The 72,089-nt window shown below is 38.3% G+C and overlaps 3 long non-coding RNA genes and 2 pseudogenes across 5 annotated transcripts; all 5 read right to left on the reverse strand.

Moving 5' to 3' along the window:
- Positions 1-22,046: 22,046 nt before the first annotated feature.
- On the reverse strand, positions 22,047-22,801 carry LOC130136992 (uncharacterized). The gene is made up of 2 exons (XR_008815680.1): positions 22,714-22,801; positions 22,047-22,615 (listed from the first exon to the last, which is right to left on the reverse strand). It is a non-coding gene; the product is annotated as an uncharacterized LOC130136992 (long non-coding RNA).
- A 649-nt stretch (positions 22,802-23,450) lies between these two features.
- Positions 23,451-31,275, reverse strand: LOC115669733 (disease resistance protein RUN1-like; annotated as a pseudogene).
- A 13,495-nt stretch (positions 31,276-44,770) lies between these two features.
- Positions 44,771-47,230, reverse strand: LOC130136981 (uncharacterized). Of its 2 annotated transcripts, none has more exons than XR_008815672.1 (2): positions 46,349-47,230; positions 44,771-45,783 (listed from the first exon to the last, which is right to left on the reverse strand). It is a non-coding gene; the product is annotated as an uncharacterized LOC130136981 (long non-coding RNA). The 2 variants fall into 2 exon arrangements; XR_008815671.1 differs by having other exon boundaries at positions 46,330-47,230.
- Positions 47,231-56,549: 9,319 nt separating this feature from the next.
- LOC130136983 (uncharacterized) lies at positions 56,550-58,495 on the reverse strand. Of its 2 annotated transcripts, none has more exons than XR_008815676.1 (3): positions 58,171-58,495; positions 57,232-57,307; positions 56,550-56,988 (listed from the first exon to the last, which is right to left on the reverse strand). It is a non-coding gene; the product is annotated as an uncharacterized LOC130136983 (long non-coding RNA). The 2 variants fall into 2 exon arrangements; XR_008815677.1 differs by having other exon boundaries at positions 56,550-57,067.
- A 495-nt stretch (positions 58,496-58,990) lies between these two features.
- On the reverse strand, positions 58,991-64,985 carry LOC115667774 (disease resistance protein RPV1-like; annotated as a pseudogene).
- Positions 64,986-72,089: the final 7,104 nt, after the last annotated feature.

Below are 72,089 nucleotides of genomic sequence, written 5' to 3' on the forward strand. Positions count from 1 at the left end.
TCTGTGCAGAACCCGTAGAAATTGACAAGAGATAACGTAATCCTTATCTTCGACGAAAACAATTATCACAAATTGACATCTACTTGTCCAGGCTACTGACTATCTCTGCGCTGTCTTTATAGCGTCGCTGGTAAAGAGGGAGATGGGAAATCTTGAGACAAGGCAGGAAGATGAAGTAAATTTGTCATTTCATATATTTTATATGTCCGGATTGGGAATTTGAGATGCCTTCTTATAGTCTAAAAGCAAGGTGAAAAATAGGAAGAAAAAAGAACATAATAGCTATACCGACACTAATTATATTCATATGCCTCTTGAACTAAAATTAAAAATTAGTTCAATTACAGTGGAAAAGCAAAAGGAAAATTTTTCAAAAGAAAAGTAAGATAGATGTCACTCATGGAAAGTGCCATATATCAGCCACCATTGAAAGTATTTTGGAGAACCATTTTTGTTTATCTAATAAAATAGATCCACTATATCGATTTTAGATCTATATGTAAAACCTATTTCATTATATAAGTATAATTCATTGCTCTAACGAATTATGCTCTCTTTTTGTGTGCAAGCACGTCGACAATTTACTTGTATAATAATTTATGGACTTTAATAAATGAAAAAGATAGTAAATTTAACTGTTGGACGCATCATGTTCTCAGTTCTCTTTGATTTTTGGATTACCAAATGATGCCACCAATTTTGCGATTTTTAAATTGTGACAACTAACCATAATGCCCCGGACAAAGCAAATTCAATTCAGTCGACCATTCTAACCTCTCAAATGAAGAGGGAGTACAATAGAGACGACGATCACCATCCCATTACTAAAAAGCATAGATTCATCAATTAATTTTCTCATCCGCCCCACCTGCTACTCTTTCTTTCCGAGCCTCCAAGGCGCCATCAACCTCTCATTTTTTGGTGTCGGTCAATGTGAAACACACTGAGTTTGCCACCAGCTGTCCGGTGGCCTTCATTCCTCCGATTCAACACTTTCGCACTGCATATTATTCACATTGAATTATCCACCAGAAATCTTGTCTTCCACGGAAACATTTATTAGAAATCAACGTCGACCTGCCTAAAGGGAACTGCTTGGGACTTGGGAGAAATGCCATAAATGCTTTCCCAAGAAAATGAAAGATGAGGAGCTCCCGAAAGTCATACGTGAAAGCTAAAACAACATAATGTTTTACCGACCTTGAATTGCATCACGTAGCATCCGACCAACTATTTTTAAGGTTTACTGGAAAATCTCAGTTAATCCAACGAGAGTGCTTCGATCCTGAAGTGGTTAGCCTAAAAGCGATGTGCTCTGCCAATCTATGTCATCCCTACATCTGTTGAGTTTTGGACTTTAATAAAGAGTTCAATTACAGTGGAAAAGCAAAAGGAAAATTTTTCGAAAGAAGAAAAAAAATTGAATTGCTTTCATCTAAACCTTTTCAAGTGTCGGCACAATGCAAATATGTTTTTTTTTGGTCTGTACGCAAAGGTCCTTCCGTGGTCCCTAGACGACGAAAATGTGGACCGTGAAATGGTTCTGTTAACTACTTGGTCGACAAGTCCAGCTAGGAACATTCTAGGAAAATTACAATCCTTCACAGAGAAGTCATGAAGAAAAAGTTACTTCAAAGTAGCGAGCACCGAAATTTACCATTCATAAAAATTTACTAATGATAGAAGTCTCGTGGTCGCAAGCACTTGCAGAGAATTGCGATCTCATTCTCATAGATAAGAAAAAGCGGAAAAGTGAATTGATGAATTTTCAATATACGTTGAAAAAGAATACGTGAGCATATTTATAGGCTTTAGTATATGACTATGACTATTTAGGATAACATATTAATCAAGATATGCACAATCAAATAAAGATGTATACACAATGTTGAGACATATAAAGAATCAACATAATTATCATAATATCTATAACATAAAGAAATCCCTAATTATCTTTCACATCATATACGGAATTTATCTACTAGTAATAGATAGATCCGTCGCTAATACATGCACATGAGGAGAACAATGATTTCACTGGTGAAATTACTAACCATAAGAATCCCCAAGGGCCAAGGTATGAGCATTTCGAGGAAAATTACAATCTCATAGAAAAATTAGCAAAGATAGGACTTTTAAGTTATGAGAACTAACGAAAATTCTTTCAAAAAAAGTAGCTAAGACAGGTACATCCAATTTACAAACACTTGAAAAATATTATTGTCCTTATGAAAGATTTGCTACTAATAGGTATTGTTGAATATATGTGGCCGATTGTGGAGAATTGGACAATCGGGATCTTATGGACAATCTATAAGAAAGAAACATGTTGCAAGCTTTGCTGTTGGATGTAGAGGATTGTAAATATCAGCACAAGGCATTGCCTGAACATGACAGGAATAAACTGTCATGAAACTACACCATTTAACGATTCTCGCGCCCTGTAAGTATTTTCTCTGCATTCTTTTATTAGAAAAGCATTATGTGATTTAAGGCGTTTGTTTTCAAAATTTTTGCTAGGAATTAAAATTTTCATTGCAAACAAAGCATTACAAAATTTCTTTTATTAACCTAATATTTTAATAATATATTCAAATATTTAAATATTTCTTTCTTTCTTTTTTATTTTTCTCCTCCTTTATGCTCTGCGCGACGGTAAAATAATTTTTATTAATAAATATTTTTTATTAAAAAGGATTTTTTCTTTTTTATATGGTAGAGGCCCCATTGCAGTAAAATATTTTTATTAATAATATATATTTTTTATTCATGACTGGTCCCGTGCCATGAGCCTTAAATATTTTTTTTATTAATAATATATTTTTTTGTTCAAAATTGAAAGCGAGAATATGCAACAAAATATTTTTTATTAATAATATTTCTTATTAACAATATATATTTTTTGTTCATGGCTGGTCGCAATTAATGGCCGGTTAAATATTTTTTATTAATAATATATATTTTTTGTTCATGGCCCGGGGGCCATGGTAATATATTCTTTTAGTAATAATATATATTTTTGTTCATGGCGCTTCGTCACTTCCATGGGTAAATAGTTCCATCGTCCTCTCCTTGTCCACGCTTGGACATTACTAATCTACATAGCCAATCGTGCAGAAGAAGAAAAAAATGGCTCCTTTGTTATATTATTCCCATCGCACCATCTACATTTTATTTGAGCTCTTGATCTTATGGTGGGAGCCATTTTTGTCAAAATATTCCTACCCCAATCAAAAATTAAACAACGAATTTCTACTCCCAACGTGTTTTCTTCCACAAAAGAAAATTGTTCAAATATTTCCATGAACTCCTGCACAGCCAACACCACTGAACCCCTTCTGTTGGTATTTTCTCTGAACACTTATAGAAAAACATTTGTGATCTACTTTCCCATTACAATGCTCTCTCTCTCTCTCTCTCTCTCTCTCTCTCTCTCTCTCTCTACTATTATGGAAAGTTTTGAGCAGGAAATGATTACTTGACTGTCCCCTGCGCCAAGTCTTCGGCGTCGCTGGCAAAGAGCAAGACGGGAAAGCAGAAGGCAAAGGCAGGATATGTTCAGATTGGCAAATCTAGAGGTGTCTTCTAAGAAATTGTGCTTCTCTGTTTCGGGTGCCAGCGCGTCGTCAATTCGCTTTTAATTAATTTATGGACTTTAATACATGGTGAAAGATATTTAATTTAATTGTCTGACGCTCATGTTCTTACTTCTCTTCTTTGAATTTCGGCCCAAAAGATGTTAGTACTATCGGTTTTGCGAGTTTTTAATTTGGACAACTAATCATAATGTCCTGTACGTGGCAAATTCAATTTCAATCGAACATTCCAACTTCCCAAACGATGGAGACGACAATCACCGCCACATTACTAACAAGCATTAATTCTTCAGTGTTTAATTTTTTCACCGCCCCATCCCAACCCAACCACTCTTTCTTTCCGGAGATCACTTAAGGCCATGGCCCAACCTCTTCTTTTTGGTGTCTGTCAATGTGCTAAACACACTGAGTTTGCCACCAGCTGTCCCCGTGGCCTTCGTTCCTAAAAAATTCAAAGTCTTCGCGCTGAATTATCTACCGGAAATCTCGTCTTCCACGGAAACATTTATTAGAAATCAACGTCGACCTTCCTGGAAGTTATAACAATTGTGGTGACATAACATAAATACCCTCCCATGGGAAAAGTGGAGATGTGCAGTTTCCAAATGAAGTCATACGCGAAAGATTAATGACCCGAAAATGAAGGCAGTCAAAGCCTCGGGAAAGCTAAAGGTTCCTAAAAGTTTTAAGGACCGCGTCTTTCGAAACTTGTGAGCTTCGGGCTTGTGGTCGAACGCGTGAATGTTTGTTCGATGAATTTCGCTTACGCATTTCTTTGATAAAGATACCATAAACGCCATAATTTTCGTACCGTTATATTCACTGAAGTGTCACAATATATTTTTCGACAACTTGACCGTATAATGCTCACGGTGAGGTGCTATAACTTTTTTTCCGACCGGTTAGGGGCATTTTAGTCCAAATCTTCTTCTTTTTAGATTTCTCTCTTTTTTTCCTTTTCTTTACTTTTTCTTTTCTCTTCGTCGAATTTTCCATGCTTGGGTGAACATCTTACAAAATGGGCCACCTCGCAGCGGATCGATTGGAACCTTATAATGACCAGCCTCGGCGAAAAAAGCTTATAATACTCGAGCCTGAATATCGCACAAAAATTATGACATTTTTAGTGTTTTATCCCTGCATTCCCCTCGTGGGGCTGTAAGTGGGTAATAGTTTCCAAACAAGCAACAAGATTGGTGCTCGAACATGGATGAGTATGAGGAAAGCCTAGGAGAAAAAGAAGCTGAGAAAGCTTCACAAACAAAGAGGAAAAAAGCGAAAGCTGAAAATACCCTCGTCCGTCGAGCGCTCATTCGTATGAGCTTTGTTCGCTTTATCATCTGATTTTCGACGTGCGCTCTTTTAGTTGTTCTTGACAAAATTGTACGCGCCGTTTGTGTTCGCATGAGCAAAAGAACGCCCAAACGCTAGATCACCTTTCCTTTTTTTTTTTTATTTACTTCCCCAATAACTTCTCTTCCTTTTTTTTTTTTTTGCAATTTCTACTTCGAGATGCAAATCGATCGGAGGGAAAAATATAGGCAAATTTATAAATAAATAAATAAATAGTCGAGGATTTAGCTGCAGCTGGGGCCCACCGCTGTGGAGTGAAAGACTTTTCGTTTGCCGACTTCATTGGAACGAGATGATGGGTGGGGCCCACCGCTTTGGAGGGCGAAAAGCCAAATGTCCACATTCGAGTCTTTTCACCCATCAACACCTGTAGCTAATGCCTGTCATTACTCGAAACGTCGTAATTTTGGTGGAACTTTTACTCGATCTAATTAATGTAGCGAAAATTGCTCGAAAAGTCCTAAATTTATTATATTTTTATCAATTTAATTATAAATATTTTAATTTATCAATTAAATATTAAATATTTTCGTTTTTTGCTAATTGAGTATATTCGATCAATTTTAACTAGAAATTGCTGCCTTACCAATCTCGAGCAAGGGCTGCAACCCTTGCCAGCCCCCAAAAAGGGCTTCACGACCATTGCCCAATGAGCAGCCGTCGCCTATGGTTGGTAAGGGTCGGCCAGCCCTTACTTGTGACAAACAAGGGTTGATCGACAACCTTCGTCGAATTTTATAGAGAAAAAGGAGAGGAATGAATGAAAAGAGAAAAATAAAAAAATAAAAGCTAAAAATAAAATTTACAAAATGAAGGATGTGGAGCTCTTGACGTGGACGTGAAGCTAAGGTTCCTAAAGTTTAGGATTTTGTCTTGCAAATTTCTAAAGCTATTGATAACTTACTATTGCGTTTGTTGGCCTTATTTGTAAATTACTGTCAGCATACCTAACCAATTACATCGTTTTACCATATAACAAGACCGAGTTATGTTTTTTCCCAACTTGCTAAGAGTAATAGGTAAATTACGTAATTTCTCACTTTCAGCAATACGTTAAATTTTCCCATATTTCAAATCCCCAATGAATTTAGTTGTTTCCTAAATATTTGTACATAACAAGTTTAATTCAGCCAATCATTCGAACTTCCCAATTGGATCGGGGATTCGATACAAACGACAATCACCATCGCATTACCGAAAACTATTCATCAATTATTTTCTCATCTGTCCCTATCACTCTTTCTTTCCGAGTCTCCCAGGGCATCGTGAACCTCTTCTTTCTAGAGTCAATGTGAAACGCGCATGTTGCAAGTCCCCAAAGAAAAAGGGAAAAAGCTTAAAGCACCGACACGATCAGTACGTTACCAGGAACGTGCGCGTGAAGTATTTGTCCTCTAATTGAACCGTGCAACTGAGGCACCATTGGATCTAGAAATCAACGTCTATAGGCTACTGTGTAGCAGTAGTGAGTCTAACGGTAGGGACCTATTTGGAAGACACAACGAACTTTCACAAGAAAATGAAGGATGAGGAGCTCTTGACGTGTTCGTGAAGCTAAGGTTCCCAAAGTTTAGGATTTTGTCTTTCAAAATTTGCGGGCTTCAATCTTCATGGCTGAACGTGTGAATCTTTTGTTCAGGAATTTTGACTACACATTTCAAAAAATCTTGTTCCAAAAGCAAAGGTTCCTAAAGCAGTAGATTGGTGCCTATAAATAGGGCATCTGAAAGCTTCAGAATGCAAAGCTTCACAAGTTAAAAAAAAAAAGAGAGAGTTGGCTCATCCGTCCTTGAAGGAAAGAAATGTTCTTACTTCTTTGCTTTAACTTTTGGCTCGACTGTTCTAAGTAATATTGACTTTTTGCAATTTTCTAATGATAAACGGTTTTAATTTTGGGATGTTCCGCTTGTTTATAATTTTTCTTGAGCCAAAAGTGCAATCTTTGAAAGGAAGCAAGTAACGCAAAATATGACATGATCTAAAATTGAAGGAAAAAAAGAGAACGAAAAGCAAGGCGACTTAGGTGGCCACATGTCTGCACCTTAGAGGCTCCCTCTCCATGCACCATCAATAATTGATGAGTTACAAATATAGACATCATCCATATTTAATTTTAGTTAAGTTTGCATATTGGGATTTCTATAAGTTGAACACCGATCAAAGATATAGTTGGAGGTAATTTTTTCCAACTAAGTATGGAGGAAAAAGTGACATCGCTTAACAATGAGGAAAATCACTTCAAATTAGATACATAATGATGACACTCTTAGGTTCCATGCATTTGGAAGAAGAATGTGAGATCTCATTCTAACATTTTAGGAAATGTTTCATTCCACCCTTCATAAATTTGAAGTTGGTGCATCTTAAATCTCAAACTTCAAAAAGCCGCATCTCCATTCCATCTAACCCAAACTTGTATAATACCGCTAACCTTTTTCCATTAACATGTACTGTGCACGTCTTTAAGGGATGAATAAGTTACATATTTTATATAATCTAAAATGCTTTTGCTGAATGATATACACCCTTTATAAAAAGATAAATTCTTAATATGGCGAGCATCAATTGTTTAATTGGTGATGGATTACCCATAATGATGAAATGTCATTTTGTTGCATTCGCATCACATCTCGCGTCACATTCATAGTGAATTACAAATATATCTTCACGCTAAGTTAAAGGAATACCTTGTTGGCTTTTTTAGCTTTGAAATAAACATATTTACTAAATGAATAGTTCATCTCCTTTCGAATGCTCTCTTTTCCATTTCCCCCCTTTTCTCCTTTCTTTTCCTTTAATTTATTTTCATTAAATATCCTTTTCTTTCCTACCGAAAGAACCTTCGTCCTCCTTTCGGGCGTGGCCAGAGAGAGAGAGAGAGAGAGAGAGAGAGAGAGAGAGAGAGAGAGAGAGAGAGAGAGAGAGAGAGAGAGAGAGAGAGAGAGAGAAGTGAGTGTGGATTTTCTCGAAGAAATTTTTTTTTTTTAAAAAGGTTGTGTTTGGGTGTGAAAGAACAACGACAAGAAGAAAATTGAAGAGAAAAAAACAGAGGAAAATTACCCCATATCTACACCTTACAAGTCTCAATTACATATGAATGAAAAATGACCAAAACCTCATCATTCACAGTTAATTTGGTGGAGGATGATGAGTCATAAGCAATGCCTCGCAACATGTAATTACACCCTACGCTGCATCGGTTGGTGGCCTTTTTCTATCATTATACTTCGCAAATGGAAAAATCGGTCTTTCTATCATAATTATTGGGGACCTTTGTCACTTTCATCATCTGTTCGTAACGCTCTTCTTTTTCCAGTCTGCAAAGCCACAGACTTCTTTTTGGCGTCAATGCGAAACATGCTGGTTACCTCCAACTGTTCAAAAGAAAAAAAGAAAAGAGATTTAAAGCGTCCGCATCAATCATTATGTTCACCGAAATTGTCCACATGAAGTTTTGCTCGGGTAGCCTTTATTCACTATTATTCAAGTCCCGGGCAGCGCGCGCGTCATCGGATTGAGAAATTGACAAGAGATTCCAAAGTTCTTGTCTTCGACGAAAATAATTAAAGAGAATCAATGTCTACTTGTCGAGGCTACCGTGTAGGAAATAGTAAGGGTAATAGTAGGGAGCTATTTGGGAGACGTATAGCAGATAGATGCTTTCGCAAGAAAATGAAGAGGAGGAGCTATTGAAGTCATCCGTGAAAGCTTAGGTTCTTTCAAAGTTCGCGGGCTCCGAACTGAGGAGAAAAAGAAAGAGTTGGCTCATCCGTGCGGGAAAGAAATAAAAGAGTTCGCTCCAAGTGTTTCTCTGTGTCATGTGAGAAAAAAAATTGTAATAGTAAGAGTAAGCTTTCGTTAATCATAAATTATGTAGGTGATAATTGTGCGACAAATATTTGTGTGTGTGTGTGTTGTACTCATAATGTATTTTCAGATAAGTATGTCCCGAGTCGAGTTGCTCATTATAATTTTCTCGTGTTGCCACTACCCGTGCTTCGCCAACAACAATGAATGATAAATGAAATCTAGTTTCAGAATGAATTTCCCTCCAAGTTACCTCCAAATGATTTTTGAACCAAACCATTAATGACCTATTGTTTTTTAAATTAAAAATTTGAAGACATGGCATGATTTTTGCAATGCTCGTAGCTCAAAGATAGGCAAGTGGGAACAAGACACGTATGGGTAGGTAGGATCACATGCATCATACCAATTGCCATGGACGTCATACTCGTGAATGTATTTCCTATTTTAAACCAATTATGAAAAAATCGTCCAATCAATCCTAAACTTATTATATGAGTGTCAATTTAATCTTAAATTTTATAACTTCGCCAATTTAGTTCTAAATCTTTGTGTAATATTTTAATGTAATCCTTGTGACTAATTTTTGGCGGAAATTACTGACGTAACAATGTACAATGTAAGATTGCCCAAAATAACTAGATCGCCATATCAGTAATTCTCGACGGAAATTGACTGAAAAGACTGCATTGATACTTCGTGCAAAAATTTTAAATTCAATTGATAAAATTGTTATATTCTATCGAGATTGTTTTCGGAAGTGACGCGTGATGCAATAATAGCGATAGGGTACTAATGCTGAAATTACTGAAGCCTTCGTGAGATTTGCCCTTCGGAGTCATTGCGAAAATGCGGAATGCATTTGTACGGATGAGCCGACACGCACTGTCCATGAAAGCCCGGTTTGTGGCTGGCATGGATGGAGTACAAACACGAGTTGGAAAAGCAATGTAAGGCGAGAATTATTGGAGAGAGTGACGAGGGGGGGATCCACTTTGCTTTGTCTACATCATGGCTTGACCATCATTACGCGTTTTGTGGACCATCTCTTGAGGTCTTTTCCCGATTGGGGCCAAGGCATGTGAAGTTGTGAACCTTCAAGGAACCTATCCACATAGTGACTCTTTGGGGGGCTTGTGTGCGCTACCTTGGTCAGGTGCCTTGACTAGAAGAACTTCACATACATTTTTGGGCCTCAACTGCTATATTCTTACGCTTAAATGAACATAACATAAAATCAGAACATGATTTTTCCGGACGAAATAAACTTTGATTGATATTCCGCGCTTGGTTAAGTTTGACACGTAAATCTAATCAAGGAATCCAAAATGGCCGGGGAATCTTGTGAAGAAAATGTAGCAGTTGATCAAAAAGATACTCATGATTTGCCATGAAAAGAATTGTTAAGGGACCAAGATAGCTACACTTAATGGATTTCCTGAAGAGAACAACATATGGGTTAGTCGAAGCAATTGTTCTTCCAGTGGAGCATCCTCATGGATAATATGAAATGGGAAGAATTTGCGAAAGGTAATAAACAGAGCCAAATAAATTTCAAACGGAGGAAGCGAATCATTCCTCAAAAGAAGTGCTTTGAGAAAATTATAACTCATATTTGGTTGTGATAGCGCTTATATACGACTTCATTAACACTTTGCCAGTGTCATCAAAACCCCAAATTTCATCAATCAAGTACTAATATCTCTGCGATATGCAATTTAGAATAACAAAAAAAGAAACCACACGCCCACCCACACACACATACACACACATGTCTCAAGAAAATATGGTAGAAGGAAAGCACTTAAAATAAACAAAAAAAAGGAATACGACGATTGCGTATACATATTAGAGTGTATCGTTCTAGACTAGATGTTCATGTCATGAATGAACAATACATGCTGAGTGGTAATACTCGATATAGTGATAATATAAAAGTTGAGTTCTCAGATAATTGTAGCTATAATTTAATGTCTATGCTTTTCATTTTGTCTATATGACATTTATTTGGAGTGAAGACCTATTGTGACCACGTAGAGGTGAGTTTTTTTTGCAATTTCTACTTCAAGGCGAGCGGAAAGTACAGTGGTTTCCTTGTCCACAAGGATTTAATCATGCGATTCTTTGATGACACCAGTCATTCTCATGGCTTTCCCACATGATTAATCAATATAATACTTGACTTGGAGGAATCGTCTCTCTCTCTTGGACTCTTCTCTTGATAGGTAGTGAGTATTTTTTAGCTGATTTCAAAAGTATAAATACTCCGATACCGTGCTATGTTAGAAATTTCACATATTTTACTATTTGGTTGTGCTATCACGATAGAAATAATAGAACGTCTTCCTTAGATTTGCATGCAATCACTTGGATGGATGGGTATATATTTTTTTTTGATGGGTAGTCGAGCTCTTTCTTTTTCATCGATTTTAAAAAAGGATGCATTGATGGTTGCAATTACAAAGCTTGATTTTCTATGAGTTTAAGTCATTCCTAGAAAATCTCAATTTCTCCAATGACAACGTTCAATTAATCCTAAAGAGGTAAGCTCAATGTGGCGTGCTCTGCTAATCTCTACCTCCCCTTGCATTTCTATTGAGAAATGCAACTCTTTGCATATTTAGTCTTTTGTGAAAACCCAAGCAGTCTCTTTAATTATAATAGTTACCAATGGCAGCATTGTTTCTTACACGAAAGAATAGTTTCGCAAAGCAAAGGACGTAGTAGAAAATGCGAACCCCAATTCCACTAGTGCATGCTGTGATGCTTGCTCTTCTCTAGAAAGAACTCAATTTTTTTTTTCATCTTCTTGTGTGTAACGTGATGAAAGATTGTCCATTAATGTGGGGCTTTTTCGGTGGTTGATCAACTTCTACTGAACATGAGAAAAATTATTATTGGAAATGACATGGTGCCTGCACTGCTGAGATATGGCAAGTAGTGTGGGCTTCCGCACAACAGATAGATGTTCCGGATCGAGACCCTGCGATGGCCACGATGATTGCTGCATGAAGCACGATGCCCACGTTCAAGTTTTCAGCCCAAAATGAAAACTAAAAATTAAAAATTAAAGAAAAGAACTTGAAAACCCAAACTGAAGTTCTAAGGGGCCTTATGGTTAATGATAAATTTTTTTAGTTTTTGTTTTCAATGTAAAGGAAAAATTTTCATTTCCGGTTTTTTGTTCCCTTGAACATATGTTTGGCTTGTAGAAATAAGAACTTCAAATAGGAATGTAAATTTAACCCTGTTCGCCGTGTCTTTGCAATCTATCATTATGCACCTTTTCCACCAAAATTTTACCTATTGAGTTGAAATTCGTGGATATCCTCTCTCGATGGGAAGAGCTCATATCCTCCCCCGATGGTGGTGGTTTTCACCCAAAAAACCCTCATGTTCTTCACTCAATCCAGCAGTCATTTCATCTAGTCTCTACCAAGATGCAAATCTCCTGTTTCCTTTTCAACTATGACCCTTTACCCAAAATCCCTACCTACCCCATTTGCCTCCCTGAGCACTGCATTGTCCTTGCACAACATTTTGCCATTACGAAATACTGGGATACAACCCTGAGAATGAATTTGAGGTGATGTGTTTTCTCAAATGGCAATCTCCTCCGGAATCGTGGTGTTGATTTTTACAACTTTGTGATGGAAGTACTTTTAATGTACGTTGCTAATGGGAAAGTGTGTGCAATAACAAGGTAGATGGTCGTTAAATTATCGAGTAAAAAATACTCCTTTAGAACGAGATTTGAAGAGTGTTATGCACGTTAAATGTCGATTTTAAAATATGTTCGGCAGTGTGTATAAAATGGGTAACAAATTTATTATTTTACTTGTACTCTTGGGAAAAGTGTCAGAAAAATCATAAGTCTATTGTATTGATGCCAATTTAGTCCTAAACTTATTGTATTGATACCAATTTAGTTCTAAACCATTTGATATAGTGTTAATTTAGTACTTCTAATTAATTTTGGTCGGATATTCCTATCGTAGACGTCGGCCGGCCTCGTGGCATTGCCGATCTTGACGATGGATAATTTTTAATAATATTTTAATTTTTCTTAGATTTTTAATTGTTTTTTATAAATTTTCTTTTCTTTTTTTCTTTTTTCCTCCTTTTGTCGGTGACCGGCCACCAGTCATAGGCAATAGCCGGGCGGGCTGGCCTCGCCTGGGAGAGGGTCACCATCGCCGCCCTGGCGTTGCCTCGAGAACTTTAGCCATTACCTTTAAGTCTGAAAATGAAATGAACAGAATCCTCGAGGCAAGGCCTTGGTCTTTCTCTAGCAATCCTTTGGTGCTTCGATCATGGACATTGACTACTTTGCGGTACAGTTACGATTACACACATTACGATTTATCATCCCCGGCGTGTCCCTTGTTGCTGCGCCCCGCACCTTCCTTCTGCAATGCAGGTGGGGACGCTCCCAAACCCTCCTCCAAAACCACCCTGCAACCTTCCCCCTTCGTCCGCTCTCCCTTCCTCCACCGCCGCCGCCGCCGCCTCCGCAACCACGTCCCCCACGACGGGCTTCTCCTCCCGCCCTAGCTCGTTGTCCGCCGGCACAGCTACGGTCGCCGCCGCCGCACGCCGCCTCACGCCGCCTCCGCGTCCTGGTCGCGATCGCGCACCCTGCGTCGGCTGGTCCCCGTCGGTTGACTCCTTGCGCGGCTGGGCCCTTGCGCGCGCCACTACGGCGTACTGGCATCGTTCATTGTCCAATCATCATCCCCCAAATCGAGAAGGAAAGAAGACAAGCCACCCCCCGCCCCAAAAAAAAGAAAAGAAAAGAAAACAACAGAATCAGCCAAGGGGTCACCGATCTGGAGTCACCGGTCTCCAGCTGACGATCAAGGCTACCCTCACGCTCAACCGAAGCGCGCCGAACGAAACGGCAACGAGCCGGAGCGGAGGAACGGAGGAAGAAGAAGCAGGAGAAAACCGCCGCGATTCAGCTGAGCCCGAGTGCCGCGGGAGCCGCGTCGAGAACTGCGGGAGCGGCGGACGGACGGACGGACGCGATCGGAGCTGGGGGTGAATCTAGGATCGGCGGCCGATGGTTGAGCTTCTCTCGAGAATGTCCGAACACTCGAGCGAGAGAAAGAGAGAGAAAGATAGAGCTAGAGAGAGAGAGGGGCAGAAGTGTAAAAACGACGGGACAAATTATTTTGCTTCCTTTTTTTTTTTTGGCGACCCTAGGTTAAACGATTCATGGAAACGAGGAAATTCTCGCGCGGAGCGACGTGGGCCGTACAAATCAGAACACGGACGGCCGTTGGCGCTCCACGTGTGAATAGGTTCGTATTTTCTGTTATGGAAATTGAAAAAGAGGTCGTCGCATTTTTTGCTTTTTGTCTTTTTTAATTTCTATTTTTATTTTTTATTTCCCGTTTTGCCCTGTGGTTCCAGATCGGGAGATGAATCGTGACAGAACCGGGGCGGGGTTTAATAATGCGCGGCTGCGAAGCGGGGGCCGGGATGGGGCGTGGGGCGGCGCACGGTTGTTACAGTGAGGAGCGAATCTGGACCGTTCGATCTAGGAAGGGAGGGCGCGATATTATTCTTTTTTTTTGTTACTTTTTTGGTTTTGTTTTCCCCGTCGCGCGGGGAGCGACGACTTTGCGCGGCTGCGAGGGAGGGACGACTCTTGACGTCTGCGTTGACTTCTGTGTGTTGATCAGACAACAAATTTGGTGCGACGAAAAGCAAAGGAAAAGGATCCAAGCAGAAAAAAAAGGTATTGAACAAAGGGAAAGCTCCGAGCACAGCCCAATTACAGAGAACTAACCGACACAAAAAGTGAAAATACCGTGATTGCTAATGCCCCCTTTTCAGTCGTTGAAATAGAAGTAAAAGCTTTTCTGACCAAAAAAAAGAAATAGAAGAAGTAAAAGCTTTAAGGCATTCACCGGTATCGGACTTGCATTTACCACTTTTCACTTTTCAGTCAACTAAAAAATTTCAGAACGTACCACACCAAATTTATTAAAACATCTGCCGGCATGCAGTACGAATTGTCCTTTAGAAATCCTCCATATCTCATAGAATGAGCATACACACATGTTGAGATTCCTCTCCACCAATAAGTGTATGCCCGAAAAAAACACAAGCATAAAGAGAGCAAAATTTAGCCGATGAGTACGAGCAAAATTTAACTGATCAATGGAGTACCAACCAATTCCCGATGCCCATTTTGAAAGACTCGAACTTTTTGTAGGAATACGGTCCAAAGCTATCAAACCTCCATCTAACAAGTCACGCAGCGTCTCCACCTTTGAATGGGCCATGGTTGGGTTGGTGGTCGGAGCTTTCTTCATGGTTGCAGAGTTGCCGTCCGGTCAAACGAAAGACACAATTGAAACAACTTTTGAATTGGGGCGAAGGCTTTGCGTGAGCTGGAGTTTTTCCTTTTAATTTCTTTCAAAATCCTTTGGCTTTCAACCCTCATCGCCGCCGTCACTCTTTTTGTTGGATGATTGTTGCTGTTGAAGATGGAGCAATCGGAGCTCCTTCTGGCAGATGAGAAGCACCATTCTCTTGTCCTCGAGCCCTCTTCCGCTCATTCTCGAGCTTGGCTGGGTTCCATCAACAAATCTTCAATTCACAAATGCCTCCAAAGATCACGCCACCTAAACCATTGGTTTCCATCAACATAAATAAAAAACAAAAGACAAACTTTTATCTTCAGTTCACTCCTATGAATCTTCCTTCCCTCTCAGAAATGAATCTCCTATTCTCGATTTTGCCAATAAAGACACTTTTTTTTACCCCCAATAAGGCCAAATGCCCACATACAGAACCAGACCTTTTTTCTAATGTAATGAAAAAACAGAGATATTCCCACAGAGCCCAACAGATAAAAGAACATGCCCGAGTCTGCGAAACCTCAAGAAAGAAACCCCGAAATGCAACACCGAGAACCTGGAAAGCCTTGTCCATGGAGTGCAAGATTCCTTTTTTCTTTTTTTCTTTTTTTAAACTCAGTTCAGGATATACAGCAAGCATAGCAACTGGTTTTGAGGAGGGAGGTTTTCTGGTGGGAGCTAACAGAAAAAACTGCCCATGTTTTTAAGGAGAAGTCACGCCCATCTTCGGAAGCCAAAACACACGAGAAAAAAAAGGAAGAGAGAAGACTCAGATGAGATGGAGAGAGAGAGAGTAAATGTGGGACCCATGGACGACACGCGGCATCCACTGAATGGGCTGGCCCATGATTACGTGGAGAGGCCGGGCCTGCACCAATATTTTCTCGCGAGGCGCCTGCCAATTTTTGTGGGCACGCATGCACATGGAGAGAAAAATGGACGCGGGGGAGACGTGCGCGTGGGCCCTTCAGATTTCCTCTTTCTTTGTCTTCAATAAGTGTAACTACGCGCTGCGGATTTGTCCCACTCCATTTAATAGGCCAAATCTTGGTCTTCTTGTACCATGGATTTAATTATGCAATACACGCTTGGTCGATAACCATATCAACTGTCGACATAAACTCATCAACGTTCCTATTGCCAATTATGGGGACCAATTCTTCCTCGAGATCTTTAATTTCGACTAGATTGTGGCATTTTGCAGCTCTTAAAAATTTCAGATGTATCAACTGTGAAAAGTTCGGTCTTATAAGGGACTGACATCTATCAAAAACAACTCCTTCAAGTTTTTCAATTTGTCAAGGCCTTCAACTTGTAATAGATCATCAATCACTGGTGAAGCATCTAACTCAAAATCATGCAATTCCAAGCATCTCAAAGACTATAGGTGTTCTTTAGAAATCCTTTGTAACTCGTGGAACGAGCAGACACACACGTGTTGTGATTCCTCTCCACCAATAAATGTATGCCCAAAAAAAAAGAAAGCATAAAGAGAGCAAAATTTAGCCGATGAGTACAAGCAGAATTTAACTGATCAATGAAGTACCAACTAATTCCCGATGCTCATTTTGAAAGAGTCGAACTTCTTGTAAGCATATGGTCCAAAGCTATCAAACCTCCATCGAGCAAGTCATGCAGCATCTCCACCTTCCAATCGGCCATGGTTGGGTTGAGGCGGAGTTTTTTCTTTCAGTTTCTTTCGAAATCCTTCACTTTTCAACCCTCATCGTTGCCGCCGCTCCTTTTGTTGGATGAATGTTGCCGCTGCTGTTGAAGAGCGAGCAATTGGAGGTCCTTCTGGCAGATGAGAAGCACCATTCTCTTGTCCTCGAGCCCTCTTCCGCTCGTTCTCGAGCTTGGCTCTCTCTTTCTCCATCTGGGTTCCATCAACGAATCTTCAGTTCACATATGCCTCCATACTTCTATTCAAGTCTAAAGTAGTGTCAGATTTGAATGAAGAATGACCCAAATCCCTTCATTCACAGTTACCAAGCAATCATTGCATTGGTTGCGTGGCTTTTTCTATTATTATATTTCGCAAATGGGAAAATCGGTCTTTCTATCTCATGAATCAACGTCTCAAAATGTTTTTACATGTCATGTGAGAAAAAACGATTGCAATAGTAATTGTAAGCTTTCACGGATCATAAATTATGTGTGTGATAGTTGGGGGAAAGTGTTAAAAAAGTCCTAAACATTTTGCATTGGTGCCAATTGAGTCCTAAACCTTTTTTTGGTGCCAATTCAGTCCTAAACCTTTTGCATTGGTACCAATTCAGTCCTAAACCTTTTATATTGATGTCAATTGAGTCCTAAACCTTTTTTTGGTGCTAATTCAGTCCTAAACCTTTTGCTTTGATGCTACATTAGTCCTAAACCTTTTGCATTTGTGCCAACTTAGTCCTTCCGGTTAATTTAGCTCGAAAATATTTAGGACTAAATTGGCACAAATGCAAAAGGTTTATGATTGAATTGACACCAAAAAAAGGTTTAAGACTTTTTTGGCACAAATGCAAAAGGTTTAAAACTGTATTGGCACCAAAAAATGGTTTAGGACTCAATTGGCACCAAAGCAAAAGGTTTAGTACTTAATTGGCACAAAAAAAAAGTTGAGGATTAAATTGGCACAAATACAAAAGGTTTAGAACTTTTTTGACACTTTTGCCGTGAGTTGTGTGATGGCTATTTTATTTGTGTGTTGTATACATACTGTATACGTAGGTTCCGAGTTGCCTATTACAATTTTATTGTATTATCATTACTGTGCTTCCGTACCCAACAACAAAGAATAATAAATGAAATCTACTTTCAAAACGAATTTCATTCCAAGTTTACCTCCGGAGGATTTTCCAACGGAACCATTAACGACTTCATTTTTTTTTTTTTAGTTAAGGATTTGAAGAAATGGTATAATTTGCAATGCACATTGGTCAAAGTTGGGATTCTCCCACGGATTACCTGATTTGTAATTATACCAAACCGACATGGTGGAGGCCGTCAAATGACGTTTTCTTTGGCCAAAATAGAGTGGAAAAAGAATGGTAGAAAATCTTCATTACAAAGCTTTATCTCTTGACAGTGGCTTTACTATTACTTCAATCCGAACCTGGTTTGCTCTTTCGTTCCAACACCTGATTTCCTTCGGACTCAATGATTCTCCCTTCCCATGTCTTCTTGCTTTGAGGTTAACTAGCTATTTAGTGTGTTGTGCGAATTCACTACTAAAACCGATAGAGATAATTCAAGAATTTCATCATTGATAAATTTTTTATTTTTATTTCTACTGACTACTTCTCATATATCCTAGATTAATCGTCTTGATTTCTAGCTTCTTAATGATGTATTGTGATCTTTTCGAGGCATTGGGCATTCAATAATTCAATTATGTGATTCATTGATGACACAGATCATTCTCAATAACTTTAGCCTTCCCACATTTTTAATCAACATAGAACTTGACTTGGAGAAATCATCTCTTTTTCTCTTGGACTCTATATTTCAAATCAATTTTGACACCATGTGCATAATCTTTTTGATAGATAGTACTTTTTAGCAAATTTCAAAAGTAGAGATACAATTTCCAACTCGGTGCTATGTTATAAATTGAGAACAGGTACAAAAATTTCACCTATTGTACTATTTGACTCTGTTAATAGTAGAAATAATACAATGTCTTTCTTTTTCACCGATTTTGAAGAAGGACGCGTTGATGGTTGCAATTACAATGCTTCATTCTCCGTGAGATAAGCGATCACTAGGAGATCTCAGCTACTCCAATGAGACAACAGAGTTTCGTTCCTGAAGCGGTTAGCTTAAAGTGGCGTGCTCTACCAATCTGTGCCTTCCCCTGCATTTCTCAATAGAAACACAACTTTTTGTGCTTTCATTTCTTCTTCAGTACCCTATTTTAATGTAACCCAAGCAGCCACTTTTATGTTTCATTTTATAAAAAAAAAAAAAGAAGAAGAAGAAGAAGAAAGAAGAAGAATGGTCTCTCAAATTATAAAGCAAACTAACTAATAAAAAGAATAACTGACAAACACATTCTGTATGTACACTATCCAGATTGGAGGTAGAATGAGACACGGAGTGTTGTGACCCCGTGTGGCAACTTGGAAGAAGAGAAGCCACCGTCGACTCACAATCGACAGAAGTACTACTGAAACTCTATCAAATTTGCCGTCGACTCACAATTGGTTTGGTTCAATTTGGCTTTTCAGTTTTCTTTTTCGAAATATTTAAAAAAAGGTTTAGTTAAAAAGGAGATAGATTGTGTAAATTGCAATATTAAGAAGAGATGCTATTTTCCATTTACCGAACCGGAATAAAAAAACGGTTTTTTTTTTAATTATCCAAACCGAAACCCTAATTGAACTAAAAATATACGAAAATTCGGTTCAGCGCGGTTCAATTCAAATCAGTTTCAGTTCCGGTTTGGTTTTGACAACCCTAGCTGTAATTAGGGCATTGGAAAGCTTCATAATGTGAGCCCAGAGTGTTTCCCAATATAGAGAAAAAGTGAGAGTTGGCTTGTCCGTTGAGCGTGTATTTGTATGAGCTTATTTGTTATGGGTGTTCTTGTGGGTTACATGAGAAAAGCAATTGTAACAGTGGCAAGGGTGAGCTTTTGCTATTCATAAATAATGTGTGCAATAGTTTGTGCGACAATTATTTTATTAATATGTTATGTTCATACCTCATTTTTCATATATGTATGTCCCAAATCGCCTACTATAATTTTCTCATGTCACCACCACCATGCTTATGTACCTAGAAACATTGAATTATAAGTGATATATACTTTTCCATTGAATTTAACTCCAACGAAACCTTTAACGACCTCATTTTATAACTTGCAATGCTCATTACTCAATCCCAACGCTTCATTGACTATAAGTTAAGCCATTTCCGAAACCTTTTCGGCCCATGGGCGAGAGCATTGCCCGACTCACCCTCTGCTTTCTATCCAATTTAACTATTCAAGAAGGGAAAATGTCACGAGGTTTGGGCATCGAGCTGGGTTTTTCGTCTTGAGCTCCGTCGCACGATCATTTTGAGGAAAGCGCTGTGTGAGATTTTTATGGGGGGTAATGACATCTATCTCCTCAACAAAGCCGAGTGCCCAATATGCATTTATTGTCAAGATGGAATGTTAGAAACTCTACAAGCACTTGATAAGTTGTCATTCGGATAGCAATGTCCATATCCCACACGTGCTGGTTGATTTCCGAGCAAATGAATCCATTACAACAATTACAAAGCTTCATCCTCGATGGGTTAAAGCCATTTTCTAGAAAGTCTCATGCTACTCCAACGATATTGCTTCAAGCGGTTAGCTCCAAGTGGCGTGCTCTGCAAATCTCTCTACCTTCCCCTGCATCTAATGAAGGAAAGAGTAGCTTCCAATGCCACTTTCTACTCCCTCTTTCGTGTTCTTTTTTTTACTTTTTTACGTAATTTTCTGAAAATATATACTTCTTATGTACATGGCAACGATTGGCAAAAGAAAAAAGATTATTGTGCTTATGAATGAGGAGGTGCTAATGAAAGGTACCGTTGGGTACATATGGCTGATTGAATCGGATTAAGATCTTATGGGAAAACTATTAACCAGTAGGTATTGTTGGTCTTAGTTACACGAGATTAATTGCAATCTTTATATGCATGTTTATAAATATCATAAAGTACAATTTAAGAGCCAAAATCATGACATTTATGAAAAATTCACAAGTGACATAACCAAATTTGAGGAAAATTACTGTCCTTAAAAAAAAAAAAAAGAAGAAGAAGAGAAGTTACTAAGTTACTAAGTTCAAGAAAAATAGACATTCATTGATCAGCTCTCAAACCTTCCGAGAGTGAAGTAAAGCACCTGTTTTCATTACTATGACGGACAGCTCCCATTCATAAAGCACAACATAATGCAATCGGCTTAAAGAATGTCCTTGTTGCATCCATATCCCAAATATTTGGTTTGGATCTCATACCACTGCCGAAATTGCAGTGAAGCTCTTGGTCATTTAAAGTATCAGGGGCATGAGAAATTGTCACCACCAGATGAAGAAGGGACAGAATGATGCAAAATCGATACATAAAGACACTAACTGATGGCATGAACATGTGAGATGGATATAGGCATGACGAAAAACAAGAAAGAGCACAACATGATTCCTACTAGATTTCCACCGGACAGGATGTTACTTTTGACAGGATCAAGGCCATGAATCCATCATCAGATTGAGCAATCTATGCATTAGCTTCTCAATTGACAAACAAAGTTGCATATAGATCCATGGAAATTCATCATCTCAACATCGGTGTCCTGGATTTGAGAAAAGTAAAAATGTTATGATGGTGCCTCCGGTGGCTTATTAATCCATGATAGAATAAGTGGATATAAGCTACTAAAAATGCAATCAAAACCACATAGACATGAGTAGTTGCCATGATCAATCAATTATTAGAAGTGTTATTCCACATTGGTTAAATAAAAGGTTTCAACGGGGGTTATATATATTGAGTCTACCTCTAACTAATACTTTAAGCTTTTGGGCAGAACTTTTGCTGACAAGCAATGAAGTTTTTCTTTTTTTATTATGCATGAATGAATTGAAAAAAAAAAAAACACATAATAAACATCCTCTGTTCTAGGAAATGAACCTTAATAGAACTTGCAGAAAGGTAATACTCTCTGTTTGCATAAGAACATATTCATGTGATGTCAAGGATGAAGAGTCTTTCTGTGTGACTGATGATGTATAATGACATGCAATGTACTTCGAACTCATTCTTATCTATTTTCATACGCACCAGGATCACAAGCCAGATGATGCTGAAGCATTGCAGTCACTTAGTCAACCAATTTCCCCAAGATTACTTCAAATAAGACAGGAAACAATAAGACATCGACACAACCCCATACCAAACTGAAATTACTAATGTGAAGTAGGTATTCTTAACTGAATATGATACTTTACCTGCTATATTTACAATTACTAGGAAACACGGATGATCTCCAGAACCCGATCTCTGTGGTTCTGCTGCCATGCAAATATTCTTCATAATTCTACATGGGGCATATGTGTTCTCCATCATTCTGGTATTCTCTTTGCGTGAATGATAATGAAAGAACATGATTTCTCTCATCGGACATGCATCAAACTGTTGTGAAAATGATAATAAAAGAACATGACTAGTATCTTTCAAGTCAATTTGCACTCCTAATATTGCCAATGAGCTATTCCAATGTCAAGATTACAATCATAGTTGGAAGTCCTCGCTTCTGATGCAGTACCAATTAAGCTCTACACAGAATTAAAAATCAAGTGCACAGCTCCTCCCACTTCATTTTGGTGCCATTAACAGCTGGGTAATACCCGAGCTCTGAAGATCTTTTGTCCCTGCCATCGGCCTAGCCAAAAATGGAGCACATTTCTGGCTGAAACACAGTTATTGCAGGAGTGGCTTTCCAATTTTGTTCAATGGCAGCTGTAACAAATCATTCTGATTTGAGTTCTAGTTCAAGAAAATATGCCAATAAGAGATCTAGATCAGCTCTCAACTATTAAAGGACTTAAGCAAATCACCTTTCTAGCCACCCATTGATTACTTGTCATGTTTATCCCAAAAACATGAAAGCAATACGGTTGATTTAATACTTCCTCCATACTTCTGGTTGGATCTCGCACCGTTATCCACAATATAGTGGAAATCCTCTGTTCTTTTTAAGCCTATGAGGTGTAGACATTGTCAACACCAAACAATGACCGAACTGAAGTAAAAAATTGTGCATCATGTTAAGGTACGAAATTGCAAGATGATAATTAAAGGCATGAAAAAAAACAAGGAAAGAGTGGCTTCATGATTTGTACCAAGGTTTCGACGGCTGATGATAATACTTTCAGCCTGATCAAGGCCATGTATCTGCCTTCAGAGAGAGCAATCTTCACATTGGCATATTAAACTATAAAATAAAGTTTGATACAGATTCATGGAGATTCATCATCTTGACATTAGTGCCCTGGCTTTGAGAAAATGCAGAACACGTTTTATGGTACCTTCACTGCCCACTGCCATGACCAAGTAACGAGTTAATAAAATGCAATCAAGATCACATATGCATGAAGAGTTTCGAGAATCCATCGGATAGTGAATTTCTCTACATCATAGAAGTTGGAGAGAAGTATTACATTATTTACACAAGCACAGATTGATACCACGTCGAGAATGAAGAATCTCGTACTATTTGACCGAAGACATCAAATATCCTTTTGCAGGCATTCTAACCTTTTTTATTCATATCATGATCACAAGCCAAATAAAACTGAAGCATTACAATTACTTTGCTCAAACAACTTCCTCCGGTTGCTGGAATTAAGACAGGAAAATAATAACATATCAAAGAAAAGCCCCGTCCAAACTGAAAATACTAATGGAAGCAGGTAATCTCCATAGAAAACAGTATTATACCTGCTATATTTTTTGTTCAGTAGGAGATGTTAGCGATCTCCAAAATCAGATCTTTTTCTTTCTCTCTTCTCTCCATTTTCTTTCTACACGAGCTCTCAGTTTGAGAGGGAGCCGAGCGTCTATTTTTGCAGGTGAATTGGGGAGAGATTCCACGATGGAACAATGCAGCACCAGCGATCAAGGGCACGGCTCAATCGTGGACCAACCTTCTTGCCCAACATGAGAAAAGAAAAATGTTGAAAAGCTAAGGAACAGACAATAAGTTGGCCAAAGCAGTCTCCACGCCTGCATCAAACATAACCCATCCCTGCTGGAGACGCAATCCTCAAATTCATAGTTGAACTGGCCAACGACCAGATATTTCTCAAGCACGACTCAACTCAACGTCATTCTTCAACGCCTTTTTGTGAACTGAAATCGTCAGGTAACTTAAAAGAAAAGCCACTTACTGTCAGATTCAGTCAGCTCTGTACTCTGAATTTCGCATTGGTGCGGGCAACAGTCGGCTAGCATAGAGTTTGTAACCTTCAAAAAGCAAGACCATCACATTATAGAGGATCCATATAGAGGATGACAGAATGAAAACCAACCATGGAAATAGAAGCAAATTCAATGGTGTTTCTGTTTCAACATTAGAAATCAAAAGGTATTTCCTGACTTTGTCAGCAAGACAATAATTATTTTGCTATAATTGGCCAAAAAATGCAAAGTTTTATGTTTTGTGAAGGTTTGAAGCACTGAGCATTGAACAAAAGACACATTGCAAATGCTAAAAACAATAGTATATATGAAAGTTAAAAAGCAAAAGTTCTTCCAAACACACCACAATGTCAGAGCCCGATAAGGAGCAATTCCGTTCAACTAGAAAGCTAGCACAGAAGAAGTAAGGAAAAAATGAACAAGCCATATCACCATCACAACAATTCAGACACTAGCGTCCTTTTCCATGTGAAATTAGAAGCCTTCAACACCATTTCACTTCGGTATTAGCTAAACTGGGATGATTGAGGACATCCTTGGAGAATCTTATGAGAAGGAATTTCCACATACTCATGGAGAAAATGCTACTTTGGATCATAGTTACAAACAAAGTCTGGTCATTTCTTCATCAGCTTTCCTCATCAGCCTCATCAGCTTCCACATCGGATTCCTCATCAACCTCGTTGGCTTCCTCATCAAACTCGTAGTTGAATTCCTCATCGGATGGGTGGTAAAAAGTCTGGTACTTTCTTGAGTGACTCGCACCCATACCTTTCAAAGCGCTTTAGGGATTTACTAGGGCAGCGAATTTCAACTAAGCTTTTGCAATTCCCAACATCCAACTCCTTCAGATGCTCCGACTTTGAAAGGTCCAGTACTTGAATGTGCTTGCGCCCAGAGATATTCAACACTTCCAGTGATCCCAATTTTTCAAGGCCTCCTATCGCATGGAGATGATCTGCCTTTACATCAAAGTAGCCGAGGTTATAAAACGATGACCTGCATAGGCGCAACCTTCTTAGGGATTTCAAAGCTTCCAATCCATCCAATTCCTTCAGCCCACAGCATTCCACGAGCCGTAATTCCGACAAAAATTCCAAATCGGAAAGCTTTGGCAACCTTTCCAATTTGGGACAATAGCAAACGATAAGCCTCTGTATGCAGGAGGGAAGCTCTGGGATGCTTTGAAGAGACTTGCAAGAATCAAGGCGGAGATGCTTTAGATGCTTGAGGTGAGAGAGCGATGGCAGCTCATTGCTCCGACAGGTGAGCCACAGGGATGATAAGCTAACAGGAGGTTTTGGGAGTGACTGAAGCTTATGACAGTGAAGTAAATTGAGGTGCTCGAGAGAAGAAAGCTCACTGATATTTTCTGGCAAGCGAGAAATTTCTGTTTGACCTAAACGAAGGGTCTTTAGAGAAGACAATCCACCTTTGTCATCATGAATTTCTCCTTCCAGCTGAAAGCAGCCGTCGGCATCGAACTCTTGGAGGCTCTGCAATTTTCCAATAGAGCTCGGTAACCTTTTTATCCAACTCCAAGAAATTCTTAGAATTTTCAATTTGTTCAATTCTCCAATAGATTCGGGTAATTCTTCAATCCTAGTACATGACAAGTCCAGCTCAACCAACTCTCCCAACTTCCCAATTGAAGAATGGATTTGTTGCAACGCCTCGCAATTTTCTAACGACAAACTTACAAGGTGCTTGACATCTTCAATCGAAGGGTGGATTTCCATCAAACAATCACAGTCTTTTAGGATTAGCATCTCTAAATTTTTAAACGTATAGAGATTAGGGGTGCTCTTCAATCCTAAGCACTCTGAAAGATTGAGAACTTTCAACCTCTCCATCTACAAGAAAGAAACATGTTCCAAGATTAGTTGTTAGAAAATAGAATGATTTACCATCAAATGCAACAAAAGAGAAAGCCTTTTTCATCTTTACCTTAATTGAACTCCATCCTCTCCAATTTTCACTAATACGGTTTCCACTATGTGATAAATCAAGTATGACCAATTTCTTCAAATGAACGTTGGTTGCCTCGAAAGAGTCAAGACAACTCTCCCACTTTAGCCATCTTAATTCAGAAAGTGATTCTTTGAAATCTCCAGCAAAACCCACGGCCCTCAAATGAAGGAACTTCAGGTTAGGCATTCTTTTGAAACTCTCTTGCTTCATGAACTCTTTGGAGCCCCTTTCGTCCAGACGTAGTGCCTCAATATTTTCATTTTTCTCCTACAAAAAATAAAATAAAATTGAGGATTGTAAATACCATCCAACCTCCTTTTGTTAGTATACTCTGCATGTTATTGTGGCCGATGCATTTTGTCTACACTTGTAGGAAAAAAGAAATATATGTGATCTTTTATTATTAGGTGATCATGTAATATGTCAATTTTCACTCTTATGTCCCAAGTTTTGATGCTTTAAGTGAAATTCCTATATGAAGTTAGTCAAGTTTTCTTATAAATTTTGAAATTAAATTTTGTTAAATCCGTAGTATTGACAACTAACTAAATATGGTGTCCCTTTGACATATGTGAGAACTGTTACACGTTTCAAAAAAAAAAAAGTACCTAATCAAACTTATGCATTCATAAAGCATGACAACTCATTCCCTTCTTGATCATAAAATATTTTTGGTTTTGGCATATGGCTGGATGGAAACGAGAATTTGGTCTATTGAAATGGAGACTTCGTTTTTGGATATTCAAGCTGTAAGCTCAACAACTAATCCTTAGACGAGGGAGAAATTGTCCAATCAATTCTAAACTTTTCAATTTTGCCGATTTCGTCTTAAAATAGTTGCGTGAAATTCCAATGTAGTTATTGCGGCTAATTTTTGCAGGAAATTGCTGATGTGGCGATGTACCATGTAGGCCAACCGTAAATGATCGTGGCGAAAATTGATCGGAAAGACTACATTGGAATTTTGCACAAAAGTTTAGCACTAATTAGCAAAATTGATAAGTTAATGATTGAATGGACATCCGCACAACAAATTTAGGACTGATTAAGTAATTTTCCCCTAAGATGAGTGCACTACTCAATTAGTCATCATTGAATTTGCCCCAATCAGTCATAAAATTTGGCCCGATCTTAAGAATTTGTTCGTGCATTTTGCATTCACCAATTCATACAAAAATATATGAATTAATAAATAAAGGCTAGCGATTATTATCGGTTACCTCTTTTTGCATTCTCTCATTTATTTTTTTCTCCTCAAGTTATCTTATTTGATATGTTAATTATAATGTTTTTCTTCGCTAATATCTAACACTAGATTTTTTGTCTCTTCTTTGTCTGTGCGCGCGCGTAAGGACACAATTATACTTACCAAGAAGGCTTGTTCATTACAAAATAGAGGTGGATATCATATTACACTAAAGACAAATAAAACGAGAAGAACACAATTTCTTTCACCTTTCACTGCTCCGTCACTTACTTCCTACAATCATTTAATTTCTTAATTTCGATCTTTGCTTTTCAGTTTTTTTATTGGAAATTACTTGTATGAATATGTACAAAATCATATGCCCGTTGTTATTTAGTTTCTTATGTCGTAATTTATTGTTGTTTGATTTTGCACATCATTTGTTAATGTTGAATTATGTGCTCAAAATACCTATGACTAGATCCATGCATAGCACCAGTATAAACACAAGAATATATTATGAAAGCTGGGTAGAAATAGAATAGCCTTGTGACGTCGCATCACGTTTCAAAATCCTGTGAGTTCTCATCTTTCATATGAATGAACACATGATTGATCCATCGTACACATGCAAAGCTCATAATTAAAACTAAAAAACGTTAATTATGCCACTTCCTTTATAATTAATGTATTTTGAACAATCTTCCAATTTTTTTTATGTAATTTGTTAATTTGACTGTAAGTTGATATAGGCGACAATAAAAGAAAAGCCAAAAGAGAATTTGAATTAAATTTTTATTTTTAAATTTACCAGTCCTTTAAGTGAAAAGAAAAATAAGAGTTTTCTATTTATTATTGACTAAGAGGCATCCAAGTTATGTAGTGCTGTTTCAAGTTATCAACTAACCCAACCATGTTATTAACATACTTATGTATTTCTAAATTACTCAAAAAAATTGATATATTTCATGGTGCTTCCTTCAATTACGTTAATAACATTCACTGAATAATACAATTTAAACTAAATCTTTACTTTTCATTGTATTAAGTACACGTAGTTCTACATTTACATTATCATATTGGATTTACATCGTGAACATGCATAATAAATCCTAGAAAACAAATTGTAAAAATTCTTCATACGTATAAAACCACTGCATAACATCTTATTACTTGAAATTGAACATAATCTTAAGTTGATAGCCAATAGTTGAGGTGCAAATAATTTAACTGAAATCTCTCTTTTTGTTGCAAAAAAAGTAGAACCCGCACACGAGCAAATTGCATGCATTCACGGTTGGAATTTGAAGATAGAATAATGTATTCAATTTTTGGAGAAGGAGACTATCACATATATCATATGAAAGTAAGATTTCAAGAGTGAAAAAGGTGGATTATATGTGATCCATGTATTTATCCTCACGACAACGTACTTCAAAAATAAATTGATGATATATTTTGGGAAGATAGAATGAAAGTCAACAAAGTAACGATCAACAGTAAAGCTTTTGTTTTTTGGTTGAATAATATAAACCAATCAGCATAAGGTTATAATGACTCTTGTGTGTTTTAGAGTGTGAGGGACCGGATTTATAAGTGGCTTAAAGTAAACTTTCAAACCTGTGCGATGCTCGGTCTTCAACAAGTAATATAGTAAGAAGCAGTATTAAATCTGCTAGAAAATGATCTTAAAACGACACGAGCAAAATAGAAAGAGTTAATAATACACAATTTTAATAGCTCTTTTCTGAGCCTCATAATCACGAATGCAAACTTTTCATGAACTGGAGGCCAAAATGGAATGTAGCTTTTACCAAGAAAATGCAAACAACGTGTTGAGAATGGTCAAATATCTAAAGCAAAAGAGCAGAAACAATAATAATTAGGGACTACCATTAGAGAACATGAGATAGGCCAAAAGTAGACGCCATTGTTACCTTGCGTCGTAGGACTTTCATGGCGGCTTCGTTGTCCCATAGTCTGCTACAATGCCAAGGCTTCTTATCTACTGGACAGGCGATAGCTCTGCCTAAATCTCTTAGTTGATCATGCATTCTCAACCGATTATTGTCATCAATTTTTATTAACGAACGGTTAATCAATATTTGCAATCCGATTCTTGGGTACAATTGGAGATCCTCCCACAGGTAGGTGGCAATTCTTTTGGCAATTCTTTTGTCAGTTCCTATTAAAAAACATGCTATGTCTAGAAACATTTGTTGTTCCTCATATTCTAATGAATCGTAACTTATCTTCAACTTTTGTTGTACTTGTCTTAACAGGCGCGTTCCTCAATTTCTTTAACATTTCTCCCCATATATCTTGATTTTCTTCTCCTTTGAGACGTGAACCTATAACCGTGAGAGCTAAGGGAAGCCCTCCAGTGGTGGCAACGATATCATGAGAAAGAGTCGCTAGTTCTTTTGGAGGTGGTTTGCCTTCAAATGCACATATGCTAAACAGATGCGAAGAGTCTTCACTATTCATTTCTTTGAGTTCATACCTTTTATATTCGGACTTCAAGAGGGCCTTATCTCGACACGTAATGATGATTCTACTTCCCGACCCGAAACTACAACCTCCAATCAATTTATCAAGGTGGTCCGGACGATCCACATCATCAAGAAGAATAAGTACCTTCTTATTTTCACAACTTGATCGGATTTTTCCAATCCCTATATCAGAATCACGTACACTACTGGTAGGGCTTTTTGTTATATCTGAGATTAGTAGAGATTGGACATGCTTGATACTCTCGCGATTAATTGTTTCCCTAGTATCCTTGAGAAAGCTGCGCCACTCAAATTTGTCAAAAAGTTTGTTATAGATGATCGTAGCCAGAGTTGTCTTACCAATGCCCCCATCCCATGAATCCCAACAATTGGAGCGTCAGGACGAGCAGTATCCATCAATTTCATAACCTCAGCCACACAGTCATCAACTGCAACCAAGTTCTCGGGAAGACGTGGCTGAAAATCTCCTTGTTGCTCACGCAATACACTTTCTACGAGTTCCTTCACTAATTTCCCCTCATGCCTGTCCAACAAACAACAGATGAGAACTTATTAACGGCTCCACAAGACAAGGATTACGGATGATAAATTGAAAAATTCTTCTTCCGACAAGAATATATGAAAACAAGGTAAACTACGTACCCACTAGCAAATTTCTCTGACTCGAATACTCTAAAGTCAAGTACTTTTTTGAGCGCTTCCTTCCCTTGTCGCTTGACCTCTTTATCAAATCTATGCTTGCGGCGTCGGAAGGCATCTCCGAATTTTCCCAGCATGTTTCGCACATCATTACATTCCACCTTGTAAAGCACGGGCAGGACTTTTTGCTCTCCTCTTTCAACGCACTCCACTATTTGAACGAGCTCGCGGAGACACCATTGACTAGCAGCATAATTTTCCGAGATGACGGGGATTGAAATCTTAGAGTGCTTGATTGCACTGATAAGATTTGCAGCAAAGTCTTCACCGAAGGGGAGGTCCTCATCATCCCTGAACGCGAAGTTTGGATGGAACCTCAGGCCCACATCTTTGAGTTTATGGTAGAGGTGATCGACGAAGCCATTGCGAGTATCGGGGCCTCTAAAGCTCAAGAATACATGGTAATTGTTTCCGATCACAGGAGTGGACGAAGCGGATGGGTCAGAATTCGCTCCGTACGCCAACGGCACGTGGATCTTCTCCGATGAGTCCGAAGAGGGAAGAAGAAGAGGCGATTCGCTCACGCGCTCGGGCTGTAAATCAGACCTTTCTTCGAGGAAGTCAGGTCCTGGTCGCTTCGACATGGTCGGAGTCGAAGCAGCTTGGGTGAGTTCAGCTCGCTTGAGTTGTCGTGTCGAGGGATGGTCTTCCATTACAGCGCACGACTCTCTCTCTCTCTCTCTCTCTCTGAGACTCACAGATGTGGATGAAGCAGGGGCTTTAGCGTGGGTGAGAACAGAGGTTTGGTTGTCAACCAGGGACGGCTCTGTTCGGCTGCTAGGGTTTGAGCTGTGGGTAGGAAGCGTCGCTGGTAAAGAGGCAAAAGTGAAAGCAGGAGGCGAGACGTGATTATTCGACTTTTATGGACATTTTATTATTCTCTCCAAATACGTTTGTGGTTTTATATTTCGTATACTCGGTTGTTGGAGTTTGCGTCGTGCGCACGCTTGTTCTTTTTTCTTTTTTTAATGCTAGGGGTGTCTATTATGCACGCGTGCTATGCACGCGCTTTTTAATTGAGTAAAAATAATTCCTTTCACAGCTTTCTGATTTATTCTTCCATTCGCTATTTTAAAGCATGATAATTATTTTATTTCTAGCCAAATTTTTTTTCTTTCAGAAACATATTTGGAACAAAAATTCGTTTTATAATGCAATTTTGTTCTTATATTTCTAGAACAAATTAATTTTCTCACTCTATATTTCTCCAAAAGAACATAATCGCTATATTGCCACTATAATTATATTACCGTGATCACAAGAAGTAATTATTCAAGAAATATACTTTATCTTCTTGAGAATAAGAGATTTCCGTAATATTGAAAGTAATTATACACCCATTGAATGAAAGCCGAAAAATACATAGTTCAATTATAGTGGAAAAGTAGAAGGAAAAATTTTCAAAAAAAAAGTTAAGATAAACATCAGTCATAGTGAGTGTCACATGTCAGTCATCCATTGAAAGTGTTTTGCAGAACTACTTTTACATTTATCTAATAAGATAGATTCGTTGTATTCATTTTAGATCTATATATGAAACATATTTCATTTTATAATCTTAATTCATAGCTCCAAGAAATTATGCTCTCTTTTTTTGTGCAAGCACATCAAACAATTTGCTTTAAATTAACTTATGAACTTTGACACATGACAAAAGATAAAAAAAACTTAACTATCAAACACTCATGTTCTTACTTACTTTTCTTTGATTATTGGCCCAAATGACATTTAGCACTATTGGTTTTGAGACAATAGCCACCATCACATTATTAGAAAGCATTCGCCAATTATTTTTTTCATCCGGCCCTACCACTCTTCTTTCTAGGTTTGCAAGGCCATCACGAACCTCTTCTTTTCAGGGTCAATGTGAAACGCACTGGTTGCCAGTTCGAAAGAAAAAGGAAAGAGCTTAAAGCACCGCGAATGGTAACCATTCTATTCCAAAAATCAAATTCTTGTCAGAAATTGATTTCTGGAATTCTTGCCAGAAATTGATTTCTGGAGGAGAAATCTGTTTGGTAAAACATGACTAATTCTGCTCCAGAAATTGATTTATGGAATAGAAATTTGTTTTGATTTGTTGATTTTTTTTGCACCTAAAAAAATTAAAATTTTTCTCAAAGTGGGTGGCCACAGGTATTATAAGCCATTATGTGAAGTTTTGAAATTTTTAATTTTTTTTTGGGCACCTCAAAAAATTTAAATCTCACTCAAAGTAGGTGGCCACAGATATTCTAAGCCATTTTGTGAAGTTTTATTTTTTATTTTTTTATTTTTTTGGGCACCTCAAAAAATTTAAATTTTACTCAAAGTGGGTAAGCCATTTTGTGAAGTTTTGAAATTTTTAATTTTTTTAATTTTTTTTGGGCACCTCAAAAAATTTAAATTTCACTCAAAGTGGGTGGCCACAGGTATTCTAAGCCATTTTGTGAAGTTTTGAAAATTTTTTATTTTTTTTTATTTTTTTGGGCACCTCAAAAAATTTAAATTTCACTCAAAGTGAGTGGCCACAGGTATTTTAAGCTATTCCGTGAAGTTTTGAAATTTTTGATTTTTTTTTGGCACCTCAAAAAATTTAAATTTCACTCAAAGTGGGTGGCCACAAGTATTCTAAGTCATTCTGTGAAGTTTTGAAATTTTTGCATTTTTGATTTTTTTTTGGACATCTCAAAAATTTAAATTTCGCTCAAAGTGGGTGGCTACATGTGTTCTAAGCCATTCTGTGAAGTTTTGAAATTTTTGATTTTTTGATTTTTTTAAAAAAAATTCACCAAATTTCATATTTTCCCAAAAATCTGATTTTTTTTATTTTCTGGAAATTTTTATGAATTTTTCTAGAAATTTTCAATTTTTATTCATTTTCTGAAAAAAAAAAATTTGTGAGAAAAGAGGGAGAATGCATTCCGGAAGAGAGAAGCTACAAAAAGTAGCTTCTCTTTTTCTTGCCAAAAACTCATTCTGGAATCAAGAATGCATTCTGGAATCAAGTATTTTTAACAAACACATTTTTATTTTAGAATGCAAAAATCGCTCCAGAATGCATTCTGGAATTTTTTTAACAAACACATTTATGTTTCGAAATGCATTCTGGAGTAGAAATTCTGCTCCAGAATGGATTCCATGCGCACCCTAAAGCACCGACGCAATCAGTACGTTCGTCCGCGTGAAGTTTCGTTCGCAGAGCCTTATTTCCTCTCGATTGAACTTCTGTGTAGCAAGGGCATCATTGGATCGACAAATCAACGTCTATAGCAAGTCTAACAATAGGGAACTATTTGGGAGAATATAGCTCTTGAAGTCGCACGTGAAGGTAAAGCTAAGGTTCTTAAAGTTAAAGGATTTTGCCTTTCGAAATTAGGTTAATATAACGAAAAACCCCAAATTGATACATCTATAACAAATATACTTCAAATTAATTTTTTTTACCATAAAAAGCCACAAATTGGTACACCTTTGACAAATTTACCCCAAACTGATACATTCGTAACAAATTTATTATCTTTTAGTTTTCGTTAAATTTTACCGTCAAATTGCTGAGTTTGATGACACGTGACAGTTGACCGGTGTACCAGTTTGGAATTTTACTCTTCGTTTCTCACAGTTGTATCGGTTTTGTTGTTTTTTGTAGTATTAATCCAATTTAACATAGGGTATATGTGTTCAAATGTACCAGTTTAGAGTTTTTAGTGGTCAAAAATTAGTTTGTGGTTAAATTTGTCAGTTTAGGGGTTTTTTTGTGGTTATTTGAGGTAAATTTATCACATGTATACTAGTTTAGGGTTTTTATGATAAAAAAATTAATTTGGGATAAATTTGTCGTAAGAGTATCAATTTGAGATTTTTTTCGTGGTATCAACCCTTCAAAATTTATGGGCTTCAATGAATTTCTTGTTCAGGAATTTTGGCTACACATTTCCTCATGAAGCTGTTAGTGGAGCAGCAACAATCTCCAATTGAGCAGTAGATTGGAGCCTATACTAGGGCAGTAGAAAGCTTCGGAGTGCAAAGCTTCACAAATAGAAAGAAAAAGAGGGTTGACTCCTCCGTCCGTGAGGGAAAGAAATGTTCTTACTTTTTTGCTTTAACTTTTGGGCCGACTGTTCCAAATAATATTGGTTTTTGCAATTTTTTATGATAAACAGTTTTAATTTTGGGACCTCATGTTTCACTTGTTTATAATTTTTCTTGTACCAATTTGCAATTTTTGAAGGGATCCAAGCGGCGTCACAACTCAAAATATGACATGATCTTAAATTGAAGAAAGATAGAGAACAAAAAGCAAAGTGAGTTAGGTGGCCACACGTCTACCACTTAGAGGTTCTGTCTCTGTGCACCAAAATACGTATATTCTGGAGTATTGCATGATGGGTCATATTTTCCTTTATAAATGCAATCTCTGAGATACAAATATAGATATCATCCGTAATTTACTTTAATTAAGTTTGCATATGAATATTTTTATGAGTTGAATACCAGTCAAACATATGGTTGGTAGAAATTTTCTCCAACAAGTACGGAGGAAAATCTGATAATGCTTAACAATGAGGAAAATCACTTCAAATCAGGCACATTATGATGATGAAAAAGAATGAGAAATCTCACTCTTACAATTTAGGGAAAGTTTCATTTTACCCTTCACAACTTCGAAGTGGGTGCATGTCACGTCTTGAACTTAAAAAAAGTTGCATCTCCTATATACCAAACTTGAACTTGTATTTTGTTACGCTCGTTAACACCGCTAACCTTTTTCCATTAACATGTACCATGCACATGTCTTTAAGGGATAAATAAGTTACATATCCTATATAATCTAAAATCCTTTGCTGGATAATCTACACCCTCTATTAAAATATAGATCCTTTAATAAGGGAAGCATCAATTGTCTAATGCTTTTTATGGATTACTCATACGAGATGTTATTTTGTTGCATTTGTGTTGCCATAAAAGTATTCGACTTTGTGAATAGAAGTAAGGTTCTAGAGAATCAGCAAACTTTGCAATGAAATTGACATGATCGGTGAGTTTCAAGATGGGCATCAGAGGTGGCAGAGCAACTTATAGGCTCCAAAAGTTCAAAATTGGTAAGTACTGAGTGGTTGTGCTACTAATCCTATACCCCCCATGTAGCCTATACCTTGTATCTTTGACAGGATGTCCTTGAGAGGGGTAGTAGATTCAAAATTTATTAATTAAATAATCATTAACTACTTAATTGTTCATGAAATTATCTTTTACGTCTAGATTTTCATGTATAAATTTGTAAAAAACCATTACTAGTTAACAATCTCTAGCTCCACTTCAACCCGGTCCTCTCTCTCTCTCTCTCACTCCCTCCAACAATGCTCTCACTTTCTCATATTAACGGATAAGTAATTTTTATAAGGTGACATATATTTCTTCATGTTCTAATTTTGCAATTAAAAACACGTCATTTATTTTAGAAAAAGTAACATTTAACGATAATATTAAATGGGCAAAGGGAAAAATCAAAAGTCAAGTGACGCCAAACACTCATTCAATTACAAAATTATCTTCGTACAAAGTTTTTTTTTTGTTATCGAGATCTTCATGCTAAGTTGAAGGAGTACCTTGTTGGCTTTTTCAGCATTGTAGAAATCATATTTACAAAATGAATACTGCATCTCCATTCGGATGTTCTCTTTTCCATTTCTCCCCCTTTTCTCCTTCCTTTCCTACCGAAAGAACCTACTAGGCTACTACTCCTTTCGTGCGTGGCCATAGAGAGAGAGAGAGAGAGCGGGAGAGAGAGAGATAAAAAAAGGTTGTCTTTGGGCGTGAAACGACGGCTTGAAGAAAATTGAAAAAAGAGAGAGGAAAATAGAAAACAAGAAAATAAGGATATAAGATGAGACGTGAATGAGAAGGAAGGACTTGTTTAACTCGGGAATGGGATGTGTGGTGGGCCACACATTACATCTTACAAGTCAAAAGTGATGTCGCATCTCCATTAGATTTGAACGAAGGACGACCAAAAACCGCTTTATTTACTGAATCAATTACCAAGCAATGCAACATGTAATTACCCGTACACTGCATCGGTTGGGTGGCCATTTTCTATTATTGAATTTTGTAAATGGAAAAATCGGTCTTTCCATCATAATAACCGGGGACCTTTGTCACTTTCCTCGTCCGTTTGTACTGCTCTTTTTTCCGAGTCTGCAAAGCCATGGACCTCTGCTTCTTGGCGTCAATGTTTCACACGCTGGTTGCCTCTAGCTGTTCAAGAGAAAAAAAAGATAAAGAGGCTTAAAGCACCCACATCAATCAGTACATTCATCGAATTGTCCGCCTGAAGTTTTGGAAAAACAATATCAGGGGAGAATTATTGGAGAGAGTGACAAGGGGGGGACCCACTTTGCTTTGTCTACATCATGGCATGATCATCATTACGCGTTTTGTGGACCATCTCTCGAGATCTTTTCCCGACTGGGGCCAAGGCATGTGAACCTTCAAGAAACCTATCTACACAGTAATTGTCTGGGGGGCTCGTGTGCTCTACCTTGGTCCAGCGCATCGACTAGAACTACACATACATTTCGGGCCTCAACTGCTATATTATGACGCTTGAATGAACATAACATAAAATCGGAACATGATTTTTTCCGGACAGAATGAATTTGATTGATATTCCGCGTTTGGTCAAGTTTGACACATAAGTCCGATCAAGGAATCCAAAATGGCCAAGGAATCTTGTGAAGAAAATAGAGCGGTTGATAAAAAACATACTCATGATTTACCATGGAAAGAATTGTTAAGAGACTAGGATAGTTAAGCTTAAGGGATTTCCTGAAGAGAACATATGAGTTAGTTGAAGCACTTGTTCTTCCAGTCGAGCATCCTCATGGATAATATGAATTGGAAAGAATTTGCGTAAGGGAATAAACATAACCAAAGAGATTTCAATGGAGGAAGCGAATCATTCTTCAAAAGAAGAGAAAATTATCACTCAAATTTGATTATGATTGTCACGCCCCGAACCCCGCGGGCGCACGACATCCCGCTACGGTCGTTATAATGCGACGTCCCAGGACCCGTCGCCGACCCTTCATTTTATCCTTTAGTACGCATGCGGAAGCGAACACAACAATCCCCGGACAACAATAATAAACAGGGATAGCAGAGGAAAAACCCAGGACATAACAAAAGCCATTTTAATATTCACTTGATTAACCCACAGGAACATACTTACAGGCCTACTCCGGCGTTTTCACAAAAGCCAAGCAAAGACAAAGGTTAGGGTTAATCTACTCCATCCAAAAGATCGGCTTCAGGCCTAACCCTCAAGGACCAACCAAAAATCTGCGGTACTCCAAACCGCATAAGAAGCAACAACAAGCTAAGGTCCGAAAAAGGTTTAACAACAACAAATGAGATAAAATCTCAATAAGTTAACGGCCTAAGCCCCGCTTAGGAGGCCAACTCGCACGGGGGTCCCTAAACAGGCGAAACGGCGACAACAACATCATTAACAACCACAGGCATCCTCACCTCGCCTTGGTACACACGTTGATGAAATGCATATGTCACATACTCGAAGCATTTAACGAGATTTCCCATGCATTAATGCAACACGATCGCGCGTGTCTCGATTATAAGGCAAAACCCGCTTGGGCACGTCCCATACCATGCCTAGCGGTTTCTACCCCATAATCAAGCACTATGCATCACACGTATTCCAATTATTACGCCCCCTCGGGGCCACCACACATCAAGCGATACGCGAAGCAAGATGGCGGTCTGCGGTAAAAACCGGGCCCGTCCCGCCCCGTCGGGCACGGCTACGTCAAACGATACACGGGATGACGGCATTCCAATACGGCAACATCAAACGATACACGGTAAGATGGTATCCCGTAAGGAGCATCGAGTCCGGCCTCGGGCCGCGACAAGGCATCCCAGGTTATCGGCACTCAGTTATCCCCAGTGCATCCGATAAATCGGGCAACGTCAAGCGATACACAAGCAAGACGGCTTTAACGTGTGACCACACGAGCACACAAGCATTCCGGCCAATTATTATCTTCTCAATTAGCCCATGCATACATGAATCGTGCTCTCCTCGATGTCATACAATAATACCAAGTGGCCACACATGCAAACAGTCAATCAATTCTTTCAATCTTCGATATCAAACACGAATATCAACCACAAAGTATCACTAACATTACTTGGCATAACAGAATAAAATAATTTAATTCCAAAAGTCTCATAAATTTTCCACAGAAACTTTCGATCAAACAATTTGCCATAAAATCAATTTAATACGACAATACGCGGCAAAATCGCCAACATTCAAGCTAGAAATCATAATTTGAAATTATAAATTTTCCGAAATAACAATAAATTAAATTCGGAATTAATTAATTACTAATATCCGAAAATAATTTAATTTTCCAAAATGTCAAAATATTTCCTCGAATCGAAATCATTCAAATCATTTCCTAAATACGCCAACTTATACGGCGAAAACCAACATTGGTATCACAATTTGACGCTAGAAATTTTCCGAAAATAATAACATTTAATTTTCGGAAATTAATTATTTAATAATAAAATATTAATATTTAATCCGAAAATAATAAAATAATAATTAATTCCGAAAGTAATACTTTAATAAAATAATCGATAACTTATCACAACACCACGATAACTTATCAATACATATGCGATAACCTATCGCGCAAACACCGATAATTTAACACCTAAACCAAACTAAACAAACCTAATATTAATCTAAACACAAATTAAACTACCCTAAGCAAGTTTAACACCCTAAACACGGGATTAGGGGTTAACTTACTCGGCTAACGCCGGGGTTACCGCGAGGACGACGGCGGCGGCGAGGGCGGTCCGCGGTGTCCTCGGATCGCTCCGGTGAGCGGCGAACGGGCGACAAACGAGCGCGGCGAAGGGAGCGGCTGCTATGGGGCTGCTCGGAGGCTGATCTAGGCGTGAACAGCAGCTGGCGGCGGTGGCTAGGTGGCTGGACAGCTGCGACAAGCGGCGGAGGTGGACGACGCGCGGCGGCGACTGGTCCGACGGGCGGACCGGCGAGGACACGACCCGCGTGCAACTCGGGCGGTCCGACGACGGGCGGTTCCCGGGTGACGGCGACAGCGCTGCTCGGCCAGAGGGGAGCCGGGATGGCGGCGGCTCGCGGCAGGAAGGCGGCGTGCAGCGGAGCTGGTCCGGTGAGCAGCAGAGGAGGCCGAAGCAGCTACGGGAGGAAGAAGACCAAGGAAGAAGAAGAAAAGAAGAGAAAAGAAAAGGAAAAAGGAAGAGAGAGAGAAGTTGGTGGGGTTGGTGAGAAGTGTCAGACGCACGGGGGACCAGCGTGGAAAAGAGGGGAGGAGAGAGAGAGAGAGAGGAAAAGCAAAGGTCAAATCGCAATAATCGCGATCCAACGGCTACGATTCGAATCCAAAAACGATCTAACGGTCCTCGAAAAATCCTAATTAATAATTTGGGATTTGGCCAAAGGGTATTAATAAAAACACATCGCAAAAGAGGTCTACCGGTATAAATCCGCACCCGGTCAAAAACTCACTTTCCACATATCCCGTGCAATATCGAGATGGGCCACAATAATATCGACACCGTCCAATTAAATTCGTCCTGGAACTCCGAGAAATTCGACACCAAAGTTTAGGCTCTAAATAACGGCTAAATTCGATCGAGTGCGATTCTAGCGAAATCTCAATTTTAAAAACAATAACCGGGAGTGATCAGTTCCCGGGCGAGATTTTACTATAAGCACACTGACGAATTACACGTTTTATAAATCCCAAAAATGGGTTGAAATTCGGAATGTCACAATGATAGCGCTTATCTATGACTCCTCTAACACTTCGCTAGCATCATCAAAACCCCAAATTTCATCAATGAAGTACTAATCTCTCCGCTACATGCAATTTTTGAATAACAAAAAAAGAAACCACACACGTACATATATACATATGTCTCAAGAAAATATGGTACAAGGAAAGCACTAAAAATAAACAAAAACAGGAGTACTACCATTGCATATACATATTAGAGTGTATAGTTCTAGACTAGATGTTCATTACATAAATGAATAATACATGCTGACCGGTGATCCTCGATATAGTGATAGTATAAAAGTTGAGCACGAAATGATTACTCCGACGGTCTCCGCTCCACATTTATAGCACTGTTGGTAAAAAGGAAGGGAAAGCAGGAAGATGAAGTGCCAAATAGGGATTGACAGATAATTCAAAAATTTCTCAAATTAAGCTTGTTGTTTCATTTATTTCTTCGGTTCATATTGAGAATCTGGAGATGCCTTCATATTTGGACTAAGAATTTGATTGGTAATTGACTTAAAATAGTTCTTCCCTCATTGCCTTCTTGTGATCCTCGATGTATGATCCCTAATAGCCTTAACAATCAGTAAGGGTGTTAGAACAGAACCAAAAAATCGAACCAAAATTCTATACATTTTCAGATTAGTTTAGCTTTTGATTTGGACAATGAAAAAATAACCGTTTGTTTTTTTTATTTATTTCGGTTCGGATATTAATCAAATCGAACTGAAAATCGCATCTCTTTTTAATATTACAATTTACACAATCTCTCTCTATTCATTAAACCTCTTCTTAATATTAAAATAAAAGAAAAATTAAAAGATCGAATTGGACCGAACCGAACCAAATCGAGTCTTTGGTGCACACTCAAACGGTTCAATTAGGCTTAATTTTCCTAAAAATCCGAGCCGAACTGTCGATAGCCTTAACAAACAGCGAAGTACTCTTATTGGCTCTCAGGAGTCACCATTTCTTCATTGATAATGATTACAATGAACTAATCTAATTGAAGTAATTAGTTAAATAAACGGGTCAATTGACCTGGATTTAGAAAACTGCTGGATCGGCGCCTTCTTGGCATTATTCAGTGAATGATCAGCATTCCATTCACTGCTCCAAGCGGAACTTTCCTTTTCACTTAAAGTTTTCTTCCTCTGCGCATGCTTAGCCGTTGCCTTCTAGGCATTGTCCAGCGAATAGGGTCAACCGACATAATCATACTCGATCGTCATAAGAACATGGGACTTTCGTGATATTGAAAGGAATTGTATGCCCCTTGAATTAAGATGGAAAATTTTTAGTTCAAGTAAAATGAAAAAATAAAAGGAAATTTTTTTAAAAAAAGGTAAAGAAAGATGTCACTCGTGGAGGATACCACATGTCAACAACACATTGAAAGAGCTCAGGAGCACCACTATGCGTTTATCTAATAAGATGGATTCATTATATGTATTTTAGATCTGCACATGAGATGTCTTTGATTTTATAAGCTTATTTCTAAGCTCTAAGAAATTTTGCTTTCTTTCTTTTCGCAAGCACATCAATAATTTGATTTTGATTAACTTATGAACTAAAGAACAAAACTTCTGACCAAAAAAACAAAAACTAAATAACAAAACTAAACAATTTTACTGGAGGGTACTCATTTTCTTGCTTCGTTTCTTTAACTTTCGGCCCACATGTTCTTAATACTAGTGGTTTTACAATTAAGCAACCCATTTTAATGACAAACAATTTAGTTATGGGACCTCACGTTCCACTTGTTTATAATTTTTTTTTGTGCCAATTTGCAATTCTTGAAAGGAAGCCAAGCAACACAATATATGACGTGGCCCATAAATTAAAGGAAAAAGGAGAAAACGAAAAGCAAAGTGAGTTAGGCATCATTTCGGGCGTGATCGATACCGTCTGGGAACCTCATTGTGCCTAATGACAGGCACCACAATTTCACATGGGATCCGATGCTTTCTAAAAGTCTTATATAGACTGAAGCAATTTCTCAAGTCAAGGATCAACAAATTTACCATATGGCTAATTGAGTCAGGAAGCCCAACCAATTATTTGCAGCCATAGTCATTAACCAATTAACAAGTCTAAGTTCGCAGAAATTCGAAAAGAGTTGGGCATCACAAGCAGGATGAAGTAGTACCACTACCTAGACTACTATGTAGCAGATAATAAGGCTAATAGCAAAAAGATATGAAATAAATGCTTCCGTCAGAAAATGAAGATGAGGAGCTCTTTAAGTCATACATGAAGCTAGGCTCCTATAGTTAAGGGTTGTGTCTCTCGAAGTTCGTGGCCTTCGAACTTTCTGGCTGACACAGAGCGGTGCTAATGAATAATGATATGTATCGTTGGGTATATATGGTCGATTCAGGAGTAGGATCTTAAGGGAAAACTATTAACAGGTATTCTTACTCTTTGTTACACAGCAGATTAATTGCAATCCATATATGCATGTTTATAAATAGGGTTAATACCCTGAAAAACTCTAAACTGGTACACCCGTGACAAATTTATCAAAACTAATTTTTTTTATCACGAAAAACCCCAAACTGGTATACGTGTGATAAATTTACCCCAAATGGCTACAAGCTCCAAGCCACTCTACAATGCTGGAAGGCAGCTCAAAAGGCCCCCAAAAGTAATGTAGCAAGGGGAAGAAAACAGGTGGAAACAAAACACAGTAAAGGTATACTCCTTACACTTCTCAAAAGGCGAACTCTCTTGCCTTAAATGAGACCAAACTTTTGGAGACTCCAATTCAGATTTTGGAGGATCCTAAGATATGGGCTTTGGTGGCTAGCACTAATAAGCCACCGAGATTCCCATGAAAATTTTATGCTGGAATTGTTAGGGGTTGGGCATGCCCTAGACAATCTTGGCATTGGGGCTATGCAAAGCCCAGTCATTATTTTTCGAATCAAGAACCTGTGGTATAAGCTTGAAACGAATCCAATTCCAGAACAATGCAGTGGTGAATTCAAATGGAATTGCAAGGGGATTAGCAATTTTACGGAATGATAGGGTAGCACTAACAATGGAATCAGTCACAAATGAAAATTTTGACCTAATTTGTACAGAAAGTGGAAAACATATGAGAATTCCCTTTTTGCATGCTCCAATAATTAGTCCCACAACCAGCTTCCTTCGATTTGGTTTTGGGGGGGGGGGAGGGGATTGGACTTTCGTGAAATTTTGTATCACCGGGAAAAAGTAGGCAGGCAAATGGTGAAGCACCATAGGTTAGTGGCTTTTTGAGACATTAAACATTATAAATGCATGCTCTCTAATAGATCTTGAATGCAAAGGATGCGCATTTACATGGACAAATAATAGGATTGGGGATGCCTTTGTGCTAGAAAGACTAGATAGAGCTCCATGCAATGTAGAATGGATAGTGACATCCCAGAAGTGGAAGCATATGCATTACTTGCTATAGGCTCGGACCATAGTCCTATCTTGCTAACTCTCTCAGCGGAACCTGCAAAAAGAAATAGAGAAATGAAGTTAGAAGCATGCTGGCTTGAAGATTATGAATGTGGTTAGCTAGTAAGTTCAATGTGGAATACTCCAGGCATGGAAATGACACTTCTGAAGAAACTACAAAAAGTAATAGAGGCCCTAAAGAAGTTGAGCAAGCAGAAGTTCTCTAATGCTAATAGTCCAATCAATTGCTTGAATAGGGAGCTTTAGGATTCAACAAATGAGCAGAGCTTGCATGGTGGGACAAAATGCACGGCTGAAAATGCCAATTGAAGATGCGTGGAAACCAGGAGAAATGTACTTGGGGTATGCGCTCAAGAATATACCCAGCTGAAATGGGGTGATAGAAATACTAAGGAAGTGCAATGGAATGAGTACATGCTGCTCTCTCTTTTTGATGAGCATATAGTAAATGATATTCTAGATATCCCACTCTTAACAACACCGACGGAAGACAAGCTAGTCTGGACACGCAACTAAGCAGGAGGCTACGCTGTTAAAAGTGGCTCCAACCAACTCTAGGACATTGAGACTAAGCATGAACCTCACCGTCCTACCAAATTCCAAAAGCCCTCTGGACTAAGGCATGGAATCTAAAGACTCAACCCAAAGAAAGGGTATTTAGGTGAAGGGTGTGCCAAAACACCCTACCCACAAGAGAAAACCTATTCAGAAGGAAGATTGTACTTGAGTCGACATGCCCTCTTTGCAAAAAGGAATCTGAAACTGTTAAATATCTGTTCCTTCTCTGTCAAAGGACGAAAGAGATAAGGTTGGCCTCTGCAATCATGAAAACTGAGCTGTTTTAGATGGATTAGATGAGAAAGTTGAGGCAATGTGCAAAGATGACAGTTGACTACTAGATCTGTTAAACTGGTAGGAAGCTTCGGAATCATGCTGCGGTCCTTTAAATCAAGTTCTTCAAGACAAAAAAAGCTTTGCAGTTGCATTGGGGAAGCCATAAATGCACGTATAACTTAATCGAAGGATCTTCAACGAAGACAACCTATCTATAGGAACATCCCCTCCCAGACTTCGGCAGAATGAGGCAATTAATACTTCAGTTTAATCAACTTGCTAATAGTACTGAGTAAACTACTCAGTTTCGTACAGTAAGCAATATTCAAAATTTTCAAGTTTTTCAAATACCCAATGGATTTAGGTAATTCTAAAATTTCTGCACTTGACAAGATCAGTTCACTCAATGATTCATCACATCTTACTTTGCTGGCTGGTGCTAGCGGCCTTTGAGCCTGTGCCATAGGCGAAACTTTGCTTGCACTGCTTACAGCACGCCCTTCTACATCCAGGACTCATAATTCCTATTGTGAAGTGTTCCCAGATGGACTTCTTTTTTCTCCGCTTGTTGGGCTGTGTTTCAAGAGTTTTCACATCATTGTTTTCTTCTGGGGTTGCCATCTTCTATCTAAAAACAGATTCCTGCCCAATAAAGTCAGAGATAAAACAACAAAAGAAAAAAGACAGGTATGAAAGAGAAGGAGATTTAGAATATTTTGACAGCATAAGGCAAGATATATTAGAAAAATCACTGATGAATGGACTTGAACCAAATATTAGAGTAAGATGGACAAAAGATCTGTACAAGGATTAAAAATCTTTTAAAAAAATTGGACAATGGTGGCCAATCATAGGGAATTGATAAATTAGCTTTCAATATGATGATGAGAGTTTAGAGATGTTTAGCTAGCAACAAAACATCATTTTCCCCTTTGTATTGCATTATGTGGGTCAAGGATCCAAAGTATGGTGAATGTTCCTGCATAAAGTCCACACCAAAAGCACTCCAAAAACTAGAAGGCAGATTACACAGGTACCTGCATTTTATACTCAGGAAACACAATCTAGTAGTAGCTTTAACATTCGATACCTCATCTCACAGATCCAACATGAGTTATCTTGGTTGGTGGTTGGTGATCTATGCCTCAAGAAAGAACCAACTTGCGTTGGCCTGTCTTAGTTATAGAATTCTAACTCTCGATCTAGCTGAAAAGTGCAAACAACAGTAGGGTAATGAATCTTTTTCACAAACTAATTCAACTTCTCATAGTCAACTTACACACAATCATCAAATGCAGCCAAAGAACTTACATCTGAATGAAAAGGAAGGGTACTACACATATCACCTTGGTCTCCTAGATATATCAAACACGAAAAAGCATCCAATTACAGAGAACTAACCGAGACAAAAAGTAAAATACCATGATTGCAAATGCCCTTTTTTCAATAATTGAAATAGAAGTAAAAGCTTTGCGGCTTCCACTGGTATTAGACTTGCACATACCACTTTTCACTTTTCAGTGGATTAAAAAATTTCAGAACATACCATACAAAATTCATTAAAATGTCTGCCAGCATGCACTGCGAATTGAGCAAAGGGTGGTTGTTTTTTAGAAATCCTCGATATCTCATGGAATGGAATAAGCAGACACACATATTGTGATTCCTTTCCACCATTAAGTGTATGTCCAAAAAAAAAAAACAAGCATAAAGAGAGCAAAATTCATCCAATGAGTACGAGCAGAATTTAACCGATCAATGGAGTACCAACCAATTCCCGATGCCCATTTTGAAAGACTCGAACTTTTTGTAAGAACACGGTCCAAAGCTATCAAACCTCCATCGAACAAGTCACACAGCGTCTCCACCTTCGAAAGGGCCATGGTTGGGTTGGTGGTCGGAGCTTTCTTCCTTGTTGCAGAGCCGCCGTCCGGTCAAACGAAACACACAATCGAAACAATTTTTGAATTGGAGGCGAAGGCTTTGCGTAACCTGGAGTTTTTCCTTTCAGTTTTTTTCAAAATCCTTCAACTTTCAACCCTCATCGCCGCTGCCGCTCCTTTTGTTGGATGAATGTTGCTGCTGCTGTTGAAGAGCGAGCAATTGGAGCTCCTTCTTGGCGGAAGAGAAGCACCGTTCTCTCATCCTCGAGCCCTCTTCTGCTCGTTCTCAAGCTTGGCTCTCTCCATCTCCATCTGGGTTCCATCAACGAATCTTCAGTTCACAAATACCTCCAAAGATCACGCCACCAGCCACCTAAACCATTGGTTTCCACCAACATAAATAAAAACCAAAAGACAAACTTTTATCTTCAGTTCACTCCTATGAATCTTCCTTTCCTCTCAGAAATGAATCTCCTATTCTCGATTTTGCCAATAAAGACACTTTTTTTTTACCCCCCAACAAGGCCAAATGCCCACATACAGAACCAGACCTTTTTTCCCATGTAATGAAAAAACAGAGACATTCCCCCGCAGCCCATCAGATAAAAGAACATGCCCGAGTCTGCGAAACCTCAAGAAAGAAACCCCGAAATGCAACACCGAGAGCCTAGAAAGCCTCATCCATGGAGTGCAAGATTCCTTTTTTCTTTTTTTCTTTTTTTAAACTCAGTTCAGGATAAACAACAAGCATAGCAACTGGTTTTGAGGAGGGAGGTTTTCTGGTGAGCTAACAGAAAAAACTGCCCATGTTTTTAAGGAGAAGTCACGCCCATCTTCGGAAGCCAAAATGGGACCCATGGACTACATGCGGCATCCACCGAATGGGCCGGCCCATGATTACGAGGAGAGGCCGGGCCTACACCAATATTTTCTCGCGAGGCGCCTGCCAATTTTTGTGGGCACGCATGCACATGCAGAGAAAAATGGACGCGGGGGACGTGCGCATGGGCCCTTCAGATTTCCTCTTTCTTTGTCTTAAATAAGTGTAATTACGCCGCTGCGGATTAGTCTCACTCCATTTAATAGGCCAAATCTTGGTCTTCTTGGACCACGGATTTAATTGTGCGATACACGCTTGGTCGGTATCCATATCAACTGTCGACATAAACTCAACAATGTTGCTATTGCCAATTATGGGGACCAATTCTTTCTCGAGGTCATTAATTTCGACTAGATTGTGGCATTTTACGACTCTTAAAAATTTCAGATGTGTTAATTGTGAAAGGTTTGGTCTTATAAGGGACCGGCACCTATCCAAAAGCAACTCCTTCAAGTTTTTCAATCTGTTAAGGCCTTGAACTTGAAATAGATCATCAATCACTAGTGAAGCATTTGACTCAAAATCATGCAATTCCAAGCGTCTCAAAGACTGGTGTTCTTTAGAAATCCTTTATAACTCATGGAACAAGCAGACACACATTGTGTTGTGATTCCTCTCCACCAATAAGTGTATGCCCAAAAAAAAGAAAGCATAAAGAGAGCAAAATTTAGCCGATGAGTATGAGTGGAATTTAACTGATCAATGAAGTACCAACCAATTCCCGATGCCCATTTTGAAAGACCCGAACTTCTTGTAAGCATACGGTCCAAAGCTATCAATCCTCCATCGAGTAAGTCACACAGCATCTCCACCTTCAAATCGGCCATGGTTGGGTTGAGCCGGAGTTTTTTCTTTTAGTTTCTTTCGAAATCCTTCGCCTTTCAAACCTCATTGCTACCGCCACTCCTTTTGTTGGATGAATGTTGTCAATGCTGTTGAAGAGCAAGCAATTGGAGCTCCTTCTGGCGGATGAGAAGCACCATTCTCTCATTCTCGAGCCCTCTTCCGCTCGTTCTCGAGCTTGGCTCTCTCCATCTCTATCTGGGTTCCATCAACGAATCTTCAATTCACAAATGCCTCCATACTTCTGTTCAAGTCAAAAGTAGTGTCAGATTTGAATGAGGAATGACCCAAATCACTTCATTCACAGTTACCAAGCAATCATTGCATCGGTTGGTGGCTTTTTCTATCATTGTATTTCGCAAATGGGAAAGTCGGTATTTCTATCTCATGAATCAACATCTACTTATCGTGGCTATTGCGTGGGAAATAATGAGAGTTAATAGAAGTGAACCGTTTGAGATAGGCTGATTAGAAATCTAAGTAAACTATTGGGAGAAATATTTTATGCCAATGCAATTAGAGAAACTAGGATCGGAGACTTGATTACACTAGTTAATCAACTAATGCCCTTCCGTGCCTAATCTTGTTTAAACCTTGAGATTTGGTTTTTTTTTATTTGGATTTTTTTTGAAGATTTTCCATGCATTTGTGTAGAAAATTAGCCAATAAACTATTTTTTTGGGTTTTTCTTCTTTTTTGGAAAATATAAAATATTTTTGGGTTTTTATTTTATTTTTTTTATTTTGTTAAAATATTTTTTAATATTAAAATAATAATATTCTATTATATTATAAAAGCAACCGGGTCGGATCACCGAATCCGACCCGACCCGGGTCTCTCACCCGTAGCCTGCTGGGCCTGTTAATAGGCCCAGCCACAGACACAAAAAGAAAACATCCCCGGCCCCATAAAAATGAGCCCGCCACCGTATAAAAGCCACGTCCGGCCCGTGCCAAAATTCCCTAAGCCCACACGCCCGGCCCACCTGCATCAACACGCTAGTCAGAAGCCACATGATAAGCTAAGGTTCTTTGAAAGTTTGCGAGGGGCTTCAGACGGAGGAGAAAAAGGAGTTGGCTCATCCGTGCAGGCAAGAAATAAAAAAGAGTTCGCTCCAAATGTTTTCGCATGTCGTGCGAGAAAATCAATTGCAATAGTAAGTGTAAGCTTTCACGGATCATAAAATATGTGTGTGATAGTTGTGTGATAGCTATTTTATTTGTGTGTTGTGTACATACTGTATTTTCAGATAAGTAGGTCCTGAATTGCCTATTACAATTTTCTCTTATTACCATTATTGTGCTTCCAGAGAATTTTCCATCGGAACCATTAACCACCTCATTTTTTTTAATTAAGGATTTGAAGAAATGGTATAATTTGCAATGCTCATTGGTCAAAGTTGGGATTCTCACACGGGTTAGCTAATTTGTAATCGTACCAAACCGACATGGTGGAGGCCGTCAAATGACGTTTTCTTTGGCCAAAATAGAGTGGAAAAAGCTTGGTAAAAAATCTTCATTACAAAGCCTTATCTTTTGACAGTAGCTTTACTATTACTTCCATCCAAACCTAGTTTGCTCTTTCGTTCGAACACCTGATTTCCTTCGGACTCAATGATTCTCCCTTCCCACGTCTTCTTGATTTGAGGTTAACTAGCTATTTAGTGTGTTCTGCGAATTCACTATTAAAACCGATAGAGATAAATGAAGAATTTCATCATCGAAAATTATTTTATTTTTATTTCTACTGACTACTTCTAATATATCCTAGATTAATCATCTTGATTTCTAGCTTCTTAATGATGTAACATGCAAGGACCCGGGGTCTACCACTGTGTAATATTATCCGCTTTGGGCCTTCGGCTCTTACGGCTTTAAAACGCGTTACACAGAGTAAATGACCCAAATCTTATAAACTAGCCTAGGACTCCCTCCCTAAGTGATGTGAGACAAGAGACATGCCCTGTAGGTAGACATGGCCATGGTTCGGAACCGGCCGATTTCGGTTCGTGGCCATGTATGAACCGGAACCGCCCCTGGCTGTTTCGGTTCCGGGCCGGTTCCGATTCCGACTCGATTCCGATTCGTAATTTAAAAATTAAAATAATAAATTATGAAATAAAAAAACAATGAATTATGAAATTAGGGGTGATCGGTTCCCGGTCCGGTCCCGATTTCCCTTGGAACCGGGAACTGGACCGGTAATACCGGTTCCTTTTTTTAGAATAGGGAATTGGACCGGCAAATCATGGAATTGGGAACCGGATTGGACCAATGGTTCGGTCCGATTCTGGGCGGTCCAATGGAACCGTTTGCTCTTTACTAGCAAAATATCAAAAAGCTTAACTTGACATCCTTTATCGTAGCCAAGTAGCCACGAAAGGCATACAACTTCACATGCTCATGGCTTGGCTTGGATTTTATCCACAACCCATTTGATGGTCTCTTCGTTCCCATTTGATGTGGGACTCTTGGCATTTGCATAAAGACAAGCCAAGAGTCTTACATTGAAGGCATTCAAGGCAAGCCGAGAGTCCCACATCGAATGGGAACGAAGAGGCATTAGAAGCATTGTGCATAAAACCCAAGCCAAGCCTTGTAATTAGAATTCAATGCACTTGAGCTAAGCATTGTAATTAGAGTTCAATAATCTTACAATGCATGGCAATTAGAGTTCAAGTTGTTTTATAAAAAAATAATGCTGTAGTTTTTTTTTAATTTTTTGGAATCGGAATCGGGCCCATAGGCCACGGGCCGGTTCCAGTTCCGAACCGCGGGCCCGGTTAATGGGCCGGTCCGGGGTTTGACCCGGGCTGGTTTCGGGCCAAAACCGGCCCATGGCCATGTCTACATGTAGGGACCCGGGGACTACCACTGTGTAATATTGTCCGCTTTGGGCCTCGACTCTCACGGATTTAAAACGCGTTGTCTAGGGTAGAGGCGCATCCGTACTGCCATCCCTCATCCCAGCCCAATATTGTCCTCTTTGGGTCCTCCGCACTGGCGCGGACGCACCGCCATCGCAGCTACGGGCCTCCCCCAAGGCTTTGTTCTCAGCACAGCGGAAGCTTGTGTGAAACGCGCTACACAAAGTAGAGGACCCAAGCCTTATAAATTAGCCCAGGACTCCCTCCTAAGCGATGTGAGACAAGAGACATGCCCCCCTTGCCATCCTAGAAGCTTGTCAGGAGCTGCTCCTTGTCCGGGCCCTCTGGCCCCAGCGACCACTCCTCACCCTCATCGGACCGGGTCGTTACATTCTCCCCCCTTCAGGCACAGCGTCCGCTGTGCTGAGAACAAAGCCTTGAGGGAGGCCCTTAGTTGGGATGGCGGTGCGTCCCCCCAGTGCGGGGGACCCAAAGAGGACAATATTGGGTTGGGATGAGGGATGGCAGTGCGGCTGCGCCTCTACCCCAGACAGCGCGTTTAAAAGCCGTGAGGGCCGAGGTCCAAAGCGAACAATATTACACAGTGGTAGACTCCGGGTCGTTATATAATAACATGATCTTTTTGAGGCATTGGGCATTCAATAATTCAACTATGTGATTCTTTGATAACACGGATCATTCTCAATAACTTTAGCCTTCCCACTTTTTTAATCAAAATAGAACTTGACTTGGAGAAATCATCTCCTTCTCTTGGACTCTATATTTCAAATCAATTTTGACAATATGAGCATAATCTTTTTGATAGATAGTTAGAACTTTTTAGCAAATTTCAAAAGTAGAGATATAATTTCCGACTCGGTGCTATGTTATAAATTGAGAACAGGTACAAAAATTTCACCTATTGTACCATTTGACTTGGTTAACAGTAGAAATAATACAATGTCTTTCTTTTTCACCGATTTTGAAGAAGGACGTGTTGATGGTTGCAATTACAATGCTTCATTCTCCGTGAGATAAGCGATCACTAGAAAATCTCAGCTACTCCAACGAGACGACAGAGTTTCGTTCCTAAAGCGGTTAGCTCGAAGTGGTGTGCTCTGCCGATCTGTGACTTTCTCTGCATTTCTCAATAGAAACACAACTCTTTGTGCATTCATTTCTTCTTCAGTACCCTATTTTAATGTAACCCAAGCAGCCTTTTTTTTGTTTCATTTTATTAAAAAGAAGAAGAAGAAGAATGGTCTCTCAAATTATAAAGCAAACTAACTAATAAAAAGAATAACTGACAAACACATTCTGTATGTACACTATCCAGATTGGAGGCAGAATGAGACACGGAGTGTTGTGACCCCCGTGTGGCAACTGGGAAGAAGAGAAGCCGCCGTCGACTCACAATCGACGGAAGTAGACTACTGAAACTCTATCAAATTTGCCGTTGACTCACAATTGGTTTGGTTCAATTTGGCTTTTCAGTTTTCTTTTTCGAAATATTAAAAAAAAGGTTTAGTAAAAAAGGAGATAGATTGTGTAAATTGCAATATTAAGAAGAGATGCTATTTTCCATTTACCGAACCGGAATAAAAAAATGGTTATTTTTTTAATTATCCAAACCGAAACCCTAATCGAACTAAAAATATACGAAAATTCGGTTCAGCGCAGTTCAATTCGAATCGGTTTCAGTTCCGGTTTGGTTTTGACAACCCTAGCTGTAATTAGGGCATTGGAAAGCCTCATAATGTGAGCCCAGAGTGTTTCCCAATATAGAGAAAAAGTGAGAGTTGGCTTGTCCGTTGAGCGTGTATTTGTATGAGCTTATTTGCTCTGGGTGTTCTTTTGGGTTACATGAGAAAAGCAATTGTAACAGTGGCAAGGGTGAGCTTTTGCTATTCATAAATAATGTGTGCAATAGTTTGTGCGACAAATATTTTATTAATATGTTATGTTCATACCACATTTTTCATATATGTATGTCCCAAATCGCCTACTATAATTTTCTCATGTCACCACCACCATGCTTCTGTACCTAGAAACATTGAATTATAAGTGATACATACTTTTCCATCGAATTTAACTCCAATGAAACCATTAACGACCTCATTTCATAACGTGCAATGCTCATTACTCAATCCCAACGCTTCATTGACTATAAGTTAAGCCATTTCTGAAACCTTTTCGGCTCATGGGCGAGAGCATTGCCCGACTCACCCTCTGCTTTCTATCCAATTTAACTATTCTTCCGGGAAAATGTCACGAGGTTCGGGCATCGAGCGGGGTTTTTCTTCTCGAGCTCCGTCGCACGATCATTTTGAGGAAAGCGCCGTGTGAGATTTTTATGGGGGGTAATGACATCTATCTCCTCAACAAAGCCGAGTGCCCAATATGTATTTATTGTCAAGATGGAATGTTAGAAACTCTACAAGCACTTTATAAGTTGTCATTCGGATAGCAATGTCCATATCCCACACGTGCTGGTCGATTTCCGAGCAAATGAATCCATTACAACAATTACAAAGCTTCATCCTCGATGGGTTAAAGCCATTTTCTAGAAAGTCTGAGCTAGTCCAACGAGATTGCTTCAAGCGGTTAGCTCCAAGTGGCGTGCTCTGCAAATCTCTCTGCCTTCCCCTGCATCTAATGAAGGAAAGAGTAGCTTCCAATGCCACTTTCTACTCCCTCTTTCGTGTTCTTTTTTTTACTTTTTTACGTAATTTTCCGAAAATATATACTTCTTATGTACATGGCAACGATTGGCAAAAGAAAAAAAGATTATTGTGCTTATGAATGAGGAGGTGCTAATGAAAGGTACCGTTGGGTACATATGGCCGATTGAATCGAATTAAGATCTTATGGGAAAACTATTAACCAGCAAGTATTGTTGGTCTTAGTTACACGAGATTAATTGCAATCTTTATATGCATGTTTATAAATATCATAAAGTACAATTTAAGAGCCAAAATCATGACATTTATGAAAAATTCACAAGCGACATAACCAAATTTGAGGAAAATTACTGTCCTTCAAAAAAAAAAAATAAGAGAAGTTACTAAGTTACTAAGTTCAAGAAAAATAGACATTCATTGATCAGCTCTCAAACCTTCTGAGAGTGAAGTAAAGCACCTGTTTTCATTACTATGACAGACAGCTCCCATTCATAAAGCACAACATAATGCAATCGGCTTAAAGAATGTCCTTGTTGCATCCATATCCCAAATATTTGGTTTGGATCTCATACCACTGTCGAAATTACAGTGAAGCTCTTGGTCATTTAAAGTATCAGGGGCATGTGAAATTGTCACCACCAGATGAAGAAGGGACAGAATGATCCAAAATCGATACATAAAGACACTAACTGATGGCATGAACATGTGAGATGGATATAGGCATGACGAAAAACAAGAAAGAGCACAACATGATTCCTACTAGATTTCCACCGGACAGGATGTTACTTTTGACAGGATCAAGGCCATGAATCCATCATCAGATTGAGCAATCTATGCATTAGCTTCTCAATTGACAACAAAGTTTCATATAGATCCATGGAAATTCATCATCTCAACATCGGTGTCCTGGATTTGAGAAAAGTAAAAATGTTATGATGGTGCCTCCGGTGGCTTATTAATCCATGATAGAATAAGTGGACATAAGCTACTAAAAATGCAATCAAAACCACATAGACATGAGTAGTTGCCATGATCAATCAATTATTAGAAGTGTTATTCCACATTAGTTAAATAAAAGGTTTCAACGGGGGTTATATATATTGAGTCTACCTCTAACTAATACTTTAAGCTTTTGGGCAGGACTTTTGCTGACAAGCAACAAAGTTTTTCTTTTTTTATTATGCATGAATGAATTGAAAAAAAAAAAACACATAATAAACATCCTCTGTTCTAGGAAATGAACCTTAATAGAACTTGCAGAAAGGTAATACTCTCTGTTTGCATAAGAACATATTCATGTGATGTCAAGGATGAAGAGTCTTTCTTTGTGACTGATGATGTATAATGACATGCAATGTACTTCGAACTCATTCTTATCTATTTTCATACGCACCAGGATCACAAACCAGATGATGCTGAAGCATTGCAGTCACTTAGTCAACCAATTTCCCCAAGATTACTTCAAATAAGACAAGAAACAATAAGACATCGACACAACCCCATACCAAACTGAAATTACTAATGTGAAGTAGGTATTCTTAACTGAATATGATACTTTACCTGCTATATTTACAATTACTAGGAAACACGGATGATCTCCAGAACCCGATCTCTGTGGTTCTGCTGCCATGCAAATATTCTTCATGATTCTACATGGGGCATATGTGTTCTCCATCATTTTGGTATTCTCTTTGCGTGAATGATAATGAAAGAACATGATTTCTCTCATCAGACATGCATCAAACTGTTGTGAAAATGATAATAAAAGAACATGACTAGTATCTTTCAAGTCAATTTGCACTCCTAATATTGCCAATGAGCTATTCCAATGTCAAGATTACAATCATAGTTGGAAGTCCTCGCTTCTGATGCAGTCACCAATTAAGCTCTACACAAAATTAAAAATCAAGTGCACAGCTCCTCCCACTTCATTTTGGTGCCATTAACAGCTGGGTAATACCCAAGCTCTGAAGATCTTTTGTCCCTGCCATCGGCCTAGCCAAAAATGGAGCACATTTCTGGCTGAAACACAGTTATTGCAGGAGTGGCTTTCCAATTTTGTTTAATGGCAGCTGTAACAAATCATTCTGATTTGAGTTCTAGTTCAAGAAAATATGGCAATAAGAGATCTAGATCAGCTCTCAACTATTAAAGGACTTAAGCAAATCACCTTTCTAGCCACCCATTGATTACTTGTCATGTTTATCCCAAAAACATGAAAGCAATACGGTTGATTTAATACTTCCTCCATACTTCTGGTTTGGAGCTCGCACCGTTATCCACAATATAGTGGAAATCCTCTATTCTTTTTAAGCCTCTAAGGTGTAGACATTGTCAACACCAAACAATGACCGAACTGAAGTAAAAAATTGTGCATGATGTTAAGGTACGAAATTGCAAGATGATAATTGAAGGAATGAAAAAAAACAAGGAAAGAGTGGCTTCATGATTTGTACCATGTTTCGACCGCTGATGATAATACTTTCAGCCTGATCAAGGCCATGTATCTGCCTTCAGAGAGAGCAATCTTCACATTGGCATATTAAACTATAAATAAAGTTTGATACAGATCCATGGAGATTCATCATCTTGACATTAGTGCCCTGGCTTTGAGAAAATGCAGAACACGTTTTATGGTACCTTCACTGCCTACTGCCATGACCAAGTAACGAGTTAATAAAATGCAATCAAGATCACATATGCATGAGGAGTTTCTAGAATCCATCGGATAGTGAATTTCTCTACATCATAGAAATTGGAGAGAAGTATTACTTTATTTACACTAGCGCAGATTTAAACCACGTCGAGAATGAAGAATCTCGTACTATTTGACTGAAGACATCAAATATCCTTTTGCAGGCATTCTGACCTTTTTTATTCATATCATGATCACGAGCCAAATAAAACTGAAGCATTACAATTACTTTGCTCAAACAACTTCCTCCGGTTGCTGGAATTAAGACAGGAAAATAATATCGTATCAAAGAAAAGCCCCGTCCAAACTGAAAATACTAATGGAAGCAGGTAATCTCCACAGAAAACGGTATTATACCTGCTATATTTTTTGTTTAGTAGGAGATGTTAGTGATCTCCAAAATCAGATCTTTTTCTTTCTCTCTTCTCTCCATTTTCTTTCTACACGAGCTCTCAGTTTAAGAGGGAGCCGAGCGTCTCTTTTTGCAGGCGAATCCGGGAGAGACTCCACGATGGAACAATGCAGCACCAGCGATCAAGGGCATGGCTCAATCGTGGACCAACCTTCTTGCCCAACCTGAGAAAAGAAAAACGTTGAAAAGCTAAGGAACAGACAATAAGTTGGCCAAAGCAGTCTCCATGCCTGCATCAAACATAACCCATCCCTGCTGTAGATGCAATCCTCAAATTCATAGTTGAACTGGCCAACGACCAGATATTTCTCAAGCACGACTCAACTCAACGTCATTCTTCAACGCCTTTTTGTGAACTGAAATCGTCAGGTAACTTAAAAGAAAAGCCACTTACTGTCAGATTCAATCAGCTCTGTACTCTGAATTTCGCATTGGTGCGGGCAACAGTCGACTAGCAAAGAGTTCGTAACCTTCAAAAAGCAAGACCATCACATTATAGAGGATCCATATAGAGGATGACAGAATGAAAACCAGCCATGGAAATAGAAACGAATTCAATGGTGTTTCTATTTCAACATTAGGGCTCCGTTCGTTTGGCGGAAAATATTCTCCCGGAAAATATTTTCCGGGTTTTCCGGTGTTCGGGGGGCGGAAAACGTTTTCCGTGGGAAAATATTTTCCTTCCCCACTCACAAAAAAAGCTAAAGTCTACGGAAAATGACTTCCGCTTCTTCAAAAGCGGAAATCATTTTCCGGAGCTTCTTCTTCTTCTACTTCACTAAGGTCGCCGGCCGTCGCCGCCGCCGCTGATCGCCGGCCGCCGCCGCGCCATGAGTCGCCCGCCGCCGCCGCCGCCGGACGTTGGCCGTCGGTCACGGTCGCCGGCCACCGCCGCCGCCGCCGAACACGAACGTTGGCTGCCGGCCGCCTCCGCCGGTCGCCGCCACCGCCCCGGTCGCCGGCCGCCGGTCGGCTGGCCGCCGGACGCCGCCGCCGGTCGCCGGCGAAAAATATTTTCGAAGCTTTTTTCATATTGGTGCCGAACACCGGGAAAATTATGTTCCGGGAAAACACTTTCCAGGAAAATGACTTCCGGGAAAATATTTTCCAAAAGGAGAATATTTTCCGCCAAACGAACGGAGCCCTAGAAATCAAAAGGTATTTCCTGACTTTGTCAGCAAGACAATAATTATTTTGCTATAATTGGCCAAAAAATGCGAAGTTTTATGTTTTGTGAAGGTTTGAAGCACTGAGCTTTGAACAAAAGACACCTTGCAAATGCTAAAAGCAATAGTATAGATGAAAGTTAAAAGCAAAAGTTCTTCCAACACACCACAATGTCAGAGCCCGATAACTCCTAGTGAAAGAAGAAACCAATGGACTTCTATTATCGCAGCTCAAGCTTTTGCATTTTCCCACAGTCAGAAGGAGATAAGGAGCAATTCCATTCAACTAGAAAGCTAGCAAAGAAGAAGTAAGGAAAAAATGAACAAGCCATATCACCATCACAACAATTCAGACACTAGCGTCCTTTTCCATGTGAAATTAGAAGCCTTCAGCACCATTTCACTTCGGTATTAGCTAACTGGGATGAGTGAGGACATCCTTGGAGAATCTTATGAGAAGGAATTTCCACATACTCATGGAGAAAATGCTACTTTGGACATAGTTACAAACAAAGTCTGGTCATATTTCTTCGTCAGCTTCCTCATCAACCTCATCAGCTTCCACATCGGATTCCTCATCAACCTCGTTGACTTCCTCGTCGGCTTCCTCATCAAACTCGTAGTTGAATTCCTCGTCGGATGGTAAAAAGTCTGGTAATTTCTTGAGTGACTCGCACCCATTCCTTTCAAAGCGCTTTAGGGATTTACTAGGGCAGCGAATTTCAACTAAGCTTTTGCAATTCCTAACAATCAACTCCTTCAGATGCTCTGACTTTGAAAGGTCCAGTACATATATGTGCTTGCGCCCAGAGATATCCAACGCTTCCAGGGATCCCAATTTTTCAAGGCCTTCTACTGCATGGAGATGATCTGCCTTTACATCATAGTCTTCCAAGATGTGTATTCTTAGGTCCAACCATGTTAGGGATTTCAAAGCTTCCAATCCATCCAATTCCTTCAGCCCATAGCATTGCACGAGCCCTAATACCGACAAAAATTCCAAATCAGAAAGATTTGTCAACCTTTCCAATTTGGGGCATCCCCAAACGATAAGAGTCTGTATGCAGGAGGGGAGCTCTGGGATGCTTTGAAGAGACTTGCAAGAAAAAAGGCGGAGATCCTTTAGATGCTTGAGGTGAAAGAGCGCTGGCAGCTCATTGCTCCGACAGGTGAGACGCAGGGATGATAAGCTAACAGGAGGTTTTGGGAGTGACGGAAGCTTATGACAGTAAAGTAAATCGAGGTGTTCGAGAGAAGAAAGCTCGCTGATATTTTCTGGCAAGCGAGAAATTTTTGTTCCCCGTAAACGAAGGGTCTTTAGAGAAGACAATCCACCTTTATCAACATGAATTTCTCCTTCCAGGTCACCGCAAGCATTTAACTCTTGGAGGCTTTGCAGTTTTCCAATAGAGCTCGGTAACCTTTTTATCTTGCTCTCAAAAACCCTCAGAATTTTCAATTTGTTCAATTCTCCAATAGATTCGGGTAATTCTATAATACCTGTAAATGACAAGTCCAGCTCAACCAACTCTCCCAACTTCCCAATTGAGCTGGGAACTTCAGTTAATAGCCAACGTGTCCCGGCACTCAGTGTCTTCAGCTTCTTTAGAGATTCTATACATGGAGGGATTTCTTTTATCCCAATATGGTCTACGACAAGTTCCTCCAAATGTTCTAGTTCGCCCAGTTGTTCGGGTAACTTCTCAAGACTCTTACAGTTCAAGTTCAAGGAAACAAGGCGCTTGACATCTCCAATGGAAGGGTCGATTTTCTCCAAATACGGACAATCTTCCAGGATTAGCATCTCCAAATTTTTAAATGCGGAGAGATTAGGGGTGCTCTTTAATCCCCGGCACTTTGAAAGATTGAGAACTTTCAACCTCTCCATCTACAAGAAAGAAACATGTTCCAAGATTAGTAGTTAGAAAATAGAATGCTTTACCATCAAATGCAACAAAAGAGAAAGCCTTTTTCATCTTTACCTTAATTGAACTCCATCCTCTCCAATTTTCACTAATACGGTTTCCACTAGCATAACCACCTGATAAATCAAGCATCACCAATTTCTCCAAATGAACATTGGTTGCCTCGAAAGAGTCGGGACATCTCTCCCACTTGAGCCATCTTAATTCAGAAAGTGATTCTTCAAAATTTCCAGCAAAACCCACGGCCCTCAAATGAAGGAACTTCAGGTTAGGCATTCTTTTGAAGCTCTCTCGCTTCATGAACTCTCTGGAGCCCCTTTCGTCCAGACGTAGTGCCTCGATTTTTTCATTTTCCTCCTACAAAAAATAAAATAAAATTGAGGGTTGTAAATACCATCGAACCTCCTTTTGTTGGTATACTCTGCATGTTATTGTGGCCTATGCATTTTGTCTACACTTACAGGAAAAAAGAAATATATGTGATCTTTTATTATTAGGTGATCATGTAATATGTCAATTTTCACTCTTATGTCCCAAGTTTTGATGTTTTAAGTGAAATTCCTATATGAAATTAGTCAAGGTTTCTTAAAAATTTTGAAATTAAATTTAGTGACATACTTAGTATTGACAACTAACTAAATATGGTGTCCCTTTGACATATGTGAGAACTGTTACACGTTTCAAAAACAAAAAGTACCTAATTAAGCTTATGCATTCATAAAGCATGACAACTCATTCCCTTCCCATTCACAAAATATTTTTGGTTTTGGCATATGGCCGGATGGAAATGAGAATTTGGTCTATTGAAATGGAGACTTCGTTTTTGGATATTCAAGCTGAAAGCTCAACAACTAATCCTCAGACGAGGGAGAAATTGTCCAATCAATTCTAAACTTTTCAATTTTGCCGATTTCGTCTTAAAATCGTTGCGTGACATTCCAATGTAGTTATTGCGGCTAATTTTTGCAGGAAATTACTGATGTGACGGTGTGCCATGTAGGACAACTGTAAATGATCATGGTGAAAATTAATCGGAAGGACTACATTGGAATTTTGCACAAAAGTTTAGGACTAATTAACAAAATTGATAAGTTTATGATTGAATGGACATTCGCACAACAAATTTAGGACTGATTAGGTAATTTTCCCTTAGATGAGCACACTACTCAATTAGTCATCATTGAATTTGCCCCAATCAGTCATAAAATTCGGCCCGATCTTAAGAATTTGTTCGTGCATTTTTGCATTCACCAATTCATGCAAAAATATATGAATTAATAAAATAAAGGTTAGCGATTATTATCGTTTACCTCTTTTTGCATTCTCTCATTTATTTTTTTCTCCGCAAGTTATCTTATTTGATATGTTAATTATAATGTTTTTCTTTGCTAATATCTAACAATAGATTTTTGTCTCTTCTTTGTCCGTGTATGCGCGTAAAGACACAATTATACTTACCAAGGCTTGTTCATTACAGAATAGAGGTGGATATCATATTACACTAAAGACAAATAAAACGAGAAGAACGCAATTTCTTTCACCTTTCACTGCTCCGTCACTTACTTCCTACAATCATTTAATTTCTTAATTTCGATCTTTGCTTTTCGGTTTTTTTATTGGAAATTACTTTGTATGAATATGTACAAAATCATATGCCCGTTGTTATTTAGTTTCTTATGTCGTAATTTACTGTTGTTTGATTTTGCACATCATTTGTTAATGTTGAATTATGTGCTCAAAATATCTATGACTAGATCCGTGCATAGCACCAGGATAAACACAAGAATATATCATGAAAGCTGGGTAGAAATAGAATAGCCTTGTGACGTCGCATCACGTTTCAAAATCCTGTGAGTTCTCATCTTTCATATGAATGAACATGATTGATCCATCGTACACACGCAGAGCTCATAATGAAAACTAAAAATCGTTAATTATGCCACTTCCTTTATAATTAATGTATCTTGAACAATCTTCCAATTTTTTTTTATGTAATTTGTTAATTTGACTGTAAGTTGATATAGGCGACAATAAAAGAAAAGCCAATAGAGAATTTGAATTAAATTTTTATTTTTAAATTTACCAGTCCTTTAAGTGAAAAGAAAATAAGAGTTTTCTATTTATTATTGACTAAGAGGCATCCAAGTTATGTAGTGCTGTTTCAAGTTATCAACTAACCCAACCATGTTATTAACATACTTATGTATTTCTAAATTACTCAAAAAAATTGATATATTTCATGGTGCTTCCTTCAATTACGTTAATAACATTCACTGAATAATACAATTTAAACTAAATCTTTACTTTTTATTGTATTAAGTACACGTAGTTCTACATTTACATTATCATATTGGATTTACATCGTGAACATGCATAATAAATCCTAGAAAACAAATTGTAAAAATTCTTCATACGTATAAAACCACCGCATAACATCTTATTACTTGAAATTGAACATAATCTTAAGTTGATAGCCAATAGTTGAGGTGCAAATAATTTAACTGAAATCTTTCTTTTTGTTGCAAAAAAAGTAGAACCCGCACACGAGCAAATTGCATGCATTCACGGTTGGAATTTGAAGATAGAATAATGAATTCAATTTTTGGAGAAGGAGACTATCACATATATCATATGAAAGTAAGATTTCAAGAGTGAAAAAGGTGGATTATATGTGATCCATGTATTTATCCTCACGACAACGTACTTCAAAAATAAATTGATGATATATTTTGGGAAGATAGAATGACAGTCAACATAAGGTTATAATGACTCTTGTGTGTTTTAGAGTGTGAGGGACCGGATTTATAAGTGGCTTAAAGTAAACTTTCAAACCTGTGGGATGCTCGGTCTTCAACAAGTAATATAGTAAGAAGCAGTATTAAATCTGCTAGAAAATGATTTTAAAACGACACGAGCAAAATAGAAAGAGTTAATAATACACAATTTTAATAGCTCTTTTCTGAGCCTCATAATCACGAATGCAAACTTTTCATGAACAAAAGGCCAAAATCGGATGTAGCTTTTACCAAGAAAATGCTAACAGCATGTTGAGAATGGTCAAATATCTAAAGCAAAAGAGCAGAAACAATAATAATTAGGGACTACCATTAGAGAACATGAGATAGGCCAAAAGTAGACGCCATTGTTACCTTGCGTCGTAGGACTTTCATGGCGGCTTCGTTGTCCCATAGTCTGCTACAATGCCAAGGCTTCTTATCTACTGGACAGGTGATAGCTCTGCCTAAATCTCTTAGTTGATCATGCATTCTCAACTGATTCTGATCATCAATTTTTATTAACGAACGGTTAATCAATATTTGCAATCCGATTCTTGGGTAGAATTTGAGATCCTCCCATAAGAAGGTGGCAATTCTTTTGTCAGTTCCAATGAAAAAACATGCTATGTCTAGAAACATTTGTTGTTCCTCATATTCTAATGAATCGTAACTTATCTTCAACTTTTGTAGTACTGTCTTAACAGGCGCGTTCCTCAATTTCTTTAACATTTCTCCCCATATATCTTGATTTTCTTCTCCTTTGAGACGTGAACCTATAACCGTGAGAGCTAAGGGAAGCCCTCCAGTGGTGGCAACGATATCATGAGAAAGAGTTGCTAGTTCTTTTGGAGGTGGTTTGCCTTCAAATGCACATATGCTAAACAGATGCGAAGAGTCTTCCTTATTCATTTCTTTGAGTTCATACCTTTTATATTCGGACTTCAAGAGGGCCTTATCTCGACACGTAATGATGATCCTACTTCCCGACCCGAAACTACAACCTCCAATCAATTTATCAAGGTGGTCCGGATGATCCACATCATCAAGAAGAATAAGTACCTTCTTATTTTCACAACTTGATCGGATTTTTCCAATCCCTATATCAGAATCACGTACACTACTGGTAGGGCTTTTTGTTATATCTGAGATTAGTAGAGATTGGACATGCTTGATACTCTCGCGATTAATTGTTTCCCTAGTATCCTTGAGAAAGCTGCGCCACTCAAATTTGTCAAAATGTTTGTTATAGATGATCGTAGCCAGAGTTGTCTTACCAATACCCCCTATCCCATGAATCCCAACAATTGGAGCGTCAGGACGAGCACTATCCATCAATTTCATAACCTCAGCCACATAGTCATCAACTGCAACCAAGTTCTCGGGAAGACGTGGCTGAAAATCTCCTTGTTGCTCACGCAATACACTTTCTACGAGTTCCTTCACTAATTTCCCCTCATGCCTGTCCAACAAACAACAGATGAGAACTTATTAACGTCTCCACAAGACAAGGATTACGGATGATAAATTGAAAAATTCTTCTTCCGACAAGAATATATGAAAACAAGGTAAACTACGTACCCACTAGCAAATTTCTCTGATTCGAATACTCTAAAGTCAAGTACTTTTTTGAGCGCTTCCTTCCCTTGTCGCTTGACCTCTTTATCAAATCTATGCTTGCGGCGCCGGAAGGCATCTCCGAATTTTCCCAGCATGTTTCGCACATCATTACATTCCACCTTGTAAAGCACGGGCAGGACTTTTTGCTCTCCTCTTTCAACGCACCCCACTATTTGAACGAGCTCGCGGAGACACCATTGACTAGCAGCATAATTTTCCGAGATGACCGGGATTGAAATCTTAGAGTGCTTGATTGCACTGATAAGATTTGCAGCAACGTCCTCACCGAAGGGGAGGTCCTCATCATCTCTGAACGCGAAGTTTGGATGGAACCTCAGGCCCACATCTTTGAGTTTATGGTAGAGGTGATCGGTGAAGGTTTTGCGAGTATCGGAACCTCTAAAGCTCAAGAATACGTAGTAATTGTTTCCTATCGCAGAGGTGGACGAAGCAGATGGGTCAGAATTTGCTCCGTACGCCAACGGCACGTGGATCTTCTCCGATGAGTCCGAAGAGGGAAGAAGAAGAGGCGATTCGCTCACGCGCTCGGGCTGTAAATCAGACCTTTCTTCGAGGACGTCAGGTCCTGGTCGCTTCGACATGGTCGGAGTCGAAGCAGCTTGGGTGAGTTCAGCTGGCTTGAGTTGTCGTGTCGAGGGATGGTCTTCCATTACAGCGCACGACTCTCTCTCTCTCTCTCTCTCTCTGAGACTCACAGATGTGGATGAAGCAGGGGCTTTAGCGTGGGTGAGAACAGAGGAAAGGACGGCTCTGTTCGGCTGCTAGGGTTTGAGCTGTGGGTAGGAAGCGTCGCTGGTAAAGAGGCAAAAGTGAAAGCAGGAGGCGAGACCTCATTATTCGACTTTTATGGACATTTTATTATTCTCTCCAAATTCGTTTGTGGTTTTATATTTCGTATACTCGGTTGTTGGAGTTTGCGTCGTGCTCACGCTTGTTCTTTTTTCATTTTTTTAATGCTAGGGGTGTCTATTATGCACGCGCTCTTTAATTGAGTAAAAATAATTCCTTTCACAGCTTTCTGATTGATTCTTCCATTCGCTATTTTAAAGCATGATAATTATTTTATTTCTAGCCAAATTGTTTTTCTTTCATAAACATATTTGGAACAAAAATCCGTTTTATAATTCAATTTCGTTCTTATATTTCTAGAACAAATTAATTTTCTCACTCTATATTTCTCCAAAAGAACATAATCGCTATATTGCCACTATAATTATATTACCGTGATCACAAGAAGTAATTATTCAAGAAATATACTTTATCTTCTTGAGAATAAGAGATTTCCGTAATATTGAAAGTAATTATACACCCATTGAATGAAAGCCGAAAAATACACAGTTCAATTATAGTGGAAAAGTAGAAGGAAAAATTTTCAAAAAAAAAGTTAAGATAAACATCAGTCACAGTGAGTGTCACATGTCAGTCATCCATTGAAAGTGTTTTGAAGAACTACTTTTACATTTATCTAATAAGATAGATTCGTTGTATTCATTTTAGATCTATATATGAAACATATTTCATTTTATAATCTTAATTCATAGCTCCAAGAAATTATGCTCTCTTTTTTTGTGCAAGCACATCAAACAATTTGCTTTAAATTAACTTATGAACTTTGACACATGACAAAAGATAAAAAAACTTAACTATCAAACACTCATGTTCTTACTTACTTTTCTTTGATTATTGGCCCAAATGACATTTAGCACTATTGGTTTTGAGACGATAGCCACCATCACATTATTAGAAAGCATTCGCCAATTATTATTTTCATCCGGCCCTGCCACTCTTCTTTCTAGGTCTGCAAGGCCATCACGAACCTCTTCTTTTCAAGGTCAATGTGAAACGACCGGTTGCCAGTTCGAAAGAAAAAGGAAAGAGCTTAAAGCACTGATGACAGAATTATTCTTGTTCGAGAAATCAAATTCTTACCAGAAATTGATTTAAGGTCTTGCTAGAAATTGATTTCTGGAGGAGAAATCTGTTTGGTAAAACATGACTAATTCTGCTCCAGAAATTGATTTCTGGAACAGAAATTTGTTTTGATTTGTTGATTTTTTTTTGCACCTAAAAAATTTAAAATTTTACTCAAAGTGGGTGCCCAAAGGTATTATAAGCCATTATGTGAAGTTTTGAAATTTTTGATTTTTTTGATTTTTTTTTGGGCACCTCAAAAAATTTAAATCTCACTCAAAGTAGGTTGCCACAGGTATTCTAAGCCATTTTGCGAAGTTTTTTATTTTTTATTTTTTTATTTTTTTGGGCACCTCAAAAAATTTAAATTTTACTCAAAGTTGGTAAGCCATTCTGTGAAGTTTTGAAATTTTTAATTTTTTTAATTTTTTTTGGGCACCTCAAAAAATTTAAATTTCACTCAAAGTGGGTGGCCACAGGTATTCTAAGCCATTTTGTGAAGTTTTTGAAATTTTTTTTTAAAAATTTTTCAAATTTTTTGGGCACCTCAAAATATTTAAATTTCACTCAAAGTGGGTGGCCACAGGTATTTTAAGCCATTCTGTGAAGTTTTGAAATTTTTGATTTTTTGATTTTTTTTGGGCACCTCAAAAAATTTAAATTTCACTCAAAGTGGGTGGCCACAAGTATTTTAAGTCATTCTGTGGAATTTTGAAATTTTTGATTTTTTGATTTTTTTTTGGACATCTCAAAAAATTTAAATTTCACTCAAAGTGGGTAGCTACATGTGTTCTAAGCCATTCTGTGAAGTTTTGAAATTTTTGATTTTTTTTTAAAAAAATTCCCCAAATTTCATATTTTCCCGAAATCTGATTTTTTTTTATTTTCTAGAAATTTTTATGAATTTTTCTAGAATTTTTCAATTTTTATGCATTTTCTGAAAAAAAAAATTTGTGAGAAAAGAGGGAGAATGCATTCTGGTGCCAAAAACTCATTCTGGAATCAAGAATGCATTCTGGAATCAAGTATTTTTAACAAACGCATTTTTATTTCAGAATGCAAAAATCGCTCCAGAATGCATTCTGGAAATTTTTTAACAATCACATTTATGCTCCGGAATGCATTCTGGAGCAGAAACTCTGCTCCAGAATGGATTCCATGCGCACCCTAAGGGTGCGAATGATAACCATTCTACTTCAGAAATCAAATTCCTGCCAGAAATTGATTTCTGGAATTCTTGCCAGAAATTGATTTCTGGAGGAGAAATCTGTTTGGTAAAACATGACTAATTCTGCTCCAGAAATTGATTTCTAAAACAGAAATTTGTTTTGATTTGTTGATTTTTTTTGCACCTAAAAAAATTTAAATTTTACTCAAAGTGGGTGGCCATAGGTATTATAAGCCATTCTGTGAAGTTTTGAAATTATTTATTTATTATTTTTTTTTGGGCACCTCAAAAAATTTAAATTTCACTCAAAGTAGGTGGCCACAGGTATTCTAAGCCATTTTATGAAGTTTTGAAATTTTTTATTTTTTTATTTTATTTATTTTTTTGGGCACCTCAAAAAATTTAAATTTTACTCAAAGTGGGTGGCCACAGGTATTATAAGCCATTATGTGAAGTTTTGAAATTTTTAGTTTTTTTTTATTTTTTTTGGGCACCTCAAAAAATTTAAATTTCACTCAAAGTGGGTGGCCACAGGTATTCTAAGCCATTTTGTGAAGTTTTGATATTTTTTTATTTTTTTATTTTTTTTAAATTTTTTGGGCACCTCAAAAAATTTAAATTTAACTCAAAAAGTGGGTGGCCACGGGTATTTTAAACCATTCTGTGAAATTTTGAAATTTTTGATTTTTTGATTTTTTTGGCACTTCAAAAAATTTAAATTTCACTCAAAGTGGGTGGCCACGAGTATTCTAAGTCATTCCGTGAAGTTTTGAAATTTTTGATTTTTTGATTTTTTTTTTGGACACCTCAAAAAATTTAAATTTCACTCAAAGTGAGTGGCCACGAGTATTCTAAGCCATTCTGTGAAATTTTGAAATTTTTGATTTTTTGATTTTTTAAAAAAAAATTCACCAATTTCATATTTTCCCGAAATCTAATTTGTTTTATTTTCTGGGAATTTTTATGAATTTTTCTAGATTTTTTCAATTTTTATGCATTTTCTAAAAAAAGAATTTGTGAGAAAAGAGGGAGAATGCATTTCGGAAGAGAGAAGCTACAAAAAGTAACTTCCTTTTTCTTGCCAAAAACTCATTCTGGAATCAAGAATGCATTCTAGAATCAAGTATTTTTAACAAACGCATTTTTATTCCAAAATGTAAAAATTGCTCCAGAATGCATTTCGGAAATTTTTTAACAAACGCATTTCTATTCTGGAATGCATTCTGGAACAGAAATTCTGCTCCATAATGGATTCCATGCGCACCCTAAGACTGCGAATGGTAACCATTCTGTTTCAGAAATCAATTTCTGGCTAGAAATTGATTTTTCTATTTCTGTTCCTGGAGGAGTTTCTTAGCAAAAAAGCACGTTTGATAACGACACAAAATTTCTGTTCCAGAAATAGAAATTTGTTTGATAACGGCACAAAATTTCTTCTTCTCGGGTGGTCGGCGAGTGGTGGATGGTGGCGGGAGGAGGGAGGCTGGGGGTGGGAGGCGGGTGGCGACGAGAGACGGTGGTTGGTGGTGGGTGGCGGCCGTAGACTGCCGGTAGGGGGAGGAGGGTAGGCGCCGGCAGGAGACGGTGGCCGGCGGCGACGGCCGGCGGCGGGTAGCGCGGTCGGCGGGTGGCGGCGGGTGAGCGACTGGCTAGTAGTGAGGGAAAGTGATGAGAAGAACAAAAAAATTTTGTTTCTCATTTTCGTTCCGAAATAGAGAAGCAAAAATTTTGATTTCTCGATTTCTATTCCAAACCTATTTCCGGAACAAAAATTTGTTCCGGAAATAGAAAATCGAATTTCGTTACCAAAAGCAGTTTGTTTCCAAACCTATTTCGGAAGAAATAGAGAAACAGAATGGTTACCATTCGCAGCCTAAAGCATCGACGCAATCAGTACGTTCGTTCGCGTGAAGTTTCGTTCGCAGAGCCTTATTTCCTCTCGATTGAACTTCTATGCAGCAAGGGCATCATTGGATCGACAAATCAACGTCTATAGCAAGTCTAACAATAGGGAACTATTTGGGAGAATACATCTCTTGAAGTCGCACGTGAAGGTAAAGCTAAGGTTCTTAATGTTAAAGGATTTTGCCTTTCGAAATTAGGCTAATATAACGAAAAATCCCAAATTGTTACATCTATAATAAATATATTTCAAATTAATTTTTTTACCATAAAAAGCCTCAAATTGGTACACCTTTGACAAATTTATCCCAAACTGATACATTCGTAACAAATTTATTATCTTTTAGTTTTCGTTAAATTTTACTGTCAAATTGCTGAGTTTGATGACACGTGACAGTTGACCGGTGTACCAGTTTGGAATTTTACTCTTCGTTTCTCACAGTTGTATCGGCTTTGTTGTTTTTTGTAGTATTAATCCAATTTAACATAGGGTATATGTGTTCAAATGTACCAGTTTAGAGTTTTTAGTGGTCAAAAAATTAGTTTGTGGGTAAATTTGTCAGTTTAGGAGTTTTTTTGTGGTTATTTGAGGTAAATTTATCACATGTATACTAGTTTACGGTTTTCATGATAAAAAAAATTAATTTGGGATAAATTTGTCGCAAGAGTATCAATTTGAGATTTTTTTCGTGGTATCAACCCTTCAAAATTTATGGGCTTCAATGAATTTCTTGTTCAGGAATTTTGGCTACACATTTCCTCATGAAGCTGTTAGTGGAGCAGCAACAATCTCCAATTGAGCAGTAGATTGGAGCCTATACTAGGGCAGTAGAAAGCTTCGGAGTGCAAAGCTTCACAAGTAGAAAGAAAAAGAGGGTTGACTCCTCTGTCGGTGAGGGAAAGAAATGTTCTTACTTTTTTGCTTTAACTTTTGGGCCGACTGTTCCAAATAATATTGGTTTTTGCAATTTTTTATGATAAACAGTTTTAATTTTGGGACCTCATGTTTCACTTGTTTATAATTTTTCTTGTACCAATTTGCAATTTTTGAAGGGATCCAAGCGGCGTCACAACTCAAAATATGACATGATCTTAAATTGAAGAAAGATAGAGAACAAAAAGCAAAGTGAGTTAGGTGGCCACACGTCTACCACTTAGAGGTTTTGTCTCTGTGCACCAAAATACGTATATTCTGGAGTATTGCATGATGGGTCATATTTTCCTTTATAAATGCAATCTCTGAGATACAAATATAGATATCATCCGTAATTTACTTTAATTAAGTTTGCATATGAATATTTCTATAAGTTGAATACCAGTCAAACATATGGTTGGTAGAAATTTTCTCCAACAAGTACGGAGGAAAATCTGATAATGCTTAACAATGAGGAAAATCACTTCAAATTAGACACATTATGATGATGAAAAAGAATGTGAAATCTCACTTTTACAATTTAGGGAAAGTTTCATTTTACCCTTCACAACTTCGAAGTGGGTGCATGTCACGTCTTGAACTTAAAAAAAGTTGCATCTCCTAAATACCAAACTTGAACTTATATTTTGTTACGCTCATTAACATCGCTAACCTTTTTCCATTAACATGTACCGTGCACATGTCTTTAAGGGATAAATAAGTTACATATCCTATATAATCTAAAATCCTTTGCTGGATAATCTACACCCTCTATTAAAATATAGATCTTTTAATAAGGGGAGCATCAATTGTCTAATGCTTTTTATGGATTACTCATAAGAGATGTTATTTTGTTGCATTTGTGTTGCCATAAAAGTATTCGACTTTGTGAATAGAAGCAAGGTTCTAGAGAATCAGCAAACTTTGCAATGAAATTGACATGATCGGTGAGTTTCAAGATGGGCATCAGAGGCGGCAGAGCAACTTATAGGCTCCAAAAGTTCAAAATTGGTAAGTACTGAGTGGTTGTGCTACTAATCCTATACCCCCCATGTAGCCTATACCTTGTATCTTTGACAGGATGTCCTTGAGAGGGGTAGTAGATTCAAAATTTATTAATTAAATAATCATTAACTACTTAATTGTTCATGAAATTATCTTTTACGTCTAGATTTTCATGTATAAATTTGTAAAAAACCATTACTAGTTAACAATCTCTAGCTCCGCTTCAACCCGGTCCTCTCTCTCTCTCTCTCTCACTCCCTCCAACAAAGCTCTCACTTTCTCATATTAACGGATAAGTAATTTTTATAAGGTGACATATATTTCTTCATGTTCTAATTTTGCAATTAAAAACACGTCATTTATTTTAGAAAAAGTAACATTTAACGATAATATTAAATGGGCAAAGGGAAAAATCAAAAGTCAAGTGACGCCAAACACTCATTCAATTACAAAATTATCTTCGTACAAATTTTTTTTTTTTGTTATCGAGATCTTCATGCTAAGTTGAAGGAGTACCTTGTTGGCTTTTTCAGCATTGTAGAAATCATATTTACAAAATGAATACTACATCTCCATTCGGATGTTCTCTTTTCCATTTCTCCCCCTTTTCTCCTTCCTTTCCTACCGAAAGAACCTACTAGGCTACTACTCCTTTCGTGCGTGGCCATAGAGAGAGAGAGAGAGAGAGAGCGGGAGAGAGAGAGATAAAAAAAGGTTGTCTTTGGGCGTGAAACGACGGCTAGAAGAAAATTGAAAAAAGAGAGGAAAATAGAAAACAAGAAAATAAGGATATAAGATGAGACGTGAATGAGAAGGAAGGACTCGTTTAAGTCGGGAATGGGACGTG

This window comes from Syzygium oleosum, unplaced genomic scaffold (assembly GCF_021117445.2).
Source record: "Syzygium oleosum isolate NSW1041296 unplaced genomic scaffold, Sole_v2.1 Sole_v2.57, whole genome shotgun sequence".
In the NCBI taxonomy this organism is placed as follows: Eukaryota; Viridiplantae; Streptophyta; class Magnoliopsida; order Myrtales; family Myrtaceae; genus Syzygium; species Syzygium oleosum.